This window comes from Phoenix dactylifera, unplaced genomic scaffold, assembly GCF_009389715.1.
Source record: "Phoenix dactylifera cultivar Barhee BC4 unplaced genomic scaffold, palm_55x_up_171113_PBpolish2nd_filt_p 001059F, whole genome shotgun sequence".
In the NCBI taxonomy this organism is placed as follows: Eukaryota; Viridiplantae; Streptophyta; class Magnoliopsida; order Arecales; family Arecaceae; genus Phoenix; species Phoenix dactylifera.
This window is the reverse complement of record NW_024068408.1, coordinates 45,047-117,135: the sequence shown is the minus strand read 5'-3', so window position 1 is coordinate 117,135 and position 72,089 is coordinate 45,047. Positions and strand designations below refer to the sequence as shown.

At 41.6% G+C, this 72,089-nt stretch overlaps 1 protein-coding gene and 1 non-coding gene across 7 annotated transcripts; one reads left to right on the top strand and one right to left on the bottom strand.

Annotated features, from left to right (window-relative positions):
• Positions 1–8,757: 8,757 nt before the first annotated feature.
• On the bottom strand, positions 8,758–8,863 carry LOC120107885. Its single transcript, XR_005509492.1, has one exon. It is a non-coding gene; the product is annotated as a small nucleolar RNA R71 (small nucleolar RNA).
• A 43,454-nt stretch (positions 8,864–52,317) lies between these two features.
• LOC120107884 (probable monogalactosyldiacylglycerol synthase 3, chloroplastic) lies at positions 52,318–54,857 on the top strand. 6 transcript variants are annotated; one of them, XR_005509490.1, is made up of 6 exons: positions 52,318–53,054; positions 53,572–53,741; positions 53,811–53,980; positions 54,082–54,144; positions 54,227–54,301; positions 54,489–54,857. XR_005509490.1 is itself a non-coding variant. In XM_039121399.1 (5 exons), the coding sequence occupies exons 2-5, from the start codon at positions 53,852–53,854 to the stop codon at positions 54,492–54,494; spliced, it is 273 nt and encodes a 90-aa protein (XP_038977327.1). In that variant the 5' UTR covers positions 52,318–53,690; positions 53,811–53,851; the 3' UTR covers positions 54,495–54,857. The 6 variants fall into 6 exon arrangements, 3 of the variants coding, with proteins under 3 accessions (XP_038977327.1, XP_038977325.1, XP_038977326.1); XR_005509489.1 differs by having other exon boundaries at positions 53,197–53,741; XR_005509491.1 differs by having other exon boundaries at positions 52,318–53,741; positions 53,811–53,992.
• The last annotated feature ends 17,232 nt before the right edge of the window (positions 54,858–72,089 follow it).

Sequence of the window (72,089 nt, the reverse complement as noted above, 5' to 3'; positions counted from 1 at the left end):
TATTAGATAGTATACATGTCAGCTTCTCAAATCCTGTTAAAACATGTTTAGCATTTTTAATTGATTCGACAAGATTATGCAGGATTACTTACTGAGCCGTGTAGCTCATGCCTGTTCATTTATATATATTTTTTTCAGATCACCACCAGTGACAGCTGCTAGAAGCATTTTTCTTTTGCAACAGGGCTTCTTTATTTTTGGGGTGATATGAATATACTTTTGTGTATATAAACTGTGTAGAAGCTCTGTACCTTATATCAACCAGGATGTTGTAATGCACATATTTTGATATATACAAGTTTGACTGCTTTTGACTACTTGTTAACCATGTACGAGGCTGCGTGCTATTGTGGGCAGTAGTCGGCAATAGCACGACCATGTCACGGATCTGGATCCGAGGCGTGACATCTCGTGGTATCAGAGCTTTAGGACTAACAAGATCATAGCAATAAAATCTGGGTTAATGGGTAGTTAAGAATGTTATGGCTTATTAGGATATATTGATCTTACTCTGAATTTTGATTGCAGTAACCACTATAAGATATGAAAGACGATAGGAGGGCACCGTCCCCAGACCCTAGCTACCACTCCGATTTCGCGGATACGCCATGCTCTGCGGCAGGCAACGCAGATCTAGCTGGAGTATACCAGCTGATGGCGCAGTTACTCCAGCAGCAGCAGCAGATGCAGCTGGCTACCATACAACCAGCTAACTCCTATTATGAGAGGTTCTGACGGTTGAACCCACCAGTATTTGATGGCGGACTGGATCCGATAGCAGCTGAGACATAGATCTGAGAAATAGAGAAGATGTTCCAAGCACTCCAGTTTTCTGAAGAAACAAAAGTCCAATTACCCATTCCCCAGCTGAAAGGAAGCGCCGAATTTTGGTGGACAACCATGGAACCAGCATACCCCGCCAGCAGGATAACTTGGAGGGACTTTACAAGGTTGTTCTACACCCAATACTTTTCGGACTCGGTCAGCCAGATGAAACAAGATGAATTTTTGGCACTAACACAGTCCGATCATATGTCTGTCTTAGAGTATGCCAACAAATTCAACGAACTGGGTCAATTCTGCCCCCAGTTCATGGACAATGAAAGAAGTAAGGCAAGCTGATTTGAGCAGGGGCTAAGATATAGGATCAGATCCTCGATATCTTCTCACCTATTCACCTGCTACAGAGACGTGCTGGACCGGGCTTTGAAGGTTGAGGCCGACTTGATGAGGCCTGACAGAGAAAGAAATGATCTGATGAAGGCCAGGCCAGCAGAAGGGTAGAGCAGTAGGCCCAGATACATCAAGGGGCCTATAATTAAGAAAAGACAGAACCGAGGTTGCCCCAGCTGCGGCAAGCATCACAGTGGGCCCTGTCTGAAGAAAATTGGGGCATGTTTTACCTGCGGGCAGCTCGGACATATGGCACGCGACTGCCCAAGGAGAGCACCCAGACCTCCTACACCCGAGGTCCAGAGATCGAGGAACAATTCCCGAGTATTTGCACTGACTCGCCAGGACGCCAGTGCGAGCAACCAAGTGGTGACAGGTACACTGCCAATTAACTTGATTGATGCCTCTATTCTGTTTGATTCTAGTTCCACACATTCCTTCGTGTCAGTTAGTTTTTTCAAACAGTTACATTGCACATCTGAGAAAATAGAACCATTGCATGTAGCCACACCCCTCCAAGAAACAATTATAGTCGACACTAGATACAAGAACTGCATAATTCAGTTAGGAGGAAAAGAGTTAGAGGCAAATCTTTTATAGCTTAACATGCATGATTTCTACATCATTTTGGAAATGGACTGGATGTCCCAGCACCATGCCCATATTGACTGTTACCATAAGAAAGTGGTATTCCGGATGCCAGAGAAACCAGAGTTCTTTCTGAATGACAATACACCTCCTCAATGTAATTCAACACTGCATTTCATTTCTGCCTTGCGAGCCGCCAGGGCACTAAGAAAGGGGTGTACGGCTTATCTGGCATACGTTATAAATACTCAAAAGGAGATCAAACTAGAAGATATTCCGGTAGTCAAGGAATATCCGGATGTTTTTCCTGAGGAATTACCAGAATTACCCCCTGATCGAGAGGTCGAATTCACTATTGACCTCACAGCAGGAGCAGGACCTATTTCCAAGGCTCCTTATCGAATGGCCCCTGCTGAGCTCAGGGAATTAAAGACACAATTACAAGAACTTTTGGATAAAAAGTTTATTCAACCCAGTGTGTCTCCATGGGGAGCTCCAGTACTGTTTGTAAAAAAGAAGAATGGGAGCATGCGGCTATGCATCGATTATCGGAAACTGAACAAGATAACTATAAAGAACAAATATCCTTTGCCCCGGATCGACGACCTGTTTAACCAGCTGCAAGGTGCCCAAGTCTTCTCCAAGATAGATTTGTAGTCCGGTTACCATCAGTTAAAATTCAAGCTTGATGACGTGCCAAAGACTGCATTTCGAACCAGGTATGGCATTATGAATTTCTGGTTATGCCATTTGGACTGACGAATGCTCTAGCTGCTTTTATGGACTTAATGAACAGAGTCTTCAAGCAGAATTTAGATCAGTTCGTGATAGTCTTCATTGATGATATACTGATTTACTCAAGGAGCAGGGAAGAGCATGAAGTTTATTTGAGAATGGTACTGCAGACCCTTCAGAAGAAAAGGTTATATACCAAGCTAAGCAAATGCGAGTTCTGGATGAGCAGCGTGGCCTTCCTCGGTCATGTGATCTCCAAGGATGGAGTTTCGGTGGCTCCCAAGAAGATTGAAGTAGTGGTAGATTGGCCTCGTCCCACCAACGTCAAGAAAATTAGAAGCTTTTTGGGACTGGCCAGGTATTACCGACGGTTTGTAGAAGGATTCTCCAAGATAGCCACTCCTTTGATCCGTTTGACCAAAAAACGGGCCAAGTTTATTTGGGACGGCAGTTATGAGAAACGCTTCCAAGAATCAAAACAGAGGTTAGTATCTACTCCAATTTTAACTCTACCATCCATAAATGGAGGATTTACTATTTATAGTGATGCTTCCAAAATCGGGCTAGGCTGTGTATTAATGCAAAATGGCAAGGTAGTAGCCTATGCCTCTAGACAGCTGATAGTCAACTTTAAAGATCACGCAATAGCACGTATCTGGTAGGATAGTGATTACGGGTATCGATCCACAGGGATTGGGGTACAGTTGTTTTTCTTTAAAAATAAAAATATTTAAAAAAGAGAATTTGTGAAGACTATTAAACTAAGTAATTTAATAAGAAATGCAATTAAAATGATCAGTTTGGGGGAACCTAGGGCAAGAAATTCACCACTAACATCGAAACAAGGATTAATTATATTTTAATTTATTCTTGGATAAACATGCAAATTGGCTACAAGCCTAATAAGCATTTAAATAGAAATTCACAAAAGTAATTTAGGCATAATCCATCTTTAGTTAGTATGAAATGTCTACCCTAATCTAAGGTGGCAGCACATCGCATCTTCCTTAAGCATGGACTATCTTATATTTACCTAGTAATCATGAAGAACAATTATATAAACGTCATATTTAAAATCACAGAAATTAAATATGATTCAAAAGAAGATATCCATTAAAAATAATAAGTTCATACAACCCCAAGAATAAAAATAAAAAAATAAATACAAATCCCTTATCCTTTTGTTAGGGCTGCATCCAGCCCTAGAGAAGAGCTTAAGCTTCCATGCAGTGGTAAACGGCAGCAGCAGCACAGCAGCGGGCTCCCGTCACTTTCTTCTCTTCCTCTTGTGATTCCCCTGAGATCGATTCCTTCCTTTGGGAAATCATTCCCAAAATGCCCAGACTCTTCTCCCTCCTTTGTTTCCCGTGGAACTTGGCCTGTGAGAGATAGATGGGATCAACCCCCGGTGGGGGAAGAGGGAATGCCCCCCCGGTGGGGAAGGAGGAATCGCTTCGTTTCATCAGAAGTCCTCCCTTATATAGGCAGCCTATCTCTCTCTCTCTCTTCCTTGTGGCTCCTCCGAACGGGTGGATAAGGCATAAGCTGGGGGCTTGATCCGCAAACTGTTGCAGTTCTGATCCGTTGAAGGATGGCAGGTGGGTAGATTCCGAAGGAGGTTAGGAGGAGATGAGCATGAACCACGGAATGGACGCGGAAGGTTGCTGGGATTTTGTGGAAGGATAGAATGGCTGGGAGGAAGTGATCCAAATGATTTCGAATCCGTGGATGGTTGAAGCTTATCCAAGGATGGGGAAAATTTGGAAGAAGGAGATCATGGAGAGGTGGAAACGAATCGCATGCGAAATGGCCTGCGGATGCTTGGATTTGCTAGGAAAATCCGGGCTCTGTTCTAAAACAGGGGATGATGCATTTGGTTTCCGTGAAGCTCGGGACTCGGGAGGATGAAGTCTAGGAATCGGCTGAAACAAGATCCTTTGATGCTCTCGGAATGGGAAGAGATCTTTGGGTGATGCAAACGAAATCTGGGAGGAGGTGACGTGGAAGATGAACACGGAATGGAAGGAAACCGGAAGAAGCGATGAACCGTGAGCTGGATGCAGTGGGAGAGAGGAAGATGAGAATGGATCACGGAAAGATTGGAAAGTGCTGGGAAGATGAGGATGAACGCGGAGACGTGGAAGCTAGAATGTTGCCCACGGCTGAGAAGGGATGAGGATGAATTGCGATCTTGAAACAGGGATTCTGTTTGTGGACGTTGTTGAGAGCTTATCCGTGGAATATATGGGATTATGAACGGGATGTACGAGAAACAGGGGATTCGGAGAGGAGCATGGGAAGTTGGAACGTTGATGCAGAGAAGTTTGGTTTGTTCGATGGGAAATGGGAGAAGAGAAGCTAAGTTGTTTTGTTAACGGAGAGGAGTTGGGGGTTGTGTTTAGAGATGGAATAAGGATGGGTTGAGGCTTTGAGATCCGTGCAACTAGATGATATACTTTGAGATATAAGAAACAAATAACTGAAGAGATTTTATTAAAATCGGATCATGTGGAAAAAGAGTTGGAATGAGTGAGGAGAAATTTAGGTGAACGTATGAAGAGTCAAGAATTAATAGGAAGCACTGAGTTTTAGAGAAGAGTTCTTGGAGTCGACTCTGAAAATATAAAATCGTGAAATGATGTAGTGTCCGTTTAGGCTTTACCTAATTAAGCTTGACTTGACCTGCATGCATTAAACTTAATCAATAAATAATCAAATCAAACTTGAATTACCTTTAATAATTTATTAAAATGCAATGATGAAGGTGACACATTTTTTAGTTGAATTTACAAAATATATGAATTAAAATAATGATAAGTGCTATGAATAAGATATTAATTTATGCATTATTTAGCACTTATCAACAGCTAAAATTCTATGAGCAGAATTATCCGACTCACTGATAAGTGCTGAATAATCTATAATTTAATATTCTTTTTCCAGCACTTATCAATGTTCTTAAACGGATAACCACTTATTTTACCATAAAATAGAATAATCTTTGAAATAAATTTAAAATATGATAAGAAGTAAATAATTCACATGTCCTCGCCTTCCAAGCGTACCAGCCAGCACGTTTCAGTTCAATAACACTGGGTTCGAGCCCAATGCCCAACTGACATGCATGCACCCAAGCAATTCAACGGTTTATAAATTTCCATCTCCGCATCACATTTCCAAATTAAGCAAAACAGGAGAGACGTTTAATTTAAATCTACATATGCCCATTTTCACGTCAAAATAGAGCAAGAAAAGAATTTTTTCCGAAAATTACTGAAATCACTGTTCATATGAACAGTGTTTCGTGAAAACACTGTTCATATGAACAGTGTTATAAAAAAAAAAAACTAAAAATGCATTTCACTGTTTATCTTCTTCCCCTCCCGCAGATCCCGCGGCCGTCCACCTTCCACGGCGACCTCCCGACGATCCTGTGACCAGATCCGCCGGCCTTTTTTCCGCCCGTGATGCATCGGAGCCAATCTCATCTTCCTGCGATCCGGCCTCCACCGAGAACTCGTGATCCATTTCTTCCTCCGTGATCCACGTAGTGCACCAGCGCCATCAGCCCATTCCAGCCGCATCCAACGAGCACACCAGCGAGCAACTCCTCCGGATTCACCTCCCAGCAGCCAATGGTCCAAAGAAGGAAAGCAATGAAGCATGATTCCATCCACGGATCCACACCAGCCACCAGCTGCCGAATCACAGAAATGGCATTCCGCCTCTTCCTCTTCCGGATTCCCATCGATCCTCCGATTGGCTCCCCCCAGCGTATCCCCTGCATCCCAGCAGCCGGTGATTCAGCCTCCCGCATCAAGCCAAGGATCACGCATCCAAATCGGGACATGTATTCAACCCCTTCTCCCATCCGTATTCATCTTCGACCGACCACTCTTCCGCGACCAGTTCCCATGATCCAGCCGTTGATGCGCATTCCGCCCAAGGATCATGCGTCTGTTCCCCTTGGATTCATTGCCAGGGAGAGATCTATATAAAGGGTAGAAGAAGAGAGCCGAGAGGGGAGGACGGGGGAGAAGAAAGAAAGAACAGAGCATGCTCTGTTATGGTGCCAAGAAGGGAGAATAAAAAAAGAAGGATGCTGTGAGCGGATGAGTTAGTAAAGAAAGAAAAAAAAAAGAAAAAGAAGGAAGAACTTGAGGCGGATGGCGTGGAGTATCTTAGCAAGCCGATCAAAGTCGCCGAGCATCATGAGCAGCTAAATCTCGGTTTAGGGGTTTGATGAAGCCATAGAGGAGTATTCGTTTCATTTTTATTGATTTGAGTTTGTATTGTAAGATTGTTGCATGATGAAGAATTTATTAATTGATCTTACGATTTATCCAATTTATGTGAATCATTTATCTTGCATGAAATATTTTACATAAATTGATCTATTTCATCAAATCCAACACCTGTGGTTTGGAGAAGATATTCATGTGACATCGATTTCATGTTTAATGATTTAATGATCAGATGCATCATGCTAGGTTAGACAGGTCATGCTTATCGTTAGAGTAGATGGTTTGTGCTAGACTTAGATGATTCATGCTGGGAATTAGTTATAATTTTCTTTTGTGATTGCTTTGGCTTGTAGTCGGAAGCAATCAAGTCTCACATACAACTCAATCATTGAAAGCGTCATGGATATAAATCTATCGGTGGAATCTAGCCCTAAACACCTCTCTCCATAGATAATTCATACTATTACATCCATATTAATTCTTAGTTTTTATCATTTACTCTAGCTTATGCCCTTTGAAGTAATTATTTAATTAGGAAAAATAACTTATTCTCCAATTCCTGTGGACCGACACCCGTAATCACTATCCTACAGGATACGTGCTATTGCGTGGTTTATTTTTGAAATTGAAAAGAACCGATCAATTTTTGGCGTCGTTGCCAGGGATTGCTAGCATAGTTATTTTTCCTATCATTAAAAAAAAATTAATTAATTAAAAAAACTTACAAAATATATATATATATAAAAATTATTTTCTATTATTGTTACTTTTCTTATCTTTTTTTTTTCTCGTCTACTATTTTTTTTTTTAAATTTTCTTTTGATCTTATTTGATCAGGAATCGAAGGAAAAATCTGGGATGATCAAAAAGAGAACTGCTGGGCTATCAAAAAGGAATGCTTTGGAGGTTTGCTAAAAAAAAATAAATTGCTGGGGAAATTTTCTTTGGTAACCTCTAAACCTTTCTTATTTAAATTAATTATTAGCTTGAAATTTTGTGGTGATTGTTTGATTTTAATTTTAGCAAAAGTGTGAATGTATGCTTGATACACATACACAAATTAATCCGCACATAGTAAGGGCAATCACCCCAACAAGATAAGAGCCGGATTTCATCACCGGATTCTTGCCCAACTTAGGTGAACTCAATCTCACATAGTGTCACTTTAATTAAAATCAATTAGACGTTGGCTCCTAGGGACATTCGAGCTCAATAGGACGAAGATCACCGAAGGTTGCACCAATTTCGCTCTATGGCTTAGTTGATGTCTAGGCAAGCTTTGTCCCTGTAAGGGAGACAGTTCATCTGTTCGAGGCAAGTGGGTTTTAAGTGGGACCTTTGCGAACGCATCGTGACCCCTCCACTTACCTAGGAGCTTACCTGGTCAACTCGGTTCATTAGACCGGATTGGAGGCTTAGGTGCCCTCTTCAAACCAGTTAGGAGCTGTCTAGTGATTTTAGGACAAAGACTAGGATTGATATGCTTTTCTCTCTTTGCATGCTTGATTGATCGAGTACTAGTGTATGCACGGTAGTCGTTCTAGAGTACAAAACCTATTACATTTTGACCCTGAAATAGAACGAACCCTTAGGAACATTCGAGCTAAGATCAAAACATTAGGATCATCCCCACCTCTTAAGATGGCTGAAGAACAACCCAAACTCCTGAGGGAGTACTTTACTCCCACTATTTACACTTCCCCATCTTGCATTCGATTACCTGAGGTAGCAGCTGTACAATATGAAATAAAGTCTAGTGTGATCCAAATGCTCTCATCTTTTTATGGGCTCACCAACGAAGACCCATACAAACATTTAGATGAATTTCTTGAGATTTGCACCACTGTCAAGATTCAGAACTTCACTGATGATGCTCTGAAACTTAGGTTATTCCCCTTCTTCCTTAAAGATAGAGTCAAACAATGGCTGAATTCTTTAGAAGCTAACTCAATTCGTTCTTGGGATCAAATGCAATAAGAATTTCTTAAAAAATACTTTCCCATAGGAAGAACGAACTAGTTTAGACGTGCCATTACAAGCTTCTCCCAAACTGAGGGAGAAGAATTTCATGAAACTTGGAAGAGATTTCGGGACCTAATCCGTAAATGCCCTCATCATCAAATACCTAAGTGGCAGCTAGTGCAATGTTTTTATGATGGTTTGACTGAACGAAACCGTCAGATGATCGATGCTGCATGCGGGGGGACTTTCATGCTTCGAAATGAGCATGAAGCATGGCAACTATTTGAAAATCTTCATGAAAACTCCCTCCACCATGCTTCATGTTCTCGTCAAGCATCCCCGAATTTTCAAAGAAAAGGGGCCATTTGTGAAATAAGTCATTCTACGGACCTGTCTAGCAAGGTAGATGCATTGTCCCATAAGATTGACCAACTAATGATAGGAGGACATGTCGTTAGCTCTTCCCAAGCACAAGTGTGTGCTATCTGTTCTAGCCCATCGCATCCTATTCATGAGTGCCCCTCAGCACCCCAATATCCCGAACTCGTGCAAGAACACATCAATGCTGCCCAAACACAGCCCAGACCGGGTAATGATCCATTTTCCAATACATATAACCCGGGTTGGCGGAATCATCCAAATTTTTCTTGGAGGCAGCAAGCTTCTAATACCTCCCAACCCTTCTCCCAAAATTTTCAAAACCCTCAGAATTTTCATCTCTACCGTCCCTCAAATCAATTTCAGCACCCTCCTCCTCCAACCCAAAGAAATACAGCCTTTGAGGAGAAGGTGTTGACTGCCCTTCAAAGTTTGAAGGCAAACACACAACTATTGCACTCTCACACGCAATCCCAAATGGGTCAACTAGCTAATGCATTAAACAAGCGAGAGGAAGGTAAGCTTCCAAGTCAACCAATGAGTAATCCTAGGGGACAATACGTGGCTCAAGAAACTCGACTAAATCATGAGCAAGCCAATGCTTTGACTACCCTAAGGAGTGGACGTATAATAGATAATAAGGTTGGGGAGGGTAACAATAAGGAAGGTGAAGAAGAGGAACAGACCATATCACATGAAAATCCAAAACCTTCTTCAACTAGTTCACCATCTGCTACAACCCACATTCCAAAGGCTCCATTCTCTGAAGCACTTAATGCACCCTCTCCATTTGGCAAAAAGGGAACTTCACTAGAAGAGATGATGGAGGTCTTCAAACAAGTTAAAATCAACCTCCCACTCCTTGATGCCATCAAACAAGTTCCCTCCTATGCCAAATTTCTCAAAGACCTTTGCACCCAAAAGCGGAAATCTAGGACACATGTGCCTAAAAAGGTCCTACTTACTGAACAGGTAAGTTCGATTCTCCAACACAACACCCCTCCAAAATTCAAAGATCCTGGCGCTCCCACTATTTCCTGTGTCATAGGAGATAACTCCATTGATCGAGCACTTTTAGATCTAGGGGCAAGTGTGAATCTTCTACCCTATTCAGTCTATGAAAAATTTGGGTTAGGTGAATTAAAACCTACCTCGGTGTCCTTACAATTGGCTGATCGATCTGTGAAGATACCACGGGGGATGATTGAAGATGTTCTTGTCAAGGTAGACAAATTCTATTTTCCAGTAGATTTTATCGTTCTTGATATGGAACATGTGCCCAACATAAAAAAACAAATTCCTGTGATTCTTGGTCGTCCCTTTTTAGCTACAGCCAATGCCTGTATTAACTGTAGAACTGGGGCAATGGATATATCATTTGGGAACATGAAAATTAAGTTGAATGTATTTCATGCCGCTGACCAACATGTGAGGGAAGACGAGTGTTGCCTAATTGACGAAATGGATGATCTTGTAGAGAACGCCCTTCCCTACATCTTAGCAAATGATCCCTTAGAGGCATGTTTGGCCCATTTTGACATTGACAACTTTGATATAGACAAGGCCGTAGAAGAAGTTAACATCTTACTCGATAATCAATCTCCCATGAGTTTCCTTCCTTGAAAGATCCGACCTGAACCTCTTCCCCCCATTGCTAGCACACCACTTTGTCCTTCCATTGATTCACCACCTAAACTTGAGTTAAAGTCACTTCCAACAAATCTTAAGTATGCCTTTCTAGGACCAAAAGATAGCCTCCCTGTAATTATCGCAGCCAACTTATCTACTGAACAGGAGGGTAAACTTTTGAGGGTGCTAGAAGAAAATAAACATGCCATAGGATGGTCTGTAGCCGATTTGAAAGGGGTTGACCCCTCTGTTTGCATGCATCGAATTCATCTCGAAGATGATGCAAAGCCCACCCGAGAAATGCAAAGAAGACTCAATCCTAACATGAAGGAGGTAGTCAAGAAAGAAGTGGTGAAGTTATTAGATGCCGGAATCATTTATCCAATTTCTGATAGTAAGTGGGTTAGTCAGATACAAGTGGTACTCAGGAAATCAGGTATCACTGTGATTGAGAATACGGAAGGAGAATTAATACAAACACGCACAACCACGGGTTGGCGCGTGTGCATTGACTATAGAAAACTTAATTCAATGACTAGGAAGGACCATTTTCCTCTACCTTTCATAGATCAAATTTTGGAACGGTTGGCTGGTCAAGGTTTCTACTGCTTCTTAGATGGTTATTCTGGATATAATCAAGTACCTGTCTACCCAGACGATCAAGAGAAAACCACCTTTACCTGTCCATTTGGAACATTTGCATATAGGAGGATGCCTTTTGGACTATGCAATACACCCGCAACTTTTCAACGATGCATGATGGCCATTTTTTCAGATATGGTGGAAAACTTTCTAGAAGTGTTCATTGATGATTTTTCAGTTTTTGGCCTATCTTTTGATGATTGTCTGAACAATTTGACCTTAGTTTTGAAAAGATGTAAGGAGACCAACCTAGTATTAAGTTGGGAAAAGAGCCATTTTATGGTTCAAGAAGGCATATTTTTAGGACACGTCGTGTCCAAGAGGGGCATTGAAGTAGATAAAGCCAAAGTCGATCTTATTTCCAATCTCCCTCCACCCAAAACTGTGAAACAAATCCGATCATTTCTTGGCCATGCTGGTTTCTACCGTCGCTTCATTCAGGATTTCAGTAAGATTTCCAAACCCTTGTGTAATCTTCTGGCCAAGGACACTCCCTTTGTCTTTGATAAAGCATGCGAGGAAGCATTTGAAAATCTTCGCTCGAAATTGATCACTGCACCTATCATACGGCCCCCTAATTAGACCCTTCCATTTGAATTAATGTGTGACGCATCCGACTATGCAATTGGGGCAGTTTTAGGGCAACGGCTAGATAAAGTACCTCATGTCATTTACTATGCTAGTAAAGCACTCTCAGATGCACAATTAAACTACACCACCACTGAGAAAGAATTGCTAGCGGTAGTATTCGCACTAGACAAATTTCGATCTTACTTATTAGGATCCAAGGTTACCGTATTCACTGATCATGCTGCCCTTCGACACCTTCTTGCAAAGAAGGATACCAAACCCCGTCTGATTCGATGGATTCTTTTACTACAAGAATTTGACCTAGAAATTCGTGACAAGAAAGGAACTGCAAATGTCGTAGCGGACCACTTATATAGGATTCTTCTTGAGCCCTCTTGTAAAAATACCTCACCCTTACACGATTCTTTTCCAGATGAACAATTATTTGAGGTACAAAGAATAAAAACGCCATGGTTTGCAAACATAGTGAATTACCTTGCCATAGGACGAATTCCTGATGATTGGTCAACTCAAGATAAGAACCGATTCTTTTCACAAGTAAAGTTCTATTATTGGGATGATCCTGATTTATTCAAGTATTGTCCCGATCAAGTCATCCGTCGATGTGTCCCTGAATGTGAATTTCAAAGTATTCTTTCATTCTGCCATTCACAAGCTTGTGGGGGACATTTTGGGGGTAGAAAAACTGCAGCAAAAGTTTTACAGAGTGGATTTTATTGGCCCACTCTTTTCAAAGATGCCCATAACTTTTGCCAAACTTGTGAACGGTGCCAACGGATGGGTACCATCTCCCGTAGAGATATGATGCCTCTCAATCCTATTTTAATTGTAGAAATATTTGATGTCTGGGGTATTGACTTTATGGGCCCTTTCCCACCATCCTTTGGTTTCGAATATATTCTTGTAGGGGTTGATTATGTTTCAAAATGGGTAGAAGCTGTCGCCACTACAACTAATGACCACAAGGTTGTGGTTAAATTTTTACATGAAAATATCTTTTGTCGTTTTGGCACACCCCGAGCCATCATTAGTGATGGGGGATCTCATTTTTGCAACCGGTCTTTCGAGGCTTTGGCTCGCAAATATAACATCACCCACAAAGTTGCTACCCCATATCATCCCCAAACGAGTGGACAAGTCGAGGTGTCCAATAGGGAGTTAAAACACATCTTAGAGAAAACGGTACATCCCGATAGGAAAGATTGGTCTCAAAGAATAAATGATGCACTCTGGGCCTATCGTACTGCCTACAAAACTCCTATTGGCATGTCTCCCTACCGATTAGTTTTTGGAAAAGCTTGTCACTTACCGGTAGAACTTGAACATAGAGCTTTCTGGGCTATCAAAAAGTTTAACTTAGATATGGCAGTAGCTGGTCCTCACCGAAAACTCCAACTAAGTGAACTTGAAGAATTGCGCAATGAGGCTTATGAAAATGCTAAAATTTATAAAGCAAGGACTAAGACTTTTCATGATAAAAATATTAACCGTAAGTCCTTCGAACCTGGTCAAAAGGTTTGGCTGTTCAATTCAAAGTTGCGACTCTTTCCGGGTAAACTTCGCTCTAGGTGGGATGGACCATTCGTAGTGAAAAAGGTTTTTCCTTATGGTACAGTAGAGATCCAACACCTCAATGGTGGACATGTTTTAAAAGTCAATGGTCAAAGGTTAAAACCTTATGTAGACTGTGTTGCCGACGGGCAATTGATCGAATTCCTTAATTTAATGAACCCTGTTTATCAAAATAATTAAGGACCCACTGTGTCTGACTGAAGACAATAAACTTAGCGCTTGTTGGGAGGCAACCCAATTCTTTTAATTTTCTTTAACATTGAGGACAATGTTAGGTTTAGGTTTGGGGGTATTTTTAAGTATTTTTAATTATTTTTGTTTTGTTTGCATCTCTTGCATTCGTTTTCACTTCATAATGTCAGGTTTATCGGAAAAAAAATAAGAAAAAAAATAAAAATAAAAAATCTTTTTTTAAAAAAAATAATTTTGTATTCATTTTCATTTTTATAAAAATAAAAAAAAATAAATAATAATAATAAAAAAATTTTATATATTTTAAAATCTAATTTCTATACATTAATGCGAGAATGATAAACGCACAAGGTATATACAATCTAAAAAGCCCAATGACTAGTCGGAAGTAATACAAATTTAAGTTCTTTTCATTAAGTCTCTCTTAGGGAGTTGTAAGCTAATTAATACTTTGGACTTTCACTACACACTGGCCGACACTTCTAAGGTCTAGACTCGACATTATGTTGATAGTATAGTAACAACCTTGGACCCTGATAAATCATACTTATCTAATCCAAAAAAAAAAAGAAGAAAATCATCAATAAAAATGGATTTAGTCAGGAACATCGAAAAGGGCTACCTATTGTCAAAGGTCAAGTGGGCTTGTGATGAAGACTCTGAGCATAAGTCCGTAGGGGAGTCTTGATGCCCGACACCTTATGCCAACTGGTGTGAGAGTTGTCGACTGATTGCTCGTTACACAGAGAAATCACCACAAGAGTAAAAGTACACAATTTATGATTAAAAAAAAAAAAAACCTCTGTATTGACCTTGAAAAAGACAATAGTGTGAAAGCCGTCGTTGTAAAAATTCGAGTAAACTGGAATATTACAGATAAAGCCCTTGAGGTACTAAAGTAAACATCCACAACTCTCGAAATCCTGCAGATAAGATAATTTTGAATCAGTGAGCAGGTTCTTTCGACCAATCCTTGGAAACTACTAGTATTAGCAATATTTTGGAGATCCGAACCCTTAGATTGTGTACGGTCCAGATATCACCGAGCACTCCAGTATAAATGAGTCTTACAACTCCCTAAACGGAAATTTAATGACTTTAACTTAGATTGCATACTAACCTAGAATTTGGGCTGACTTAGTAAATAAAACCGTGTGTGCTTTGAAATTCTTATCATTTATGTATCTTAAATTAGATTTTAATAATAATAAAAAAAAAGAGTTTTTAAAATTTGTTGCCCAAATAGACAACCCAAGAGGGGGGGTGAATTGGGTTTTAAAATAATCTTACAATTTAAAACGATGTGGATGACTAATTAAAGCTATTGCAAGTTGTTCGATTAATTGCTATGTGCTGTGAGTGATATGAGAGTAAGAGAAAGAGAGACAATCAATCACAAACACCAAGTTTTATAGTGGTTCGGAGCTAACCCTTGCTCCTACGCCCACTCCCCAAGTCTCAGTTGGAAATTCACTATAACCCCTTGGATTACAGCCGGTTGTTTTCCAAGCTCACAACCAAACTTGTTGTTTTACGAGCTCACAACGAACTCGGTCGGTTTTCCCAGGCTCACCGACTAGAACCAACCCCGATTGTTTTTCCGGGATCACAATCGAACCCTTACACGTTGGTTTTACACTCGGCTCACCAACCAACCTCTATACTCTTGATTCAATCCCCCGATTGAACCAAGCAAAGACAATGTGTAGATGAAAAGAACAAACAGAAAAATACAGCTTCTCAAAAGCAGATAAATGGCAATATGAACAATAATGAAGTTAAGAGCCCTCAAACGCTTTTAAGTTGGAGAAGAGGAAGGGCTTCTTGAACTTCGGGTCTCCTCTTGAATGTGTAGTCGACTTGAATGCAGGAGGAGGCTCTTTCAATGTTGGGAAGAAGTAGGTGGATGCAGTTAATGCTGCTCTTCCCTCTTTTTCGTTGAAGAACAAGTTGCAGAGATTGAAAGCTTGATTACTTGGAGTGGAATGGTTGTTTTCTTCTTTGCTACAGTCCTCTGTGGCTATTTAAACCAACCCCCACGGAAACTAGCCGTTAGAGAGCTTTTTCTGCCCGTTCTGCACACTCTGTACACCCTGACAATGTGTCCGTTGGTGGGTTGGAGTCGACTCGCGCGATCAGGAGTCGACTCGGCTGTAGCGGGAGTCGACTCATGCTTTTCTGGAGTCAACTCGACAACTGTTTCGGATTTGAATTAAAGTAGCCTCTTAGACTGGGAGTCGACTCGTCTTGACCTGGAGTCGACTCGCCAACTTCTGGAGCTGACTTGGCTTTCTCAGAGTCGGCTCATCCCATGGAGTCCGTGGATCTATTTTTGAATTTGGTCCACTCGAGTCGACTCGACAATCCTGGGAGTCGACTCGGCGCTCAGAGCCCGAACTCCTTATCTTCTGTCTTTTGCCTCGTCCAGTCTTGGAGTCGACTCGAACTTCCCCGGAGTCGACTCGGCTCTCAGTTTCCGAAACACTGTCTTCTGTCTTTTTGATGTAGAGCTGCCTTGGAGTCGACTCTAGCTGTCTGGGAGTCGACTCGAATCTCAGAGACAGTAAATTGGTCTTCTGTCTTCTTTGTGGTCGCGGAGTCTCGGAGTCGACTCGCATATTGCGGGAGTCGACTCGAATCTCAGAGTTCGAAAAACGTTCTCTGACTTTTTCCTTGTGTCCCTCTGAGAGTCGACTCTCACTTTCTTTGAAGTCGACTTGCCAACCATCGGAGTCGACTCGCGTTCCACTGGAGTCGACTCGAATCTCAGACCCGAAAACTGCTCTCTGACTTTTCTGCCTGTGGCTCCTTGGAGTCGACTCTTGCTACCCTGGAGTCGACTCGGTGAACATCGGAGTCGACTCGCGCACTTCAGGAGTCGACTCGCTGACAGGTTTTGAGTTGATGCTTTCTGTTTGTCTGTCTGTTCTAAGTCGGAGTCGACTCGTACTTATCCGGAGTCGACTCGAGCCCGTGCCAGTGAACTTGATACGCTTGGAGTCGACTCGTGATACTCTGGAGTCGACTCGAGTCTCAGACTTTGGTTCAGGCTGACTTCTTAACTTATCCAAAATATTATGAACTAAGTCTAGAGACACTTAGACAAGATTTTCACTGAAACACTTAATTGAATTCATTAGTAAACAAGAGATATACTCAAATGCTTTGAGCTCATCAAAATCAAATAGGGTTTTAATCAATCACTCCACAATCTCCCCCTTTTTGATGATGACAAAACATTGAGTATATGTAAAGTGAATTGCTCAATAAACAATGAAATAAAATCCATAATTGAATTCAAATGTCTGGTAATTCAATTTATCCAAGCTTGAAAGGAGTGAAACAATAAATTTCGGAGTTAAAGCTCCCCCTTTCATTTGGAATTATATAAGCCTTCATATTATACAATCAATTGTTTGGCTTATATATCTTTAATGATTTAGCTTGATTAATATTCAGATTCTCCCCCTCAACATATGCATTCTACTATATTTTGATTCTCTGAATTTTCTTTTAATGCTTTGAAGTTTTTGAACTGAATTTTTTGTTTTTAGAGGAAAAATCTGTCAATTTGTTCTTGAGTAGGATTCAGCTAATCTCCGAATATCCCTTGAATAGATTTTGGAGATTACTCCATTAGGAGCCCCAAAAGAGAGATAATGAGCCTCGAGGTACCAAATCCACTTAGAACAAATTTTGTGTGTTTTAACAGTTTTTTTTTATTTTCATTGATTCCTTTTACATATTTTATACATATTTCTCCCCCTTTTTGTCATCGTATCAAAAAGAAGGTAAGCACACACAATCAATGGCACAACCAATCAATCATCAAATGGCACAGAATTGAAGAAAATATGGCTACTCATTTTATTGATTTGCATGTAAATACATTTGAGAGTACAAAAAATAAGACAAAACAATACAGTCAAAACAAAACACAAAAAGTAGCTATGGTCTCCTCGAGGATGTAGCTCCTCCTCTCGAAGATGTATCTCCTCCTCTTGAGGACGTGGCTCCTCCTCTCGAGGATGTATCTCCTCCTCTTGAGGACGTGGCTCCTCCTCTCGAGGATGTAGCTCCTCCTCTCAATCTGCTCTGCTCCATGAGGAGGGTGACTGCATCTGTAACATGTCCGAGCTAAGTGATAATGGACGAAGTGGCTCTGCTATGTGTAGTAGAGAGCTCAGTCACCGACGTCTGAAGTGCGTCCAGCTTGTCGATGAGCACATTCGACAAGCGCTCGGCCCCCTCGGTAGTGGTGTGCATGTCACGACCGATGTCCTCCCTCATCTGTCGAGTGGTGCTCGTGACCTCACTCATGCTATGAAACTGGGCCTGGAGCAAAGTCCTCATGTTGTAGATCTCTTCCCGCACATGAGCCGTCATGTCAGTCACGGCCGTCAGGGAAGGGACCAACGCTGAAGATGGAGCGGGAGAGGGAGCAGGCACCGAACCTCGGAGCTCCCGAAGCAACTCATCCCTCAGATCTCGGACTATCTCCTGCCGCAGCTCCCGGAGCTGCTCAGGAGCGATGCGGACCTCCATGGATGGTGGAGCCGAGGAGGAGGGTCCGGCGGAGGTGGTAGGAGCAGAAGTGGATGGAAAGTCTGGTAAGTCGGGAAGGTCAGAGTCTGGCTCAGGACTGGGGGAAGGTCTGGTGGTCTGTGTGGTGATGGAAGACTTCCTAACCCATGTCCCCTCTCTCTTCTGAAACCCCATCCTGTGTAGGGTCCCTGCACGCGTGCGATCAGTCCATCGCAATGCGCGAAAGGGTTCCCCCTCAGGGATAGGAATCTCGTACTCCCTAAATAACAAGGTGAAGACCATACCGTAGGGCAAAGTGAGCCTAGGTCTGTCTAGTGGCTCACACATGTATCGATATATGAGTTTGGGGAAGTTGATTGGGGTGTCATGAAGCATGTAGAACATGAGAGCTAGGTCTCTCTCAGATACAAAGTCAAATCTCCCGGTCTTAGGGAAGATGGACCTAGACAATATACTTAGGAGGATCCGCATCTCAATCGGAAGTGAGCTAGCGGATACCTCGTCTAAGGGTGACTGGGGTGGATGCCCTAGAACGGCCGTAAGGGCCTCAACCCTGTCCTCGGGATGTGTGGGAGCCACCCCTACTAGTGGAAGGTGGAGAATGTGGGCAATAAGATCCTCCGTAATGAACAGAGGAACACCGGCTACCGTGCCCTCGATACCCCCATCTCCCCGATGGACGGTACCGTAAAACTCTCTAATGAGCCCTGGATATGTGGGGAGATCTAAGGTGAGGAAGTACTCTAAGCCCTGGGCCCTAAGTCTATCACTTATAGTGAACCCTTCCCGGGAGAGATAGTCGAAGTCGACATATCTCCCGGTGGTGACGGCCTTCCCGGCTAATGGCCTCGCGGGAACCGCCCTTGGCGGGGAACGAGCCGGAGGTTGTGGCCTTGCGGGATCGTGCCGAGCCTTGGAGCGCCTCTCGGGACCGGCCTCGGGTCGGGACCTCTTCCGGACTACGGTTTTACGCGGCATAATGACCTAGAACGGGATGAAAACCCAAAGGATGGTGAAAGGTCGACGGAGAAGGCTTGGGAACGACCGGGGACGACCTAGGAAGGGAGGAAAACCCTAAGGGACGGTGAAAAATCGACGGGAAAAGGCCTTTGGGACGACCGGGGACGACCTAGGAGTCAGCTCTAGGGCTTGTGAACAGTGGCGGCTGAGAAAGAAGTGTTTTCGAAACGACAAAGTTAGGGTTAAAAAGTCGGATCCCGACTGCGAGTCGACTCCACTGAGTCGCGAGTCGACTCGACCTCGAGTCGACTCCAGAATATGCGCGAGTCGACTCTCCTTATGCGCCTGTAGACCTCGAGTCGACTCCCGACTATATGAGAGTCGACTCCCCCTCTGCTGCCATCTTTGCGAGTCGACTCCCGCAAATGCGCGAGTCGACTCCCCCTTAGGAGCCGACTCTGAAACTTACTCGAGTCGTCTCTAACTTTGGCACGCACCTAAAAATCATGTTATGTTCGTGCCGAATGAGGAAAAATCACTAAATTATGATCTGATTTGATGATCATTGAAAAGAAACTCTATTTTAACCACAATCTAATCATCAAAATCAACGAATCTAGTGGAAACTACCACTAGGATGGATCAATCACTCCTAATCCCCTCCTAAGCACACTAAACCTCTCTTCACTTAGGGGTTTTGTAAAAATGTCTGCTAATTGATCATCAGTACAAACAAATTGTAGTGTCACATCACCATTCAGTACATGATCTCTTATGAAGTGATGTTTTATCTCAATGTGTTTAGTTCTTGAATGCTGAATTGGATTTTTAGTTAGATTAATGGCACTTGTATTATCACAGTTAATAGGTATTTTATCTTGTTTAATGCCATAATCTTCTAATTGTTGTTTGATCCACAAGATTTGAGCACAACAACTCCCGGCTGCAACATATTCAGCTTCAGCAGTAGATAATGCAACCGAGTTTTGTTTCTTGCTAAACCATGAGATTAGGTTTTCTCCTAGAAATTGACAAGACCCGCTGGTACTTTTTCTATCAAGCTTACATCCAGCGAAGTCTGAATCTGTGTATCCTATTAAGTTTAGGCTAGATTCTTTAGAGTACCATAACCCTATATTCTTAGTTCCTATTAAGTATTTAAAAATTCTCTTAACTGCAACTAGATGTGATTCCTTAGGATTAGCCTGATATCTAGCACACATACAGACACTAAACATAATATCAGGTCTACTTGCAGTAAGATACAATAAAGATCCTATCATACCTCTATACAGTTTCTGATCTACAGATTTACCTGATTCATCTTGGTCTAATTTGCATGATGAGCTCATGGGGGTGCTGATTGACTTGTTTCCCTCCATATCAAACTTCTTGAGCATCTCCTTGATATATTTGGCTTGATTGATGAAGATGCCTCCTTCAGACTGTTTGATTTGAAGCCCGAGGAAGTAGTTCAGCTCTCCCATCATGCTCATCTCAAATTCACTCTGCATCAAATCAGCAAATTCTTCGCAGAGGCGATTGTTAGTAGCACCGAAAATGATATCATCAACATAAATCTGTACTAGTAGCATATCTTGGTTTTTCTTTTTCAGAAATAGTGTTGTATCTACATTACCCCCAGAGAACTCATGTTCTAGTAGGAATTTGCTAAGCCTCTCATACCATGCTCTAGGTGCTTGTTTTAAACCATAAAGTGCTTTGTTCAGTTTATATACATGATTAGGGTATTGATGATTTTCAAAACCAGGAGGTTGTTCTACATATACCTCCTCATTTATATACCCATTTAAAAATGCACTTTTTACATCCATTTGAAATAGTTTGAAATCCTTAGAGCATGCATATGCTAATAATAATCTAATAGCCTCAAGTCTAGCTACAGGAGCAAAGGTTTCATCAAAATCTATACCTTCTTCTTGATTATAACCCTTTGCTACTAGTCTAGCCTTATTCCTTATAACAATTCCATTTTCATCAAGTTTATTTTTATAAATCCATTTAGTACCTATAATCGGATATTCAGAAGGTCTCTCTACTAGATTCCATATCTTGTTTCTAGTAAATTGGTTTAATTCTTCTTGCATTGCATTTATCCAATTTACATCATTTTCGGCTTCTTCTATATGTTTGGGCTCAAAGTGTGAGACGAAAGCTAGATGGTTATTTAAATTCCTAAGAGATGCTCTAGTCCTAACCGGTTGAGATGGATCATCTAGAATTAGTTCCTTAGGATGCCCGTGAGCATACCTCCAAGCTTTAGTTAGCCCATGATTCACAATAGCCTCTTGGCTTGATGATGCTCCTTCAATCAATTTTTGATTATCATCTTGTAATGTCATCTCATCTATCTTTTCTTCAAGAATTTCAGCATCATCATCAAAGTTAACTTTCTTACTAGAGGAGATGTCACTAGAATCATCAAATACAACATGTATAGATTCTTCTATAACTAAGGTTCTTTTATTAAAGACTCTATAGGCTTTACTAGTTGTAGAGTAACCTAAGAATATTTCCTCATCAGATTTAGAGTCAAATTTACCTAGATTATCTTTCCCATTATTATGAACAAAACACCTACATCCAAAAACATGAAAGTAATTAACTTTTGGTTTTCTGTTTTTCCAAAGTTCATAAGGTGTTTTCTTTATGATGGGTCTCAATAGAACTCTATTTAATATATGACAAGAAGTATTAATGGCTTCTCCCCAAAAGTACTTAGGGAGGTTACTTTCACATAACATAGTTCTAGCCATTTCCTCTAGAGTTCTATTTTTCCTCTCCACAACTCCATTTTGTTGTGGTGTCCTAGGTGCAGAAAAATTATGGGTTATCCCCTTTTTACTACAAAACTCATCAAATGACTGATTTTCGAATTCGGTACCATGGTCACTTCTAATGGCTATTACTGAAGTATCTCTAGCATTGGTTACTTCCTTATGAAACTTTTTAAATACTGAAAAAGCTTGATCTTTATGTGCTAAGAACATAACCCAAGTGTATCTAGAATAGTCATCTACAATAACTAGACCATATTTATTTCCACCTAGGCTAGTGGTTCTAGTTGGTCCGAATAGGTCCATGTGTAATAATTCTAGAGGTCTAGATGTAGAGACATATTTTATGGATTTAAATGAGTTCCTAGATTGTTTGTCAAATTGACATGCTTCACATATTTTGTTCTTCTCAAATTTTAATTTTGGCAAACCTATCACGGAATCTCTTTTAACTAGTTTAGTTATTGTGTCCATGCTTGCATGACCTAACTTACGGTGCCATAACCAGCTAGCATCATTATCCTTAGTTTCATTAACAACTAGACATTGGTTATGTTTGGCAAGATCTTCAAGGTCTACAACATACACATTCCCACGTCTAATTCCTTTAAAAACTAAACTATTGTCATTAGGGTTTGTTATAATGCATAGTGATGGTTTAAACATAACATCATACCCTTTATCACATAATTGACTAATGCTTAATAAGTTATGCTTAAGACCATCAATATATCTAACATTATCAATAAAAGTAGAAGGGATAATTTGAACTTTACCAATACCAATGATGTGACCTTGGTTGTTGTCTCCAAAAGTCACAGCACCTTCCTTCTTAGCTTCAAGGGTGAAAAATTGATCCTTGTCACCCGTCATGTGTCTTGAGCAGCCACTGTCCAAATACCAGCAGTTTTTGTTGACCTTGGCTGCAAGACACTCCTACACAAGCAAATCATATCATCTTAGGTACCCAAGTTTTCTTGGGTCCTTCATGGTTAGTCAAGTTGGTTCCTTTTGGAACCCATACCCTTTTAATTTTCCTTTTTGTTTTACCTTTCCTAAAATTACACACATTTGCTTTATGACCTATAGTTCCACAACAAAAGCAGGTTATTTTCTTAGTTTTACTTTTTCCAGCTTTAACAAAGAAGTTACTAAGAAGTTTTTGTTTATTTCTTGGTTTATATCCTAAACCCGCTTTATTAAATACTGCTCGTTGACTATATAGTATCATATTTAACTTTTCAGAACTATATGTAAATTTTTCAACCAAAGGTTTGTATTTGTTAAGTTCTTTAGTTAGTGTTTGATTTTCTGCTTTTAGATCATTTAGTTCTTTTGTGAGATCCTTGTTTAAGATTTGTTTATGGTTTTTAAGTTCTGAAAATTCCTTAGTTAGTTCTTCGTTATCTTTACTTAAGGTGTTAGTTTTCTTAATTAAGAGTTGGTTGCTTGTCTTAAGTTCTAGATTTTCTATGGTGATACGGTCCTTATCCTTAACTAGTTTATCGCATTTAAGTATGTATGATTGTTTAGCTATTTTTAGTTCTTTATTCTTAAGATTTATGGCCTTATATTCTATCATTAATTCATTAAATGCATCATAAAGTTCATCAAAAGAAAAATCGAGATGTGATTCAGATGTTACCTCATTTTCATTGGCCATGAAGCACAAATTGGCCTTTTCTTCTTGTTCTTCATCCGATGATGAAGATGATGCGTCGGAGTCCGATAAGGTGGTGACGAGGACTTTCTTCTTCTTGTACTTGTTGCCCTTCTTTAGTAAGGGACACTCAGCTCTGATGTGTCCCGGTTTTTTACACTCATAGCAGCCAATCCCCTCATTTTTTCTTTCCTTACCTTTGTCCTTGCGGTAGGAATTTGAGGGGCCTCTCCTTTGATGATAGGACTTCTTGTGGTTGATGAATTTTCTGAATTTGCGCACAAGAAGAGCCTCACCATCATCTTCCTCATGTTCTTCTTCTTCACTGCTGCTACTGCAAGACAAGTCCTTGTTAGATGAAGTAGATTTAAGAGCTATTACCTTTTTCTTATGGGAGGACTCTTCCTCGTTGTGTTGCTTCATGGTTAGCTCGTGCGTCATTAGGGATCCAAGAAGCTCCTCAAGTGGTAACTTGTTCAAGTCCTTGGCTTCTTGGATTGCCGTCACTTTAGCTTCCCATGACCTTGGTAGACAACGAAGGATTTTCCTGACAAGCTCACTGTTAGTATAATTCTTGCCAAGGCTTTTTAGGCCATTGACAATGTCAGTAAACCTAGTGAACATGCATGTGATTGTTTCATTAGAATCCATTTTAAATAGTTCATACTTATGAACCAAAATATTTATTTTGGATTCTTTGACTTGATTCGTGCCCTCATGGGTCACTTCAAGTCTGTCCCAAATCTCTTTTGCAGAATTGCAAGTTGAGACCCTATTGAATTCATTTCTATCTAAGGCACAATAAAGCACATTCATAGCTTTAGAGTTTAGTTGTGCCTTTCTCATGTCATGTTCATCCCAATCCTTTTCTAGTTTGGGTACCGTGACACCCTCTACATATATGGATGGGTGTTGGGAACCCGCCCATGCCGCTGATATTTCAAAAATTTTTCAGATGGCAGCGGAATCGGCATGCACGGGTTCGACGTTCATCGCATGAACGTTGTTTCGAGACCTTTCGTAATTAGGTAAGAATTAAAACTTTTAAAACTATTAGGAAGATCAAATCTTCACCTTGCGCGGGTAGATGATCACCGCAAATCTGAATTCGTGGTTTTGGAAGAGGGTTCGCTTGAAGCCGTTCAAACGTCCGGCCTCTACGGGTATCCACACGAAGCAGGATCCGATCCAAGCTTTCTATCTCACCGGGGTGCTAGCTCTCTTGCAGAGATAGCTTTGATGGCTGATCTCCTCTCTTTCTTTCAACTCTTGAAAGTGCTTGAGAGGAGGAAGAAGAAGGATGAAGAAGAGGAAGAAGATGAGCCCCTACGCAGCCTTCTTCTGTTGCTTGCGTTGGATGAAGAAAGGGAAGAGGAGGAGGCCGCCAACACTTGGAGAGCTTCTACCCTTGCTTGCGGCTGCAACTAAAGAGAGGAAGAGGGTGGCCACGGCACAAGAGGAAGAGGATTCCAATGCCCTAGGGCGCCGGCCTCATGGTGCCTTTTATAGCCATCAAGGGCTCCTCCAAAGTAGGAGCCCTAGATGGTTTTCCAAAGAGAGAAGGGGGGCGCCGGCCCCTCTCTTCATGCCGCACACAAGGAGAGGAGGAGGGGCGTGATCCCTCCTTCTTGTGATGCCCTAATCCTCTTCCAAAGAGGATTAGGTGCCTCTCTTATGGTTTAATCCCAATCTAATTAGGATTAGCCAAATTGGGTTCAATCTATGCTAGTCCTAATCCAATTAGGACTTGAATGAACCATGACTCAATTGAACTCTTCAATCCTAATCCAATTAGGAGTCATGTTGATTCATTAGATTAATAATTAATTAGGACTTAAGGAATCCTAATCCAATTAGGATTTGTTTAATTCTAGTCCTAATCCAATTAGGACTCTAATTTGAATCCAAAGTCCCAATCCGATTAGGACTCTAGGAATCCTACTCCAAGTAGGAATCCAATTTTGATTCAAAACTCCTAATCTCATTAGGATTGAGGAATCCTATTCCAAGTAGGAATCCCAGTCCTACTCCAACTAGGATTCCCAGTCCTAATCCAATTAGGACTCTAGGTATCCTACTCGAAGTAGGACTCTTGTTTCAAGTCCAATTAATTAATTCCCTTTTCTTCTTCAACTTCTTATCAATCAAATTGATTACTTGTGATTCCTAATCATGATTTCAACCATCGGATCGGTCAATACTTCTAGTGTGTGTGACCCCATAGGTTCTATTCTGACTGGTAGTGAGATATATTGTGATCTCTATCACTATATCATTGAAAACTCCTTTCAATGGGTTGGAACGATTCCAACTCAACTCATTAGGGTTTATCGATCATCAAGATAATCCCTATGAGTCCCACCATCCACCAGTGACACCTAGCAGCATGTAGTGGCTACCCAGCAGAATGAAATGATGAACCTCTAGGTGCAGTTAACATGTGATACAGTCCTACTATCGTGGATCCCTATAGGACGGAGGTCATGGACAACTCGTCAAACCCCATCGTCTGTCATATGTCAAGATTTATTCGACTCGAGTTCGATAGTAGAAAACTCTTTCTCCACTTTATATTACTGCCCTGGCCAAGGTCTTAGAACTCAGTCTAATAAATCACATAGGATCACTCCTCTTCTATCAAGGTCGATAGATTCCTTATAGGTGCATACCCTACTCCTACAGTGAACTTACTGCAGCCAATCTACACTGCATGGACCCATATGGCTAGAGACCATGTATGTGTGCAGTCAAACTACAATAACCTCACTGTGAGTAGCCGAAGCACCGCAGGTCAAAGGACCAGTCACACTACTGCAACATCAAGCAAGTCACTGACGAGTGGATAGACATCCAAGTGACTTCTTGTCTTGGTCACACTCAGTACCCTTGTTCTCTAACAAGCACCTGCACTATCACTTCAGTGTCCCTACACTGTGGACTCAAGTCTCGTCCATCCAGAAGAAAAGTGATCTGTGCACTGATCGGATCGATCACCGTCCTCGTGATGATCCATTGATCAGGAGCATTTAGAAATTAATCACCAATGATACATGGCTCAAATTCTCAACTCTTGAGAATATGTATCATCATCTTATTAATTCCTTGGACGATTCATAGACACATAAATAATATGAATGAAAAGATGCCTTTTATTTATTCAATAATAAACAGTCAAGTACAAAATTATGTCCCTAGAATTAATAATGTGTCAGCCAGATTGGCTTCTAGGGCATACATCTAACAATGGGATGTATGGCCCATTTACTACAATGGTCCACATCTCATAGTCTTGGGCTTGGATGAATATTCTCATCCTAGCCTTCCAATATAAGTAGTCGGATCCATTAAAGAATGGGGGTCTTTGGGTGGACTGACCCTCAATGTGGGAAGATCCAAATGGAGTTGTCATTTCGATCTTTTACTCTTGGGTGGAAGAGTTTAGGCTCTGATACCACTTGTTGCCCAGATAGACAACCCAAGAGGGGGGGTGAATTGGGTTTTAAAATAATCTTACAATTTAAAATGATGTGGATGACTAATTAAAGCTATTGCAAGTTGTTCGATTAATTGCTATGTGCTGTGAGTGATATGAGAGTAAGAGAAAGAGAGACAATCAATCACAAACACCAAGTTTTATAGTGGTTCGGAGCTAACCCTTGCTCCTACGTCCACTCCCCAAGTCTCACTTGGGAATTCACTATAACCCCTTGGATTACAGCCGGTTGTTTTCCAAGCTCACAACCAAACTTGTTGTTTTACGAGCTCACAACGAACTCGGTCGGTTTTCCCAGGCTCACCGACTAGAACCAACCCCGATTGTTTTTCCGGGATCACAATCGAACCCTTACACGTTGGTTTTACACTCGGCTCACCAACCAACCTCTATACCCTTGATTCAATCCCCCGATTGAACCAAGCAAAGACAATGTGTAGATGAAAAGAACAAACAGAAAAATACAGCTTCTCAAAAGTAGATAAATGGCAATATGAATAATAACGAAGTTAAGAGCCCTCAAACGCTTTTAAGTTGGAGAAGAGGAAGGGCTTCTTGAACTTCGGGTCTCCTCTTGAATGTGTAGTCGACTTGAATGCAGGAGGAGGCTCTTTCAATGTTGGGAAGAAGTAGGTGGATGCAGTTAATGCTGCTCTTCCCTCTTTTTCGTTGAAGAACAAGTTGCAGAGATTGAAAGCTTGATTACTTGGAATGGAATGGTTGTTTTCTTCTTTGCTACAGTCCTCTGTGGCTATTTAAACCAACCCCCACGGAAACTAGCCGTTAGAGAGCTTTTTCTGCCCGTTCTGCACACTCTGTACACCCTGACAATGTGTCCGTTGGTGGGTTGGAGTCGACTCGCGCGATCAGGAGTCGACTTGGCTGTAGCGGGAGTCGACTCATGCTTTTCTGGAGTCGACTCGGCAACTATTTCGGATTTGAATTAAAGTAGCCTCTTAGACTGGGAGTCGACTCGTCTTGACCTGGAGTCGACTCGCCAACTTCTGGAGCTGACTTGGCTTTCTCGGAGTCGGCTCATCCCATGGAGTCCGTGGATCTATTTTTGAATTTGGTCCACTCGAGTCGACTCGACAATCCTGGGAGTCGACTCGGCGCTCAGAGCCCGAACTCCCTATCTTCTGTCTTTTGCCTCGTCCAGTCTTGGAGTCGACTCGGCTCTCAGTTTCCGAAACACTGTCTTCTGTCTTTTTGATGTAGAGCTGCCTTGGAGTCGACTCTAGCTGTCTGGGAGTCGACTCGAATCTCAGAGACAGTAAATTGGTCTTCTGTCTTCTTTGTGGTCGCGGAGTCTCGGAGTCGACTCGCGTATTGCGGGAGTCGACTCGAATCTCAGAGTTCGAAAAACGTTCTCTGACTTTTTCCTTGTGTTCCTCTGAGAGTCGACTCTCACTTTCTTTGAAGTCGACTCGACTCGCGTTCCACTGGAGTCGACTCGAATCTCAGACCCAAAAACTGCTCTCTGACTTTTCTGCCTGTGGCTCCTTGGAGTCGACTCTTGCTACCCTGGAGTCGACTCGGTGAACATCGGAGTCGACTCGCGCACTTCAGGAGTCGACTCGCTGATAGGTTTTGAGTTTGTTGACCCCCTAATAGATTTTGATGAATACAAAACACTAGAGTATAATTCCATTTATCTTAACAATTTAATTGAGGAATTCATGTGATTAATTGAGAATATTGTTAAGAAATGTCTAGGCAAGTTCCCATAATTTTTATGAATTTATTGAAGAATATTTTGAGTTAAAGAAAACAGATCAGGGACAGCCGAGACGTCTCCGGATAGTTTCAGAGATGTCTCTGGCACAAACAGGAAGAACTGGGACACTTGGAGACGTCCCCGGCACCTGTCGAGTCCTCCCCGCGCTAGCGGAGTCGACTCTCTCAGTGGCGGCAGAAAGGCAATTTTCAAGAGATATGCGCGAGACGTCCCCACTGTACGCGGAGTCGTCCCCGCAAGTAAAAAGGAGACTTTCCGAGTCGTCCCCAAGATAGCGGAGACGGCTCTCTCAGGGTTTTCTAGAGAATGGTTTTTTCGGTGATAAGGAAGCGGAGTCGACCCTGAGACAGCGGAGTCGTCCCCATGCATAAAGTGCAAACAAGCCGAGACGTCCCCTGAAGGAGCGGAGTCGACTCTCTCAGGGAATTCCAGAGGACATGTTTTTCAGAGATAAAGAAGCGGAGTCGTCCCCAAAGCAGCGGAGTCGTCCCCATTCAAAAAGTACAAACAAGCCGAGACGTCCCCTTAAAGTGCCGAATCGACCCCAGACAACGTAAAAAGTAAAATCTTGTAGCCGAGACGTCTCTCGTTGAAGCGGAGACGTCCCCGGAGCGCCTGGGACGCGACTGACAGCTTTTCAGATTTGGTTTGAATTTCAAATCCTTTTTACTTTGTCTCTAACGGCTATATTTGCTTTTTTAGGCAATAAAAGGGACCTCTTAAGTGCTTCTCAACAACTCTTCACCAACCCAAAGCTAGATCATTCAAGAGAAAAGTAAGAAAGAAAAGTTCAAGGGAGTGAGTGCATTCAAGTGAAGAAATCAAGTGTTTTCAAGCTTCCCAAGTGATTTCAAGCTCAACCTCTCTCGTACGCTCGGGATTCAAAGCTCACACTCAACCCTACGCGGTCCACATCGGAAGAATCAACATTTCTCACGCTTCCAACGGCAAAAGGATTCTTCCGGGTTCTATTGTTCATAATTGTCATATTTGCTTTTTAGAGCTTTACTTTTCCTTTGTAAACTCTTTCATTGTGGTGCTTGTTCCAGTCAAGGGACTTGGAACAAGGGAAAGGCGTCCCAAGCCTAAGTGAAATTGGAGGTTTTAGGGTTTGTTGTGAGCCCGGTGTAAAACAACGAGTTGGGTAGTGAACTCGCAAAACTACCGTACTGTAATCTTGGATTATAGTGGAAATTCCCAAAGGTGATTTGGGGAGTGGATGTAGGAGCAGTGGAAGCTCCGAACCACTATAAAACCTTGTGTTTGCGATTGACCTTTCTTATTCCTCCTTCTTTACTTTAGTGCATATATTCGTGTGTTTTATTTTTAATTAGTCAAAAGCTTTTAAAACACCCAATTCACCCCCCTCTTGGGTGACCATCTCTGGGCAACAAGTGGTATCACAGCGGGTGCTCTGTGTATTTCTTGAAAGACCTAACCGTCTTAGCCAAAGATCTAGATGGCAACACCCTTTAACAATGTTCCTGCCGAGGGGCAAGCAATCAATAGACCTCCACTCTTCAATGGGACAAATTATACCTATTGGAAGACTAGAATGAGAATCTTCATTCAAGCACAAGACTATGCCTTGTGGAGGGTTATAGTCAAGGGACCACAAGAACCATCACACATGGTTAATGGCATTCGAGTTCCCAAACCTGAGGAGGATTGGGATGAGAATGATGATAGGATGGCTCAACTTAATTCTAGAGCCATGAACTCATTATTTTGTTCTCTAGATGTAAAGGAGTTCAATAGAGTCTCTACATGTACTTCCGCTAAGGAAATATGGGATAGGCTTGAAGTTACCCACGAGGGTACAAATCAAGTCAAAGAGTCTAAAGTGAACATTCTAGTTCACAAGTATGAGTTGTTTAAGATGGAACCCAATGAAACCATCACATGCATGTTTACTCGCTTTACCGATATAATTAATGGTCTAAAGAGTTTGGGTAAATCTTATACTAACCCAGAACTTGTGAGTAAAATTCTCAGGTCTTTGCCGAAAGCATGGGAAGCAAAGGTCACGGCGATCGTAGAAGCCAAAGACCTCAACACTTTGGGATTAGAACAACTACTGGGCTCATTGATGACGCATGAGCTCACAATGAAGCAACATGAAGAAGAGTTGCCGAAGAAAAGGACAATCGCACTCAAGGCTACCTCAAGTGTGTGTGAAGAAGAGAGTAGTGAGAGTGAAGAAGAAAGCTAAGATGAGGACTTGGGTTTGATAGTAAGGAAGTTTAAGAAATTCATGAGAAGAAAGAAACCTTTCCCAAGAAAGAAATTTGGAGGGAGAAATGATTGGGAAAAAGAAAAAGAAAAAGAAAGAGATCCAATCATATGCTATGATTGCAAGAGACCGGGACACGTTCGTTCCAAATGCCCTCAACAAAAGAAGTATTTTGGAAAGGAGAAGAAGAAGGCATTGAAGGCAACATGGGATGATAGTGACACATCATCCTCCGAGGAAGAGAAGGAAGAGACCGCCAATTTGTGCTTCATGGCGTTCGAAGACGACGAGGTATGTCAAAACCCAACTATAAATTTTACTTTAGAAGAATTATATGAAGCTTTTCAAGAACTTATGGGTGATTGTAGTATGTTAGGAGCAAAGAATAAAGAGTTAAAAGCCTCCAATCAAAAACTAAAGGAAGATTTTGAAAACCTATTAATTGAAAAGGAGAGCGTTAAAAATATTAACACTACTAACCTAGAAATCAAAAATTCAAAACTTAGCATTGAAAATGAAAAGGCAAAAACACTAATTAAGGAATTAAATCTAAAAGTAAAATCCCTACTCGATAATAATACCTCACTTGCACAAAATGTTGAATCCCTTAAAAAAGATAAGGAAGAACTAGTTAAAGAAAATTTGAATCTTAAGAATGAGGTACATAAGTACAAACCAATTGTTGAAAAATTCGCACAAAGCTCTGAAAAATTAAATCTTATTCTTTCAAATCAAAGAGCTGTTTTCAATAAAGCCGGATTAGGATATAAAACTAACACACAACAAAAATACCTAAAGAATTTCTTTGTAAAAGCAAAAAATGTAAAAACTGAAAAACCTACATGCTTTCATTGTGGGAAGAATGGACATAAAGCCTACTCTTGTATTCAAAGAAAGATCCAAACTAACAAGAGTACATTTGTGAAAGCTAAAAACATAACTAAAGTATGGGTGCCTAAGGGAACCAACCACACTAACCACGAAGGACCCAAGAAAACTTGGGTACCTAAGAGCTTCACATGATCATTTTGCAGGTATGCCTTGCAGCCGGAAACAAAAAGAGAATGTGGTATCTTGATAGTGGTTGCTCAAGGCATATGACCGGTGACAAGAGTCTCTTCGTCACCTTGGAATCAAAAGAAGGAGGAGTAGTCACATTCGGAGACAATGCTAAAGGTCAAATCATTGGTGTTGGTAAAATCTCCATATCACCCTCCTCATTTATTGATAATGTATTGTTAGTCAATGGACTAAAACATAATTTATTAAGTATAAGTCAATTTTGTGACAAGGGATTTAAAGTATCATTTGAATCATCACTATGCATAATTAGTAGTCCAATTGATAATGAGATCATACTCACAGGACATAGGCATGGAAATGTTTACATGGTAGATCTTGATGATCTCACCATGAAGGATGGCCAATGTCTTGTAGCCATGAATCCCAAAGTCAATGAGACTAGTTGGTTATGGCATCGTAGATTAGGGCATGCTAGCATGGATTTAATCTCAAAATTAATTACAAAGGATCTAGTCAAAGGACTACCAAAAATAGACTTTGAAAAGAATAAAATTTGTGCTGCATGTCAATTAGGGAAACAAACAAGAAGTTCTTTCAAGTCTAAGAACATAGCCTCAACATCAAAACCCTTAGAACTAATTCACATGGATTTGTTTGGACCCACTAGAACTGCTAGTCTAGGGGGTAAGAAATTTGGTCTTGTAATTGTTGATGATTTTTCACGTTTTACATGGGTTTCATTTCTTGCACACAAAGATGAGTCCTTTCCCGCTTTTATCAAGTTTCATAATAGGGTTTCAAATGAACTCAATCTTAAACTAAAAGCAATTAGGAGTGATCATGGTACCGAGTTTGAAAATCAGTATTTTGAAAAATTTTGTGAAGAAAATGGTATCAATCACAACTTCTCGGCACCTAGGACACCCCAACAAAATGGGGTGGTAGAAAGGAAGAATCGCACACTAGCAGATATGGCTCGTACCATGTTGTGCGAATCGGATCTACCAAAGTATTTTTGGGCTGAAGCAATAAATACTTCATGTTATATCTTAAATCGTGCTTTAGTTAGATCCATCTTAAAGAAAACACCTTATGAGTTGATAAAAAGTAAGAAACCTAATATAAGTTATTTTCATGTTTTCGGTTGTCGATGCTTTATTTTGAACAATGGAAAGAACAATCTAAGTAAATTTAGTGCTAAATCAGATGAGGGGATCTTCTTAGGTTATTCCTCATCTAGTAGAGCATACAGGGTCTTCAACAAGAGAACTCTCGTTGTTGAAGAATCCATTCATGTTGTTTTTGATGAAACTAATGGAGATTCTTCTAGAAAAGAAGAAGATGGTGATGTAGGTATACTTGAAGACCAAATGAAGGAACTCTCCACTCAAGACAAACAACATGAGGATGAGATCAAAGAAGATACAAATCAGCGAGATGAAGAAGATCAACCTCCATCAAGAAATCAAGATCTTCCCAAAGAATGGAGGTATGCACATGGTCATCCAAAGGATCTAATCCTTGGTGATCCTTCACAAGGTATAAGAACTAGATCCTCTTTAAGAAACACTAATAATTATCTTGCTTTCGTTTCACAAATAGAGCCTAAATCACTAGAAGAAGCTGAAAAAGATGATAATTGGATGAATGCTATGCAAGAGGAATTAAACCAATTCGAAAGAAATGAAGTTTGGACTCTAATGAAAAGACCCCCTAATGTTTCAATCATAGGCACCAAGTGGGTGTATAGAAATAAACTAGATGAAGATGGAATAGTAATAAGAAACAAAGCTAGGCTAGTGGCCAAAGGATATAATCAGGAGGAAGGAATAGATTTTGATGAAACTTTTGCTCCTGTTGCTATGTTAGAGGCTATTAGACTACTTTTAGCATATGCATGCTTCATGGATTTTAAACTCTATCAAATGGATGTAAAAAGTGCATTTTTAAATGGTTTTATAATGGAGGAAGTTTATGTAGGACAACCTCCAGGTTTTGAAAATCACTTACATCCAGATTATGTGTATAAATTGCATAAAGCATTGTATGGCCTTAAGCAAGCCCCTAGGGCATGGTATGAAAGATTAAGTAATTTCCTAATTGAAAACAAATTTAAGAGAGGAAATGTAGACAAAACCCTCTTTATTAAAAGAAAAGGAAATGACTTATTGCTTGTACAAATTTATGTGGATGATATAATTTTTGGTGCTACTAATGACAGTCTTTGTCAAGAGTTTGCCAAGCTTATGCAGGGAGAATTTGAAATGAGCATGATGGGTGAGCTCAACTTCTTCCTTGGGCTACAAATAAAACAATCAGAGGAGGGCATCTTCATCAGTCAGTCCAAATACATCAAGGAAATGTTGGAAAAATTCAAGATGAAGGATGCAAAGGAAATCAGCACACCCATGGGCTCAAGTTGCAAGCTTGACAAAGATGAAAAAGGTAAAAGTATAGACTGCAAATTGTACAGAGGTATGATAGGCTCTCTACTTTACCTTACTGCTAGTAGACCAGATATATTATTCAGTGTTTGTATGTGTGCTAGATACCAAGCATGTCCTAAGGAATCACACTTGCAAGCTGTTAAGAGAATTTTTAGATATCTAGTAGGGACATCTAATGTAGGCTTATGGTATTCTAAACAATCTGACATAAATTTAATTGCTTATTCCGATGCTGATTTTGCTGGGTGCAAACTCGACAGAAAAAGCACAAGTGGCACATGTCAATTCTTGGGTGGCAATTTGGTTTCTTGGTTTAGCAAGAAACAAAATTCAGTTGCCTTGTCCACAGCTGAGGCTGAGTACATTGGAGCTGGAAGCTGTTGTGCCCAAGTTCTTTGGATTAAGCAACAACTTGAAGATTTCGGTATCAAAATGGACAATATACCAATTAAATGTGATAATACAAGTGCAATTAATTTAACAAAAAATTCTGTCCAACACTCTAAGTCAAAGCATATAGAGATTAGGCATCACTTTATTAGGGATCATGTGCTGAAAAATGATGTGATGATTGAATATGTATGTACTGAAAATCAATTGGCTGATATCTTTACAAAGCCCCTTTGTAAAGAAAGATTCAACTTCTTAAGGAATGCTTTGAGCTTGTATGATCCTAGCAAATGAATTGAACTTGTATTGCATTGTTTTGCTGCGCAAACTAGTAATCAACCTCAAGGTAAACATAAGTGAAAACATGAATTCATGTAAGCTAAATGACGAACTGTTTGACTTTCCGGAGGATGGTTACCCTCCCTTGGACTCTTCATGGAGATATTTTCAGAGCCTATTTCATAGGTATTCGAAATTTGGTCAAACATTCCTCATTTCAATATTAATAATTCAAAAATTATTATCAAATTATTATAGGATGTATCATTAAGGGGGAGGATCACAAACAAATTCACTCTAAGTTTATCAAAAGAGATCATGTTGATTAGGGTGATTAAACAAAAATTGGGAGAAGATAGAATTTAGTCTGAAATTTTTCAGTGCCGGAGACGTCTCTGGCAAATCGCAGAGACGTCCCCCCAGGGGAGACGTCTCGCCTTAGTCGCGGAGACGTCTCGGGGACCGAATGAGGGCTTTTAAAATAGGTCGAAATAGCTCGAGCCGACCCGAGCTTTCTCCTTCATCCCCGACCAAAACAAAAAACCCTAGCCTCCATTTGCTCTCCACCTCAAACCCTAGCCTCCGTTTGCTCTCCATCACAAACCCTAGCATCCATGGCACCAAAGAAGGCTAGGACGACCCGTGGAAGGCGACCTAGGGCAGCGGCCGACGGTGAGGAACGGCGGGAAGAACCCTCCGCGCCGTCTCCTCCGGTTGCTCCGCCAACCACGACTATTTCCTGTGCAAATCGCACAGTCACGACCGGAAGGTACATAGATTTCTCATTTTTAGATCATGAGGGGTTCTCTATTGGAGAGAGACTCCGAGCCCAAGGGTGGGAGCACTTTTGTACCCTCAATACCTCGACCTACCCCGGCCTAGTTAGAGAACTTTTTAGCAATATGGCCTTAGGGGACATAGGGTACACTGCATATGTCCGAGGGACATTAGTAGAAGTCAATGAAGATGTCCTATCCACTGTCTTACAAATCCCTAAGGACGGTGAGGCTCCAACCTCACATCCCCAAAGGGAATCAGCCCTAAATCTACTTTTAGGAAGAGAGGACTGCGGCCCTCTTGATGTTGTCAATTTTCAGGACCTAAATGCAGAGATGAGACTTCTTTTAAGTATTGTCAACCGGGTCCTATTTCCCAAAACCGGTCGCTTCGATTTTGTTTCGGAGCGAGATTTAGTTATAATGCACCATATCCTACTAGGGATACCCCTAAACCTCCCTAGACTTATGCTAAACTATATTGCCCTATGTCATAGGTATTCTAGGTTTAGTTTACCCTACGGCATGATCTTTACCTTAGTTTTCAAACACTTCAAAGTTTCCATTCCAACAAATGAACCTGCAAAGCCCTTGAGAAACACCGACTATTATAATGAGGGCACAATGAGAAGAATGGAATTTCATAAGATAGATGGGTCGTGGGTGAAGGTACCAAAGAGAAAAGCCCAAATCCTAGAGCCCGAGAACCCACATCATGAGTCTGACCATCACTCTCCTCCACCTAGCCACTTGGATATCCCTGATATACCCTCCAGCTCAGCTGAACCTTCCACATCCATGCCACCACCTCCTCCAGTTAGTGGGCCCTCCTTCCTGTCAGAGGATCAGATACGCACCTTAGCATCTGCCATTTGCCAGCAGATGAGGGAGGAGATGAGATCCATGATCTCTACAGAGTTGGCCCCCATCAGAGCTTCACATGAAGGGCTTCTACAAGAGATGAAGGATATTAGAAGTCAAATTGAAGCTACAACACAAGAAATAATGGGTGTGGGTGCCACCCAAACCATCAGATCAATAGAGCTCAAGGACAGCTTGAGGAGCATTTCCAAGAGTCTCAAAGAGCTGACAAAACCAGATGGCAACGTGGGCACCTTGGTTGCCCAACTCAGAGGAAGAATTGAAATGGCAACCATAGAGTTTGAAGCACTTGTGGCAGGTTTCCACAAGTCACAAGGAGATCAATTTAAGACCCTCATGGATTCCATCAATGCATTCATAGATGCAGCTTGTAAGGTTTATGAACAAAATACAGCTGGTAGGGCCCATGAGCAACGTCGCCGATGAGGGACATTTTGCAGGCTCTTCTTTTTGTAAATCCTAGGCCGTTTTGAAACACTTTTTGTATTAGAAATCAATACTTGTAATGATTTCTTCTTTTGACTATGTACTGACTTCGAAGATTTACAATGACATATGAATGACATACAATTTCTTTTGCAACCCTGTGTACATTTCCAACTCTGTATATGTAAATATGAATGTGCCTCTTGATGTGTCATAAGAATCTCATAACATACATTATGTATTCAAATTTGGCACAACTTATCAAAGCATATGAAACAGGGGGAGCACAACCTGAATATCAAAGGGGGAGTAAAATGAATGCTGAACTCTTTAATAAAGATAACTTGAATATCCTTGAGTGGTTAATTATAATATACTATGAATTGAGTTTTAAGCACCTAATGATAATTTGTCCCCTTCATTGTTGATGACAAAAAGGGGGAGTAGATATTGAATATGGAGATATTGAAAGGGGGAGTAGATATAATTGAAAGGGGGAGTAGATATATAGAAAGAACCAATATGGATATCGAATATGGAATGCAAAATTTATAATCATACTCCAAAGTTGATTTAGAAAAGATAAAATTGAAGAATATTGACTTGATTCAAATTCAGCATCAATATTTCATTTTAACTTGATTCAAATTTAGTTGATATGCTAAAATTGCTTAAGAGCTATAAAGTTCAATCCCATGCAATTATGCACACTGTATCTAGCTCTAATCAAAATATTATACTTGTACATCTGATCAAATACTGTGTATATGTTTAAACTTCAAATTTTTGCATATACTCAGTATTTTGTCATCATCAAAAAGGGGGAGATTGTTGACCCCCTAATGGATTTTGATGAATACAAAACACTAGAGTATAATTCCATTTATCTTAACAATTTAATTGAGGAATTCATGTGATTAATTGAGAATATTGTTAAGAAATGTCTAGGCAAGTTTCCATAATTTTTATGAATTTATTGAAGAATATTTTGAGTTAAAGAAAACAGATCAGGGACAGCCGAGACGTCTCCGGATAGTTTCAGAGACGTCTCTGGCACAAACAGGAAGAACTGGGACACTTGGAGACGTCCCCGGCACCTGCCGAGTCGTCCCCGCGCTAGCGGAGTCGACTCTCTCAGTGGCGGCAGAAAGGCAATTTTCAAGAGATATGCGCGAGACGTCCCCACTGTACGCGGAGTCGTCCCCGCAAGTAAAAAGGAGACTTCCCGAGTCGTCCCCAAGATAGCGGAGACGGCTCTCTCAGGGTTTTTCAGAGAATGGTTTTTTCGGTGATAAGGAAGCGGAGTCGACCCTGAGACAGCGGAGTCATCCCCATGCATAAAGTGCAAACAAGCCGAGACGTCCCCTGAAGGAGCGGAGTCGACTCTCTCAGGAAATTTCAGAGGACATGTTTTTCAGAGATAAAGAAGCGGAGTCGTCCCCAAAGCAGCGGAGTCGTCCCCATTCAAAAAGTACAAACAAGCCGAGACGTCCCCTTAAAGTGCCGAGTCGACCCCAGACAACGTAAAAAGTAAAATCTTGTAGCCGAGACGTCTCTCGTTGAAGCGGAGACGTCCCCGGAGCGCCTGGGACGCGACTGACAGCTTTTCAGGTTTGGTTTGAATTTCAAATCCTTTTTACTTTGTCTCTAACGGCTATATTTGCTTTTTTGGGCTATAAAAGGGACCTTTTAAGTGCTTCTCAACAACTCTTCACCAACCCAAAGCTAGATCATTCAAGAGAAAAGTAAGAAAGAAAAGTTCAAGGGAGTGAGTGCATTCAAGTGAAGAAATCAAGTGTTTTCAAGCTTCCCAAGTGATTTCAAGCTCAACCTCTCTCGTACGCTCGGGATTCAAAGCTCACACTCAACCCTACGCGGTCCACATCGGAAGAATCAACATTTCTCACGCTTCCAACGGCAAAAGGATTCTTCCGGGTTCTATTGTTCATAATTGTCATATTTGCTTTTTAGAGCTTTACTTTTCCTTTGTAAACTCTTTCATTGTGGTGCTTGTTCCAGTCAAGGGACTTGGAACAAGGGAAAGGCGTCCCAAGCCTAAGTGAAATTGGGGGTTTTAGGGTTTGTTGTGAGCCCGGTGTAAAACAACGAGTTGGGTAGTGAACTCGCAAAACTACCGTACTGTAATCTTGGATTATAGTGGAAATTCCCAAAGGTGATTTGGAGAGTGGATGTAGGAGCAGTGGAAGCTCCGAACCACTATAAAACCTTGTGTTTGCGATTGACCTTTCTTATTCCTCCTTTTTTACTTTAGTGCATATATTCGTGTGTTTTATTTTTAATTAGTCAAAAGCTTTTAAAACACCCAATTCACCCCCCTCTTGGGTGACCATCTCTGGGCAACAGAGTTGATGCTTTCTGTTCGTCTGTCTGTTCTAAGTCGGAGTCGACTCGTACTTATCCGGAGTCGACTCGAGCCCGTGCCAGTGAACTTGATACGCTTGGAGTCGACTCGTGATACTCTGGAATCGACTCGAGTCTCAGACTTTGGTTCAGGCTGACTTCTTAACTTATCCAAAATATTATGAACTAACTCTAGAGACACTTAGACAAGATTTTCACTGAAATACTTAATTGAATTCATTAGTAAACAAGAGATATACTCAAATGCTTTGAGCTCATCAAAATCAAATAAGGTTTTAATCAATCACTCCACAAAATTCTTTACTAGTATGCATTTGGAATTCATTTTCACTTCATAGATCAATCGATCTAAAAAAATAAATAATAATAATAATAATAAAAATAACAATAATAATAAATGATTTATTGAAGTTTGTGGGTATCTTCACTGAAAACTCTCACGAGACTATAACTCGTCCACTAGGGTAACCTAGGGGTTTAAAGCCTTGTTGCATATGGTAAATACAATCGCGATGCCTGCGAAAGTGAGTTAGAGTTTTTTCTAATTTTATTTTGCTCGAGGACTAGCAAAATATAGGTTTGGGGGTATGATAAGTGCTGAATAATCTATAATTTAATATTCTTTTTCCAGCACTTATCAATGTTCTTAAATGGATAACCACTTATTTTACCATAAAATAGAACAATCTTTGAAATAAATTTAAAATATGATAAGAAGTAAATAATTCACATGTCCTCGCCTTCCAAGCGTACCAGCCAGCACGTTTCAGTTCAATAACACTGGGTTCGAGCCCAATGCCCAACTGACATGCATGCACCCAAGCAATTCAACGGTTTATAAATTTCCATCTCCGCATCACATTTCCAAATTAAGCAAAACAGGGGAGACCTTTAATTTAAATCTACATATGCCCATTTTCACGTCAAAATACAGCAAGAAAAGAATTTTTTCCGAAAATTACTGAAATCACTGTTCATATGAACAGTGTTCCGTGAAAACACTGTTCATATGAACAGTGTTATAAAAAAAAAAAACTAAAAATGCATTCCACTGTTTATCTTCTTCCCCTCCCGCAGATCCCGCGGCCGTCCACCTTCCACGGCGACCTCCCGACGATCCTGCGACCAGATCCGCCGGCCTTTTTTCCGCCCGTGATGCATCGGAGCCAATCTCATCTTCCTGCGATCCGGCCTCCACCGAGAACTCGTGATCCATTTCTTCCTCCGTGATCCACGTAGTGCACCAGCGCCATCAACCCATTCCAGCCGCATCCAACGAGCACACCAGCGAGCAACTCCTCCGGATTCACCTCCCAGCAGCCAATGGTCCAAAGAAGGAAAGCAATGAAGCATGATTCCATCCACGGATCCACACCAGCCACCAGCTGCCGAATCATAGAAATGGCGTTCCGCCTCTTCCTCTTCCGGATTCCCATCGATCCTCCGATTGGCTCCTCCCAGCGTATCCCCTGCATCCCAGCAGCCGGTGATTCAGCCTCCCGCATCAAGCCAAGGATCATGCATCCAAATCGGGACATGTATTCAACCCCTTCGCCCATCCGTATTCATCTTCGACCGACCACTCTTCCACGACCAGCTCCCATGATCCAGCCGTTGATGCGCATTCCGCCCAAGGATCATGCGTCCGTTCCCCTTGGATTCATTGCCAGGGAGAGATCTATATAAAGGGTAGAAGAAGAGAGCCGAGAGGGGAGGACGGGGGAGAAGAAAGAAAGAACAGAGCATGCTCTGTTATGGTGCCAAGAAGGGAGAATAAAAAAAGAAGGATGCTGTGAGCGGATGAGTTAGTAAAGAAAGAAAAAAAAAAGAAAAAGAAGGAAGAACTTGAGGCGGATGGCGTGGAGTATCTTAGCAAGCTGATCAAAGTCGCCGAGCATCATGAGCAGCTAAATCTCGGTTTAGGGGTTTGATGAAGCCATAGAGGAGTATTCGTTTCATTTTTATTGATTTGAGTTTGTATTGTAAGATTGTTGCATGATGAAGAATTTATTAATTGATCTTACGATTTATCCAATTTATGTGAATCATTTATCTTGCATGAAATATTTTACATAAATTGATCTATTTCATCAAATCCAACACCTGTGGTTTGGAGAAGATATTCATGTGCCATCGATTTCATGTTTAATGATTTAATGATCAGATGCATCATGCTAGGTTAGACAGGTCATGCTTATCGTTAGAGTAGATGGTTTGTGCTAGACTTAGATGATTTATGGTGGAAATTAGTTATAATTTTCTTTTGTGATTGCTTTGGCTTGTAGTCGGAAGCAATCAAGTCTCACATACAACTCAATCATTGAAAGCGTCACGGATATAAATCTATCGGTGGAATCTAGCCCTAAACACCTCTCTCCATAGATAATTCATACTATTACATCCATATTAATTCTTAGTTTTTATCATTTACTCTAGCTTATGCCCTTTGAAGTAATTATTTAATTAGGAAAAATAACTTATTCTCCAATTTCTGTGGACCGACACCCGTAATCACTATCCTACAGGATACGTGCTATTGCGTGGTTTATTTTTGAAATTGAAAAGAACCGATCACTCACAACTTGGAGTTGGCTGCAGTGGTCTTTGCCCTGAAGATTTGGAGGCACTATCTATATGGAGAACACTGTGAGGTATACACTGACCATAAGAGTTTAAAATATATATTTATCCATAAAGAATTGAATATGCGGCAAAGAAGATGGTTGGAACTTCTGAAGGACTATGATTTGAGTATTAAATACCACCCAGGCAAAGCCAACATGGTGGCCGATGCTCTGAGTAGGAAGTCAGCGGTGAGTTCAGCTGCACTACTCACCGCCCAACCGCAGATTCAGGAGGATCTTGATAAGCTGCAGGTTGAAGTGGTTGCACAAACTACAAGAAATCTGTTGGCCACTCTGAGAATACAACCAACATTGATTGAGAGAATAAAGATCACCTAGCAGTCTGATGCACGCACAGGTCAACTCAGGGATGAAGTAGAAAAAGGGTTACGACCTGAACTCTAGATTCACTCAGATGGTACCCTGAGGTTCGGTCATCGATTATATGTTCCAGTTGATACTGAATTGAAAAAGGAGATCCTAAGAGAATCCCACCAATCTCGTTTCTCCATCCACCCCGGCAGTACCAAGATGTACAGGGACCTCCGAGAGCATTACTGGTGGAAAGGTATGAAAAGAGAAATAGCTGAATATGTTGCCCGATGCATGACCTGTCAGCTGATAAAAGCAGAACACCAGAGGCCGGCGAGATTACTAGAACCATTAGAAATTCCAGAATGGAAATGGGAGCATATTACTATGGATTTTATTACCAGACTCCCAAGAACAGTAAAAAGAAATGATGCAGTATGGGTGATTGTTGACCGCCTCACAAAGTCAGCTCACTTCCTACTCTTTAGGGTTGGAACCTCATTAGACAGGCTGGCCCAAATATATATTGATGAGATTGTGCGCCTACATGGAGTGACAGTGAGCATTATATCTGATCGCGATCCCCGATTTGTATCCAGATTCTGGGGAAGCTTTCAGAGAGCTATGGGTACCGAATTGAGGCTTAGTACAGCATATCACCTCCAGACCGACGGTCAGTCAGAACGAACAATCCGGACTCTAGAAGACTTGCTGAGAGCTTGTACCATGGACCTAGGTGGAGGCTGGGACGACCACACACTTCTGGTAGAGTTTGCCTACAACAACAGTTACCATTCCAGCATCCAAATGGCACCGTATGAAGCTCTATATGGAAGAAAATGTCGATTCCCTCTGCATTGGGATGATGTTGGAGAGTGAAAATTATTGGGTCCTGAATTGGTTGAGAATACTAGAGATAAAGTACTTCTGATAATGCGAAAACTACAGGCTGCTCAGGACAGACAGAAATGATGGGCTGACAAAGGAATGAGGGAATTGGAATTTTTGGAGGGAAACTTTGTCTTCCTAAAAATTTCTCCTTCAAAGGGTGTTACCCGATTTGGACGGCACGGCAAGTTGAATCCCCACTACATCGGCCTATTCGAGGTTCTTGCCAAAGGAGGCAGGGTCGCCTACAAGCTGGCCTTACCTCCGGAGCTATCAGGCGTACACGACGTCTTTCACGTCTCTCTCCTATGCAGGTACATCCCGATTTTACTGTATGGGCAGTACTGATAGGGTTGCAACCGTGGGTTGCCACCTCATGCTGAGAAGAAAAGTGACAGGGCCATAGCTGGCCGGTAGAGGGAGGGCCACCTCGCACCCCGGTGGCAAGACCACGCTCAATGGCAGAGGAAGGGGGGGCAGCTGGAAGCTCCCGGAGCTAGAGGGCAGGGGAAGATGGGACCTTACTAAGGGACCCCCAGCCATGCAAAACCTGGGGCCGCCACCTCGCACCCTTGCTGGCAGCTGATTTCGGCAGGCCTAAGACAAGGGGGGCAGCTGGAAGCCCCCGGAGCAAAGGGGAAGGAGAGGATGGGACCTCTCAGGAGGGGTCTCATCCCTCAAACAAAAGTATTTAAGCCTCAGCCGGTAACCCAAAGTAATGGACCCTCTATTCCCTGGCCCCTAGAACACTAAGCTAGAGAGCCGAAGCCCTAGAGCCGAAGGTGGAAGAAACCCTGAACTCTAGGAGAGGAGGGAGGTACCACCTAAGAGTCACTGCCCAACTGCAAACCGACCAACGTAAGGAACACTGGGTTTAGGATTTTAACAGGGGTGGAGAAAGCCCTCTGTGGGGTGTTCTCCCCTCTGTTTTAACAATGAAACAGAGGGGAGGAAACCGGCACAGGGGAGGGAGAAAGGCCCACAGGCCACGAGTCGGGCCGGACTCACAGGCCGCGGGCCGGCCTGAGAACGGCCGCGGCCCAAGCCCGGGCCCGACGACCACTTGGGCCGAGCCCAACCGGGCTCGGCCTGTGGATGAATGGAGCACCGCAGCCTCGGCTGCTAGCCTAGGGCTCGGGGGGCAGCCCCGGGCCACCGGGTCTGGCCGAGCTGGCAACAGACACGGCCACAAGGCCGCCAACTCCAGTCGGACCACCGCCTCTTCTCCAGCAAGAGGTGGTGGTGCCGGAGGGTAGGACCAAAGAAAAGAAAAGAAAAAAGAAAGGAAGAAAAGAAAATGAAAAAAAAGGACTCACCGGACCGTAGAGGCTTCATCCTCGGACTGCGGCTTTACCTCGCCGTGGTCGGAGCAGGGGGAGACCTCCCGAAGGAGATCCAGCCACGACCCTACCTTTTGGCGCTCCTCCTCTTCTTCAGCATCACTTCGGAGAAGAGGAAGGGGCCGACCTTCCTTCCGCCAGCGCTCCGGGGGGAAACTCCGCCTCGGTCGGTGGATCGGGGGGGAGCCTCGTCTCCCAGATCGCCTGCAGGAGAAGAAGGGGAGGAGACAGAGGGTTTCGGCGGACCGGAAGCTAGGGTTTCGGCAAAAACAAAGAAGAAAGAAAGAGAGAGAGAGAGAGAGAGAGAGGAGTGGGAGGGGTTGGAAGGAGGAAGAGGCCGTGGATTCGGCCGGAGGAGAAGAAGAAGGCCGAGAAATCGGCCGAAACACCCAAGCCTTCCAGTGAGAACGAAGGAGAGAAGAGAGAGAGAGAGAGAGAGAGCCGGAGGAGAGAGGGAGGCATGGGAGATGAAGAGGCGGAAGCCTCTGGAAGGGGGGAAAATTCTGATAACGGGTTCACGGGTCGAATCCGAATCTAAACCCGCAACCCGTTAAGTCTAAAAATCGAAATGGGTTAAGTAAACCCAATTAAACTGGGCCCAATCTATTTGGGTGAACCCGGATGAGGGATCTGAACCCAATTGAACCTGAACCCGAGCCCAATTAAATTGGGCTACGTTTGGACGAGCCCAAACTACAAATTGGGTCAAATCCGAACCGAATTAAGCCCAAATTGATTTGGGTCCGAACCCAATTAAGTTGAGTTAATTCCAGCTGACCCAATTGAATATGAATCAGGCCCAATTTAAGCCCAATTTAAACTGTGTAGAAGCTCTGTACCTTATATCAACCAGGATGTTGTAATGCACATATTTTGATATATGCAAGTTTGACTGCTTTTGACTACCTGTTAACCATGTACGAGGCTGCGTGCTATTATGGGCAGTAGTCGGCAATAGCACGGCCGTGTCACAGATCCGGGTCTGGGGCGTGATATATTAAAAATATATTTCTTCATGGTAATCTCACTAAGACTGTCTACATGTTGAAGCCTCCTAGTTTCACTTATTTGGATCATCCTAATTATGTTTAATACAGTTTGTTTTCAACAGGAGGGCATCATCAATGCCTGAGTTATTCTTTGCAATCTCTTGATTTTGTTGGGACTAAAGTTGATGCCTCTCTATTTATTAAGCATACCAATGATTACATACTCCTATTAGATGCTCTTATAGCACCTCTTCAATCTAAATTTGCTATGAAAGACCTAGGCTCTCTTAATTATTTTCTTAGCATTGAAACCAATCCCACTTCTTCAGGGGGTTCATCTATTGTAGTTCAAGTATATATTTGACCTCTTTATTAAGGCCAAAATAGATGATGCAAAAACTTGTTTCCACTCATATGTCTATGGGTTCCCAATTGTCCTTATTTGCGGTGTGGTGAGTGCACTTTAGTACTTAACACTCGCACATCCAAATATTGCTCTTGCTATCAGCCAAGTATACTAGTTTATACAGTGGCCCATACCTTGCACCAGCTTGCAATTAAATGAATCATTTAGTATCTGAAACACGCCCTTGTTTATGGTCTTTGTTTGACCAAAAATTTCTCTCTTACTCTTCATGCTTATTTAGATGCCAATTAAAACAATAATCTTGATGAGCGTCGCTTTATTAGTGGCTTTAGCATTTTTCTGGGATCCAATCACATTTCTTAGAGTGCTAAAAAGTAGTGGATAATTGCACATTCTAGTACTGAGTTTGAATATAAAGGACATACCAATGTGGCATTATCCTTCCTAGAATCCAATCTCATTTCGTAGAGTGTTAAAAAGTAGTGGATAATTGCACATTCTAGTACTGAGTTTCAATATAAAAGACATACCAATGTGGCATTATCCTTCCTTGCCTGTCAATATTATGGTGTTAATATATTAGCTATATATCTCATTGCCCCTCCAACTTGCAAGGCTCAGACTAAGCATATAGAAATTAATTTCTACTTTGTTCAAGAACATGGCTCATCATCAACTTCATGTTCAGTTCATCTCTTCCTTCGATCAACTAGCTAATATTTTTACGAAGGGGCTTTCCTCTCAACATTTCCAACTGTTGCACTCCAGATCACGCAGCCACTTATCAAGGGATATTACAAAAGCATATTTCTAGATGCTAATTCTTGAGATTCAAAGTTAAATTAGCACAATTCTTAGGATCTATTATCGTATATTTTCATCCGTGTATTTATTATTATTGTAAATAATTATACACATATGCTACCAAAAAATGCACATACCTCCATACCAAAGTAGGTTGAGAGAGAATTTTTTTCATAATTCCAATTTCTTTCTACAAATTATCAATATAGAGAAGCAGCACAAAAATGCCCTGAAAATAGTGGCAAAGGAATAGCAATGGATCAACTATACTGTAGAAGAATCCCTTGGAGAGAGTAAACAAAGTAAGGCATTCGAATTAAGTTCGGCCATACAATGAGTGATGAAACTTTCACATATAAGAGGATTTATTAAAGTCAACAAAGCTAGTGGACTGCTCCAAAGAGATAAGTAGTTAAATAAACAGGAAGAAACATGTTTTTTTAACATCAAGTTAGCGAATGTGCCACCACGAACAATAAAGTAGCTAGAGTAAGGACTGCCCGAATGTTACCTAGCTTGATGTCAGGAGAGAAGGTTTCAAAAAATCCGGCCCTTCGACTTGGTTGAAGGGAAAAGAGAATGAAAAGTAGAGATGATGCAATCGAGGAAAAGAAAGTTATTTTTTCAACCCACTCAACTTGAATCTCATAGAAAAATTTCGAAATAGTAGAAAGATTGATAAAAGTAGGGTGTAGAACCTATTTTTATTTATTAATAAATAACAAACTGAGATACATAGCCTCTAATTAGACCAGTGATATTCATCCTTGTGAAATAAGGAAAATGGAGCATAATTGGTGTGGCAAAGAAGAAGAGGGTACCATTGTGTGAACTAAAACATAGGAAGTGGGTTGTGAGGAAGGTGTGGGAAGAAGAAAATGTTGTTCTGCAGAAGAGGTGAAAGAAGGAGCATCATAAGGTAGAATGCTTCAAGCTCCTGGGTAAAAGATGGAGCTATAGGAATTACTGGTTGTTTTGCACTGTTATGGATTGCTTGAACAGAGTTTCAACTTGCTGTTGGAGTACAGATTTGAGGTGCAATCAAAGGGGCAAAGTAGAGGCTATCAATGAGGCTCGGTTTGGATGAATCTGCAGTCTATTGGTGGGTTGATGGATTAATCCACTCATTAAACTCTGAAAAATTCAGTGCTTCTAAATTGTGGCATAGAGTGAATTGGTTTTGAGGTACGGAAATGTATTATTTTCAAACACCACATGCCTTGTGATGCATACTCTACTAGTAGGTGAATGATTACACCTGTATCTCTCATACTGATTGCTGTATCCTAAAAAAACACAAGGAAAAGATCTTGGATCCAACTTATTAGCAGCATAGTCTCGAAGATGAAGGAAGCACCTATAACCAAAACTATTTCAACAAATAGAAGATGATAAAGAGAGTGCATGTATAGTAATTTTGAATTGATAAGAAATGCAGATGCGAGAAAACTATCTACCTAGAATCTCATTGGTACACCACTTTTATATGGCAAAATGATCCCAATTCCAGGATATGGAGATGTTTTCTTTCAATAACCTTATTCTATTCCTTTGTGTTAGGACAGGAAATAAGATGCGTGACCTGGTTGCAAATATGAGTTATAAAATCCAAGGATGTAAACTTTCCCACTCTATTATATTGAATGATATGAATTCTCCTGTTAAATTGCCTTGCAACATATTTTCAGTGTCAAGATAACTATTGAAATTTCCAAATTTCTTGCATATTGGAAACAACTAGGTATACTGAGTGTAATTATCCACAAAAGCAACATAATATTGAAAATTCTGAACAAAGTCGATTGGATCCAAACCTCAGAAATCACAATGAATTTTATTGAACAGTTCAGTGCTAACATGATTGGAAGCATAAAAAGGAAGTTTAATAGATCTACCAATTTGATAGCTAGAACAAATAGATTGGTTTTTGGTCCATATGAAAACCTTTATTATGAAGGAAATGAACAATAAACCATTGTTGATGCCTCAATATTTGATGCCCAACATCTTTGACCACCACTAAAATCTATTTCAAAGAAAAGACCTTGTAGAGAGTCTACTTGGTATGAACAATCCATAAAGATCACCTTGTGGGGTGCCTATTGTTATCACCATGCATGTTCTTCTTTCCTTTAAACAAAACAATTACTAAAAAGATATAATATTGTAAGGATATTGTTAAGCATATCTTGATTTTACAAGCTCTAAAGAGACAAAAAAGAACCTTTTTCCCAAAGCGAAGTGAGTGAAACGAGCGAAGTAAGTCCTATATAATCGACTTACTATATATATATATATATATATATTCTGTAATTCTAAAAAATGAGAGCAATTGAGTGTTCTAAAAAATCAACTTACTATATATATTAAAAGCTAGAGTTTGAGAGGAAATCTTGTATTTTGTAATTTCCAATTTTCTATAGTAAAAATTTTTGCATCATTTCTGCTTATAGATGTCGGGTAATAAATCGAAACCACCTAAATATTAGATATTCTTGTTCTTTTTTTTTCCTTTTTTTCTTTTTGTTTCGTTATTGTCCAACTGCAGTAGCTTTTTCTTCATGTTAGGAACTAGCAAAACATCTTTTGAATATAGGGACTGAGAGATCCTCCGAGATCTAGAATAGCGTCTCCGACATGTGAAATTTGTATAGCGTCACCATTTCCTACCATCACATTGTCAGCTCCTGTATATGGCTGCAAGTTATGAAGCTTACCAGCATCACCAGTCATACACGGGTCTGTATCTGCGAACCGCTCGGCACCCCTGTCGTCTGACATTGTCATTGCTACCTGAGCATGTGGAAAGATATTTGCTTAAAATGCATTGATAAATCAATTGAAGCACTTGAGAACACCATGCCACCATTAGTTACAGATTTTACACACAATAGACAGATGAATTCCTTCATGGCCTCTGACATTGTTCTGCACTACTCGTCCCTTAGAATAGAATTGCTCTCCTCTTTGAGTTTTTTTGCTTGACTTTTTTTAGATTTTTGGCCGAAGAAAGCCATGGTTTGTGTGAGAAAATGAGGAAGAAGGAGACCTGGGAAGGATGAGTCTTCAGATTAAAGAATGAATGATTCTCCTTGTTATTTCTTTACAATGGATACACTCTCATATATATAGGTTTACAGCCGTATCAAAAAAGGGAATAGGAATCAAATAACTAATCCTGACAGAGAATCGAAACAGCTAAACAGAAGGATTTCAAAAGAGAGTAGCCGTTGCCAACTTGTGGGTAATTTCAAGTTTGCCACAGGCGTGCCATGATACTCTGTTGCTTACTGTAGCAGCATATGGGAGAATGCTATACTATCCAGAATTTTGAGACTCCCCCTCAAGATGGGCATAGATGTTCATAGTACCCATCTTGGACGACAAGAAATTCAGTCTGTCAGCCGGTAGAGCCTTTGTAAATATATCAGCCAGCTGAATCTTTGTGGAGACATGTAGTGGAAAAATCATCCCTTTTAGCACTCTTTCTCTAACAAAGTGGCAATCCAATTCAATATGTTTTGTTCTTTCATGAAAGATGGGACTCTTGGTAAGGTGGATTGCCGACTGATTATCGCAGAACAGAAGAGCTGATCGAGTGTGCATCTCGTTGAAATCCTTTAACAGTTTCTTCAACCAAATTATCTCACAACTTGTGTTGGCTAAGGCTCGGTATTCAGCTTCTGCTGAGGATCTAGATACCGTGGGTTGCTTCGTAGATCTCCAACTTATTAAGGAATCGCCAATGAAAATGCAATAACCTGTGATGGATCGTCTGGTTTCAGGACAAGCTGCCCAATCCGAATCACTGTAAGCCTTCAAGTGTACATCTGATTTGGAGGAGAAGAATATTCCTTGGCCTATGGTACCTTTGAGATATCTTAGGACCCGATGAGGTACCTTTAGATGTGTCTGTGATGGCTTATCCATGAACTGGCTCAATACATTAACCGTATAGGTAATGTCCGGCCTACTGATCATAAGATAGATTAATCTTCCAATTAATCTTCTGTAACTCATAGCATTTTGTAACATATCTTGAGATGTATGACATAATTTGTGATTCAGTTCTATTGGTGTATGAACAGCCTTACAACCGAGCATTCCTGCATCCTCCAATATTTCAAGTGTGTACTTCCTTTGGCATAAATGAATTCCATTAGATGTTCTTGCAATCTCAAGTCCCAGGAAATATTTCAGAGGTCCAAGATCCTTCATTTTGAACTGAGATTGTAAGTACATCTTAACGGAATCAATGGAAGCTATACTGTTACCTCCCACGATAATGTCATCCACATAGACCAAGAGTGCAATAAAATTATTTCCATCATGTTTGGTAAAAAGAGAGTAATCTGATGTAGATTGTTGGAAACCAAAAGCAGTAAGGGAGGATGAGAATTTGGAATACCATTGCCGTGAAGCCTGTTTGAGTCCATACAAAGATTTGTAGTTTGCAAACCATCTTGGTACTCGGTTGAGACTCCCCCTTCAGCTGATAACCTGGCGGCAATTCCATATAAATTTCTTCATTCAAATTCCCATGAAGAAAAGCATTGTGCACATCCATTTGATACAGAGACCATCCATGAATGGCTGCTAAAGCAAGGAAGACCCGGACTGTGCTGATTTTGGCAACCGGGCTGAAAGTTTCTTGATATTCTAGCCCCTCCCTTTGAGTATATCCTTTTGCAACTAAGCATGCTTTATATCTGTCAATGGCACCAGTGGAAGTGAGTTTAACTTTGTAAACATATTTGCATCCCACTGCTTTCTTTCCTGGTGGTAATTTAGTGACAGTCCAAGTGCCATTTTCTTCCAATGCATTCAGCTCTGTTTTCATAGCATCACGCCAATGTTCATGTGCCACAGCTTCTTCATATGAACGTGGTTCCTTTGTAAGGGAAAGTGAAAGGGTGAAAGCTTTATGAAGTGGGGATAAATGTTTATAGGATAAGGAGTTGACCAAAGGGTGACTGGTAGAATGCTGAGAGGAGAAAACTTTAGTATTTGAAGTAGCAACCTGGCAGTGATAGTCATGACACTACAGAAAAAGTCGGTTTTACCGACGCATTTTTGCCGACGCTTTTTACAAGCGTCGGCAAGTTTCGGTCTATTGTCAAAATTTACCGACGCTTGTAAAAAGCGTCGGCAAAAGACGACGCTTATTAGCGTCGGTGCAGCGTCGAACCTAAGACGACGCTAAAAGGCATCGTCGGAAGCCACCGCACCTACATCCCAACCCGACCATCCCTCCTCCCTCCTCCCTCCTCCCTCCTCTCTCCGGGTTTCCGATTTCCCGGCCACCGCCCTCCTCTCTCTATTTAACTAGTAGTATTACCCACATCTCTCTCGCCCTCCTCGTCTTCTCTCTCTCTCTAACCCATCAACGGTGCCTTCTCATCATCATCAACCCCCCTCCCTAACCCCCTCCGGATTCAAGAAGCAGGTGCTCCGGCGATGATGTCTTCGCCCGCCTCTTCGCCGCCTCCTTGGATCCCGACTTCGCCCCTCTCTCCCCCGAACCGCGGATCCTCAAGTCCCGCCTCGTCGCCGGCGAGACCCTCTACGGCCTCTTCCTCCTGCGCTCCTCCCCGACCCTCGCCGAGATCGCCGGCCTCGCCGGCTACGACTACGTGGTCGTCGACATGGAGCACTGCTCTGGCGGCATCGCCGAGGCCCTCCCCTGCCTCCGCGCCCTCGCCGCCGCCCGCACCCCAGCCATCTTCTTCTTCCTCCTTAGCATATTTTTCTCTTTCTTTCTTTTCTTTTCTTCTTCATTTTTTGTTCCCCAGATTGGGCAAGCGGCACCTGTTTTAGGTTTATATGAAGAGGACTGTGATGATTCCTAGGCAAGGGTCTTGCTGCATTGCGAAGTAGAAATGGCTAAGGCAATCTTGGAAGTTCTGCTGCTACCATTCTACAGGCAACTTATGCAGCCGCTTAGGCTTGTAGTTTCAGAGACTTGAATGCTAACTCAATGCTGGATTAAGTGGTGAATCTGAGCCTCTTTCTCCCCTTCTTTGCTTTGAAATTCCTTTTTGTTTCTGTTCAAAGATTCAGCTTTTTCATGGTTTTTCTAATGTCTTTACTATAATTAATTTCTTCAGATTATTTGTTCTTTGTCTCCCCCACAGTTAATACAATTTTGAGACCTTTGGAAGATTGGGGTGGGGATCTTGCATTGATGGTTGCTCAGGTTGTGAGAACCCAAATTTCATATCTTCTATTTTGTTTGTTCAAGATTGGGGATTGTATGCTGGGATTAGGGTTTATTACATTTTTAAAGGTTTTGAATCTACTCCCTTGTAGCCACATATTTTCAATTTTTTCACTCATATTTTCTGGTTCTTTTTTTTAACTTCAATAGCAAAGGTTTTGCTCCTGTAGAGATTCCTCTTTCCTGGCCTACTATCTATTCTCTTCCTTCTTTTTATGACCAATGATTAAGACAACTGGAAAAATATCTAACGCTATCTTTTAGATGTATGTTGCTGTACAATCCTGTTCAGTTAGCAGATTTCTCCGGCACTGCCCTTCTAATGCCACTAGCTGAGGAGCTGATCAGGCTTTGTGCAAAATATGTTGCTGTACATATTTTGCAGCTGCTTCAGCAAGCCGGGGATGGATGGTATACTACTCGGCATCTGTTTGATATTCTGCATCATTCTCATCCTTTCAGGTACATATTATGACCTAATCGCTCCTCTTTCTTTTTCTGATACCTAATCCTCTTTCTTGGTGATTGCAGGTGCTTCCTGGATAGTTTAATATCCAGTCAAGAAGACTGCAATGGCTTTAGGAGAAGCCCTGTTTGATGAAGAGCTCGGCAAACCTATAGGGCAGATTGTTGCCGTATGCGGCCGCAACCAGATACTGAGTTCCACATTGCAGTCAATTAAGTGGAGGGTCCCTGTGAAGGTGGTGTAGCTGGTCTGAGATAATAATTAACAAGCCTGCATTGTTGGTACATTTTAAGCTTTTGTTTGTTGAGAGCTGTTCAATATTGCCTTTGTTGTCAGATTAGAGGATTTGAGACCCAGATGGAGAAATGGATGGGTGCTTGTGATTGTATCATAACAAAGGTACCATGGTTTCCTAGATGTCCAGATCAGTCTGCTAAGGAGTTTTTTTTCAGATGGCTTCAATGTGCTCTCGTGTTTGTAGGCAGGGCCTGGTACAATTGCTGAGGCATTGATCAGGGGACTTCCTATCATCCTCAATGACTTCATACCTGGACAGGTCAGTGTCTACTCCCTACTGTCCTGCCATCTCTGTTTCATTCCAACCTCATTAAGTGCCCATTGACATGTTCAAAAATTTCATGCACCTTGAATTTCATGCACCTTGATTTAAAACCTCTACCGTCTCATTTCATGCACCTTGAATTTCAGCTCAGATAGTTTGCTAATGATCTTGATGCTAACAGGTTTGAATGCAAGTACTAGTCTACGGATAAATCTATGAGGGTGGATGCATGATATTAATAGGGATGAATCAATCATATGTTCATGGAAATTCTTCTCTGGATCTTCTATAATATGGCCCTTTCAACTGGAGCTGTGGTATCTTGTCATAAGGATGGTTCCAGACTGGAGGTTTTGTTGTTTTGTGCTACAGTATTAGCCAGTTTGCTTGCTGGTTGCCTTATGTATATTTGTGCGTATATTATCACAAAGCTGATGAGCTGATTCAAGGAGCTAAATGAACAAGCTCAAAAGCTTATGGGCATATTCGTTTGCTGCATGTATGATTTAAAGTTCTTCTGAAACTAGTTTCATGAGATTCAGGCACAAAAGGTCAATTCAAGTGCAAAACTAGCATGCTAACCGCAACTCACAAGATCACAAGTGAATAGGACTTTTTTGGAGATGTATGAAATGTTTTGCTCTGCTTTGCAGGTCTCTCATAGAAATTCGACAGAATTCAACTAATAGTTCATTCATTCTCAATTCAATTATTATTTCCACCATGGATTTAAGCAGAGTTAATCAATGTGATCTTTCACCGTGCACCGGCAATATAAGTACAGAGAATCTGCTATAATGAATACTTCCATCAACCAGCCGGAGGCGATGTAAGCCTTCTTGCAGGGTCTCAAGGCGTCCCAAAATTCATACCATGCGTTTTAAAGTGCTATATTGCTCACTACATCTGGCTTGGATGAATGATGGTGTTCTTAAACAGAATAGCAACCTGCGTACTGCACTACTGCTAGGTATTCCTCGACCTTAAGCACGGTGTCATCTTCTTGGTCCGGGGAATTCTGGTGTTCTCTACCTGTAAACTGCAATTACTATTTCAACTGAATTATTTCAAAAAAATGTTTCACTTGAAGGCTTGAAGTAACTTTTTAAAACTCGAGCAATAATTCTTTTCTAGAGCCAATGCTTAGTACTTTAGACCAAGATTCATTCGACATTTTTGAAGATACCAATATATCTACTGACCTTTATAATTTACATTCGTATTTTTATTTTTTTTAAAAAAATAGCAATCCCGACGCTTTAAAGCGTCGGCCAAAATACATTTGCCGACGCTTTAAAGCGTCGGCGAAAACGCAAAACTGGTTGGTCTTTATCGACGTTAAAAAGCGTCGGAAAATCTGGTTTTTCCGACGCTTTAAAGCGTCGGCGAAAATGCAAACTGGATTGGGCTTTACCGACGCATTAAAGCGTCGGGAAAGCCGTTTTTGCCGACGCTTTCATTAGCGTCGGCAAATCCATGTTTTTGCCGACGCTTTCTCTTAGCGTCGGCAAAAACCGGACCCACGCCCACCTGCCCAACGTCGGACCCACGCTTTGCATAGCGTGGGGTGGGTCTTTACCGACGCTTATAAGCGTCGGCAAAAGATGTAAAAAACGTCGGGAAAGATCAATTTTTTTGTAGTGTGAAGATAGGTGGGGGTTTTTCTAATTCTGCTTGATCTTCTAAGTGGAACGAAAGAGTTTATATGGTCATTAACAAGAGGGATGTTCTCAGTCATAGATTCTTCAGGTCCTGACTCATGAGCATTTCCTGACCCGGGCAAAGAAGTAGAGTGTATGGTGGAATTATAGGCCAATTCGGTGTCATGAAAGGGAGCTGGAATAACTAGATCATTAGGGATGGAGGATTGTATATGTGTGACAGAATTGGGGGTATGAAAAGGAAAAGTAGTCTCATGAAAGATAACATCTCTAGAGATAAATGTACTTTGATTTTCCAAGTCATATAGCTTATACCCTTTAACACCAGTAGGATTCCCAATGAAGATACATTTTCTGGCTCGGGGATGAAACTTGGACCTATTGTGTTGTATGGTAGAGGCAAAACAGAGACAGCCAAACACCTTTAAGTGATTATAGGATGGAATTGCTGAAAACAGAATTTCGTATGGTGATTTATTGTCAAGTATTGGAGTTGGAGTTCTGTTGATGATATATGTGGCTGTGAGGACTGCATCTCCCCAAAAATGGATAGGAAGAGAAGCTTGAAAGAGCAAGGCCCTAGCAACTGAGAGAAGATGTTGTTGCTTCCTCTCAGCCACTCCATTTTGTTGTGGGGTGTAAACACAAGTTTTTTGATGAAGAATTCCCACAGAATTGTAGAAATCCATCATGTTAAATTCTATGCCATTGTCTGTCCGAATTTGTTTGATATTGGCCTTGAATTGGGTTGCACCATGTGTATGAAAGTATGTAAGATAGATCTTACTTCCGACTTCAATTTCATAAGGTAAACCCAAGTTATACGGCTATAATCATCCACAATAGTTAAAAAATAATGGAATCCTTGAGTAGAAGGATGAGAATAGGGACCCCATATATCACAGTGGATGAGATCAAATGGACAAGAAGTAGAAATTGAGCTTAAAGGAAATGGCTGCCTTTTCTGTTTTGCCAAATGACAAGTGGTACAATGATTTTGTCTAATGCTTTTCATAAGAGGAATACAGGACTGAAGTAAGTTCAGCCTTTGATCAGACAAGTGCCCCAACCTGCAGTGCCAAATATCAAAAAGTTTTGTTGCTTTGGTTGTGTATGCTTTGGAGGTGAACTTGTTTTCCGAAAAGGTATGAGTCAAGTAGTATAGTCCTCCATGCATCTTATCTAGACCAATCGTCTTCCAAGGAGATTGGACCTGAATGAAACAGAGGTTATCCAAGAAGACAAGACAGAGAGATGAATGTTGAGTAAGTTTACTAACGGATAACAAGTTGAAGGTGAAAGAAGGAACACAAAGAACATGCTCAAGAGTCAGTGATTCTGAGATTTTGACTGAGCCTATGTGTGTAACATCGGCTTGTGAACCATTAGGTAGTTGGACCATTGCTTTCACTTCATGATTTATAGAGGTAAGGAATTTTGTAGAACAGACCATATGGTCTGTTGCACCAGTGTCAACAATCCAAGGTACTTCATGAATTTTATGTGGCCTATGATCCATAATGTATGCAAGATGTGAATGATGCTTAGTTGAAGAAGAATTTGGGACATGTGTGATGTTGGAAAGGCAAAGATCTATACCGGTTATATTTGAAGAAGGGGCTGAATTGCTACCAGTTTCTATGGTTGGCCTCACCATGGGAAGAATCGGCTCTTGCTGTGTTGATGCAGAGTTAAGGCTCATCTGTGGGATTCCCGAGTTGACAAGGGCAAGGAGCTGCTGAATTTGAGCCTGGCTGAGAGACAATTGAGGTGCCGAAAGGCCTTTCCCTTGAGTTGAAGAGATGACCTGGTTTGCTGAATGAGGTGCCACAGATTTATTATTAACGGAAGGGAACTTAGTTTTAGTAAACTTGAAATTGGGGGGGAACCCAATAAGCCTATAGCACTTTTCCTTTGTATGTCCAGACTTTCCACAGTGATAGTAAGTGATCTCTGCCCTGTTCTTTGATTTGTTAAGAACAGCTGCAAGTGCAGATGATTCTAGTGCAGGGAAGATTATAGCCCGAGCTTGTCTTCGTCTTTCTTCTTGTAATACTAAGGAAAAAGTTTTGTCCAAACTTGGTAGAGGACCCATGAGTATAATCTGACCTGTAACAGTGTCAAAAGTATCATTAAGTCCCATTAAAAATTGAAAGATATGATCGAGTTCCAGATCTTCTCCTACTCCTTTGAGTGCATCACATATGCAATGGCCACAAGAACAGTATGGCAGAGGTCTATAGTTTCGTAATTCTTCCCATATAGCATTTAATTGGGTGAAATATTCACTTACAGAAAGAGACCTTTGAGTTATTGAGCTGAGTTGCTGTTTTAGTTGATAGATCCTGACATTGTCTGGTTGTGCAAAGCGAGATTTCAACTTGTTCCATACCTCCTTTGCTGATTTGATGAAGAGGACATTCGATGCAATCTCCTTTGAAATCGAGTTTAGTAACCAGGCAAGAATGAGATTGTTGCATCGTAACCAAGGAATATATAAGGGATCTGTGACTTCTGGAGTGGAGATGCTTCCATCAAGAAACCTGAGTTTGTTCTTAATGGAAATAGCTAGAGAAAATGATCGGCTCCATGACAGATAGTTTGAACCAACTAACGGAGGGGTGACAATCACAGTCTGGGCGTTATCAATGTGATGAAGAAAGAACGGGCTATTTGGATCTTCGGAAGGAGTGAAGACGTGATTTGGTGAAGTTGCTGAAGCGGAAGAGATATAGGAAGCTGCAGCCATCTTACTGCTCTGATACCATGTGAGAAAATGAGGAAGAAGGAGACCTGGGAAGGATGAGTCTTCAGATTAAAGAATGAATGATTCTCCTTGTTATTTCTTTACAATGGATATACTCTCATATATATAGGTTTACAGCCGTATCAAAAAAGGGAATAGGAATCAAATAACTAATCCTGACAGAGAATCGAAACAGCTAAACAGAAAGATTTCAAAAGAGAGTAGCCGTTGCCAACTTGTGGGTAATTTCAAGTTTGCCACAAGCGTGCCATGATACTCTGTTGCTCACTGTAGCAGCATATGGGAGAATGCTATACTATCCAGAATTTTGAGAGTTTGAGTGGGGGCATCAAAACAAACTATGGTCTCATAGCTTTGATGGGGAACCAGTTCATGATAATGTGGTGTAGGTGGCTTAAGCATCATAGTAGTAAAGGGTTCATAGCGTGTGCCAAGGCCATTCAGCAACCAAAGCTCTTCTATTTATCTGTTGTTGGTTTTCCAATGGTTGCCAAATCATCTACCAGTCGTTTGAACTGGTTCAAAAAGGCAAGAAGAGAAGGAAAGTCTTTCCTTCAAAGAGATTGAATGCAGGCTTGTTGTCACGCCCCCGAACCCGTCACCCGGGTCCGGCACGCGACCGGCCGCATGAGCCCTAGAGCAAGGCCCTAAAGATCATGCAAGGCCTAAGATAAACAACAATTCCAATAATTCCATAAATGCCAAAATCAAAGATTGATGTAATTCAATCAAATCCAGCTACAATGTACTGATTTATTACATAATTTCAAATGTCCATAAATAAAAGATAAATTGACTTCTAACTATCTAGCAGTCTGACTCCAGATCGAGCTCACTTCTTGTCCCATCCGACAGATTCTACGAATCCAGTGCCTCTGAAAAAAAAAAATGGAAGTGTAGTATGAGCTTTTCCAGCCCAGTAAGAATCCCAACAGCCACCCACAACAAAATCATAAAATAATCAAGTATCAAAATATATATATCATTTCATCATTTCAAAAGCTCAACAAACAACAAATATATGTAATCAGTACATATACACAAATCCTTTTTCACATTATGTGATCCATTCCCGTATTACTCAAATTCCAAAGTTTTCAAACTTTTCATTTCTGGCGTTGGACTAACCAAGATCATGTCCCAGTCCAAGACTGCACAAATCCCACGCATAAGCTCGTGGCAGCTATCCCACGCGTAAGCCCGTGGAGGCTATCCTACGCATAAGCTCGTAGAGGCTATCCCACGCGTAAGCCCGTGGAGGCTATCCTACGCATAAGCTCGTAGAGGCTATCCCACGCGTAAACCCGTGGAGGCTATCCCACGCGTAAGCCCGTGGAGGCTATCCCACGCATCAGCTCGTGGCCGCTATCCTACGCATAAGCTCGTAGAGGCTATCTCATGACAAGGTTAGTCCAACCCATATTACATGTCTAGTTTTACATGTTCAATCACATTCCCATCACATCACATATTTTCATAAATTTTCAAAAAAATATGTTAATTCTTCCCAAATGAATTTATCTCAATATTTTCATTATAAACAACATGCACGCCTCATAGGTGCCGCATCAACTCATAAACAATAACAACATAATAATGAAAATATGTTGATAAAAAAATTCATCTCATATGTATCATATCAACTCACAAGCAATAACATCAAAACCGTAAATAAATCCAACGATAAATCAATATATGCATAGAAGTGCTCAGATGTAGGGATTCTTACAGAAATTGTAGACTGACTCAAACACGGTCCGAATCACAACCTACGTGCTGGGGTGATGAGTCCCCTGATCAAAATCTCCTGGCACCGCCGACTCTTCCTCTACAACATCAATTATAAATCACAACTAAATTATTTAATATTTAAATATTCTAAACCATAATTCACATCTACTATGGGGTCCATCACCAGGTCCCCAAACATCTCAATCCCTCCAGATCTAGGACAGTCGGGGTGGCCCGACTCCCACTCCGTACCACCAGCCTACGTCGTCGCCAGCCGTGGCCGCAGCCACGCCGCGACGATGATCGGTCCCATTGAAGAGACCAAAAGAATGGATGATTCCTCTCTCTTCATGGTTGGGAATACATCTCCCTTCCTCAAATTCTTTTTGATCCAAGGGCAACAACCGTGGTGGCTGTGCCCTCTCCTTCCCCAACTCGACAACACCACTGGCCGAACCATCGCCGGCCGCCACTGTTGCAGTCGCCGGCGATGGTGGCCGGCCAAGAGAGGGAGGGAAGAAAAGTCGACAGAGGTTAGAAGACAGGCCCTCTGTCTTCTTCTTCTTCCCTAAGACCCGGATCCCTCCCCCTCACCATCATCACCGAGGACCACCTTGATGCTGGCTCGGCCCCCCCACTCGACGGCAGTCACAATGGCTCCGATCTCACTGTCGTCGCCGGCCGGCGGCCAACCGAAGAGAAGGAAATGGGATCACGAGGATGAAGACCTCGGATCCACTACTCCCCATCACCAATCAACCCAGAAATCCCTCTACGACCCTCACACAGACCCGATCCACTCTCAAAACCATAGGTCCCGGCCAACCCGGCGGCCGACGGCGGCAAGCTCCGGAAAGAAGAGGCCGAAACAGGGGTACCCTATTTCGGACTCTTCTCCGACGATTCACCGGCCAAAACCTCACCCACATGACCCAAGAAATCTAGCAAATGCAGCGCAAAGGGGCGAGCCATGCTTACCTCGGTCCGATGGGTGTTCCGGCGACCTTTCCGGCGAGAAATCGGAGGAGGAAATCCGTGAGCAAACAAGCACGGGTCCAAGATCTCTTCACCGATTTGTGGGGATCTTCTTGAAGGAGGAAGGCTTTTCCGGCTTTCTCCATGGCCGGCCAGCTCTTGGTCGCCTCTCCCCGGCGCTCAAAGCCCTCCAGCGAGCCCTCTCCAATGCCGCCGCCCCCACCCCTCAAACGGCCTCCTCCCACGATCGTGCCTAGGGCACGATCGTAAAAAGAGGGATGGGCCCGGTCTTTTCGGGCCGGCCCGTCTCTCTTTCTTTTTTTTTTTTTTTTTTTTTATGGGTATTACATACTCTCCCCCTTAAAAAATTTCGTCCTCGAAATTAACTTACTTGAAGCCTCAAACTTTAAAAATATGCATCCATCATATCATCCCTGAGATCTTAAATAGTCTCCCTCTCGAAGTAACTACTCACAAGATTTTGACATACAAAAATCACAGCATCTCAAAACTTGATCCTTTCTATTTACCACACGTAGTAAGTTCTTTTGATCTCCTTCAAAAGAATTCCAAACTCCCAACCTTAGATTAAAATGCCATAATTATATCCCAAAGAAATTAATTTCTCTTAATTCTACCCAGAGATCATAATTGGCTTGACAGAAATAGGAGAAATCTTTAGTATCAAATGCTCTTAATATTTTATAATCATTTTTCTTTTCTTAACTTTGCCTGTGATTAAATGATCAACCTTTATCCTAGGAAAACCGCAAACCTGGTCAAATAGGTATATTAACAATGTCAGAGCTAGAAGTTGAAGAACTATGTTAAATCATTCCAGGCCCAAGCTTAATCACAGAGCTATCAATCCGTTAACGCTAAATTTGAGATGCTCCAAAATTCTTCTTAGAATTATCAAAAATAGGAGAGCCCATAACTACTTCCAGTAGGCAAAGAATCAACCACATTCCCCTCTACTAGAAAACTAACTCAAGTCTTCAATAATAATACCCTTCAGATCAAGGTATTATCATTATTATTTTTTTTTTCTTTTTCTAATCGGTTTCAAAATAACTCAAACCACTACACTTCCGCTGCGCACTCTGATCTAACTCATCAAATTCTCTAAAGTCACAAAATAATTTCTGACCAAAGTATCACTTTGCATCGAGACTAAAAAAAAATCCAAATTTTAAATTTTCAAGTAGAACTAGAGCAAAACCTCTAGATCTTTTTGTCCTCGATTTATATAGAGTATACTTACCATAATTAACCTTCAAGGCATTAATCAAGTTTATGGTCACTACATGATCTTCACAACCATTTTAGAATTCAAAATATCTAAGTTTAATTTAAAATAAGTTAACCGCGGATTCCCTCAGCAATTCGATTAAACAATCTACGTTGATCTTCCTTCCAAAAGATTTACTTCAAATTCAATGGTTTAGAAGTCATTGAGCCAATACACTAGAATTTAACTCGATCGATCTCCAGATCTTCCTTCACCAAGATTCTTAACATCCATCAACAATGCTATATATGATAATTCATGTAAGCATCTCATGACCGAAGTCTCTACTCAATATGACATTTATTAGTGGCTTCATCAACAATGACAAAAGATCCCTGCTCAAATCTTAAACCTAGGCTTGAGTTTTAAATTAACACATCAAATAGTCTTCTACAATTATAAGTAGAATCCAGTAGCCCAATCCAAACATGAGAATTCAAATAATTAGAATTCTCCCATCAATATGCATATTCTATGGCCTCAAAATAATCAAATACATCCATAGGAAATAGACCTATTTGCAATATCCAACATGCCAACACCAGATATAATCCACATACATTTTCAACTTCGAAGAACGTTCCTTTCAATATTATGAAATCTCCTTAGCTTACTCCAATACTAAATCAACGTACAAATCCCACTCTAATAATTAGCAGCAAAACCAAAAGTATGATCACATCAAAACCCACATCAAATTTGAACTTTCAAATCATTTAAATAATATCTGAACATGGTATACTCGATATACCATTGTTGACCTACACTTATCTTAAGTCAAACCTCTCTTATCATGATCAAAGGAAATTTATACTTTCCTTCCGTATGCATCGAAAACCAAACCGATGCATACATTTTATCACAATGCCCAGTGATCTTACAGCTTAAGCACTGAATTTAATTGTCATGTCCAAAGTGATCATAACCTTAAGCTATGATATATTTCTGTCATGATCCCTAGTGATCTTAAACATATGCTCAGATTCCAACTGGTCACATTTTTCAATAATCTTAAACCTCAAACTTTAATGCCACTAAGGCCACAGTCCCTAGTGGTCTTAAACCTTAGATTATAATATCATTCTTGTTACAATCTCAAGTGATTATAAACCAAATCTCTGATAGTTTTTCTATCATAATTCTCCACTGATACTCACCTGAACATAAACCCTAGAATACCTTAACCTTAAGCTCTGATACCACTCTGTAACAACCCAGGATCTCACCCAAAATGGCTAGCCGGAAGTTATTATTTGGGTTCCTTGATCCTGTATAAGTACCCAAGATCTACCCAGCGAATAACTGACGTGGGACTAAACACACGCCCGCACGGGTCCTCACATACTCCTCCCGTTCAAGCCCTGACGTCCTCGTCAGGCTAAGGGTTCATATCTATTCAAATCTAATCACAAACACCACGATTGGCCCGTAGTCAGCCCCAATGAATCCGTGCTGCAGTGTCCCCTAGTTCACATAGGTTATGGGCCGGGTCCGCTCTGATACCATTTGTAACAACCCAGGATCTCACCCAAAATGGCTAGCCGGAAGTTATTATTTGGGTTCCTTGATCCTGTATAAGTACCCAAGATCTACCCAGCGAATAACCGATGTGGGACTAAACACACGCCCGCACGGGTCCTCACACTTGTAGAAAAAACTTTCACATCTCCCAGACAATGTTCCTGTGAACCATCCTCGCAGCAGCCGATTGGATCTCATCAAAGCAACGTACAGACGATTTGGAGCCTGAGTTCTATCAGTTGCTGCAACAGTAGCATCGCTAGAGCTTACTGAAATGGTTGGATTAGGAGTACGGAAACGACTATCAAGAATCGAGTCAGATCTTGACTCAAGCAGATCCACATTTCAGTTCTCCATAAGTAATGTTCTTTTGTCAATTTGATAGAGATGAAAGCCCCGTTTGGGGGAGCATTTTGAGGGATTGGAATATGGAATGGTGGTTTGAGAGGATGAAGCTGACATAGCTGAAAAGGAGAACAACATAAAGCTCTCTGTAAGACTGTAACTCACCAATAAGGCTCCGATACCATAAAAATTGAAATGGATTGAATTCTGGGTCTCAAGGTGAGTCAAAAAGCAGCCAGATATTTTATATTTATACTTTCATGTAATATAGAAATGTACAGCTGAGATTTGTGTGTTCTGATACAACATACACATACGTATAAGAGAGAGTAGTTTAGATTAGAAAGAAGCAAAGAAGAATTAATAGCGTTAGCTCGTTGACTATTGGTTTCTTCCTCTTCTTTTAGTGTGGCTTTTTTCGGATTTGAATGATTTGAATTCTTCTTTCTCTCGAGACCTTTCATATCTTATAGTGTTTGACAAGTAACAAGCTCATGGGGACTATTCCCCTCTTTTTTTTTTCCTATTTTTGATTAAAGAGGACTACAACATCCATAGTTACATTCTTATAGTACATCCCCCCGGATACATCAAAAGAATGCAAAAAAGAAAGATCTTCAGGTGTAATCTTTCCAAGGTCCTAGCATGGTTAGGAATCCAATCAGCTACCCAACTAGCCTCTCCATTTAAATGCTGAACTTGTAGATCCATGAAGTCTTTCATAAGGTTATGTCTGCGATGATTGTCACACCCCGAGCCCGAGGCGCGGCAGACGCCGCACACCCGCACGGCGGGCCGCACGGGCGCGCAAGGCATCGGATCATATCAAAGCAAATACAGATGTTTAAAACTGACATAAATATTTAAGTTGTTCAAAAGCAGTCTTACAAAATTTCAAATAACATATGCTGACGTAAGTCAAATACTCTAATCAATCTAACTAAAGGATCAATAACTGAAGAAATCGTCGGAAAAATCTAGCGCACTCCTCAATCCCGTGAGATCAAGCCTCTGGATCTGAAAAGTGGAGAAAACAGAATAATGAGCTACACTAGCCCAGTAAGCAACAAAATACCCTAAAATGGGGTCAGAGCATATCAGATCAAAATGCAGGATAATGTCTGGAATAAATAACATCATTTTACTATTTTCAAAACTTATTATCATTTTTCCAAAAATATGATATCAGAATCTCAACATGATAGGCTACGGCCACGTAACCCAGTGGCATGGGTTGAACAAAGTGCCAAATCCACTATTTTTATTCACCGATGGCAGCCGGTGTTGCACAAAAGTGCCAAATCCACTATATTTACCCACCGATGGCAGCCGGTGTCCAGAAACCACTATTCTAATCACCGGTGGCGCGGTGTCGAAACCGGTCCTCACAGATTACAAGTCGACAGGTCCAACGTATAATCCCCATTGGCGAGGCCAGAACAGAACAGAACAGATCATAGCCATGCTGAGAATACATATATATATATATAAAAACAGATTTCATAAATTTTTCAGTCATAGTTTACGGATTTCAGAGCATAATTTTCAAATGAAATTTAACATGCCAGACCCATTTTACTAAATACAAAAAATACTTCAGAATTTAAACTATTTATCAAATAATTTGAAAATCACACTTGAAGTATTAAGTTACTTACCTCTTCTCGCTTAATACCTACTTCAGGTAGGCGGATCAGGTTCACCTGTTAACATTTAATTAATTTCTTTGTAAATTTCAGAGCTAAGCAAAACCAAAAGTAACACTATTGGACATGGCCCAACAGGACTCAGAATTAGCCCATAATGGGCATGGCCCGATAGAGCCCATAATGGGCATGGCCCGATAGGGCCCATATCGGACATGGTCCAATTGGCCCGCATAGATCCAGCCCAATAGGGCCCCCAAAGTTGGTCTCTAATGGATTATTTATGCTTTGCAGGGGCTAATACTTAATTACAGGGTACTGTTTTATAATAAAACTTTAGTGGAGGGAGCAATCGAATACATTTGGGGACTCTTATATAATAATCTTTCTTATAGGGATCAAACATAACTTACAGAAGACTCTTTTATGAAATAACATACTGTTAAGGGCTTAACTGCAAAATTCCATTTATTGGCCAAATGAGTTCGGGTTTCGGGTTCGAGTTCGGGTTCGGGTTCGGATTCGGATTCGGGTTTGGTTTAAAGCTGGGCCCAAGTTGGGCCCACCGTGAACTGGGCCCAAGTTGGGCCCACCGTGAACTGGGCCCAAGTTGGGCCCACCATGAACTGGGCCCAATCTTGGCCCAGTTCGGCCCATAACGGGCCTTCTTCCTTCCCAATCTCCCCACGGACAGGGGAGATGGGAAAATAGGGGAGGAAGGGGGGGCCGGCCTAGGTGGCCGAACAGTGGCCCGGCCGGCGGCTCGCGGGGGACACGGCCGTCGGTAGGGCGGTCGTGGCCGGCGGCAGAGTGCCACGGCAGCTCGGCCATGGAGGGAGGATCCGAGGATGACCTCGGTTTGGGGCTTGAACAGAAGAAAAAAAAACATGAAATACAGGGCAAGAGAAGGCTTACCGGCGGTCGACGGAGGCGGCGGGAGGAAGATCTCGGCCGCGGCTGTTCGATCCGGCGCACTCCTCAATCCCGTGAGATCAAGCCTCTGGATCTGAAAAGTGGAGAAAACAGAATAATGAGCTACACTAGCCCAGTAAGCAACAAAATACCCTAAAGTGGGGTCAGAGCATATCAGATCAAAATGCAGGATAATATCTGAAATAAATAACATCATTTTACTGTTTTCAAAACTTATTATCATTTTTCCAAAAATATGATATCAGAATCTCAACATGATAGGCTACGGCCACGTAACCCAGTGGCATGGGTTGAACAAAGTGCCAAATCCACTATTTTTATTCACCGATGGCAGCCGGTGTTGCACAAAAGTGCCAAATCCACTATATTTACCCACCGATGGCAGCCGGTGTCCAGAAACCACTATTCTAATCACCGGTGGCGCGGTGTCGAAACCGGTTCCTCACAGATTACAAGTCGACAGGTCCAACGTATAATCCCCATTGGCGGGGCCAGAACAGAACAGAACAGATCATAGCCATGCTGAGAATACATATATATATATATAAAAACAGATTTCATAAATTTTTCAATCATAGTTTACGGATTTCAGAGCATAATTTTCAAATGAAATTTAACATGCCAGACCCATTTTACTAAATACAAAAAATACTTCAGAATTTAAACTATTTATCAAATAATTTGAAAATCACACTTGAAGTATTAAGTTACTTACCTCTTCTCGCTTAATACCTACTTCAGGTAGGCGGATCAGGTTCACCTGTTAACATTTAATTAATTTCTTTATAAATTTCAGAGCTAAGCAAAACCAAAAGTAACACTATTGGACATGGCCCAACAGGATTCAGAATTAGCCCATAATGGGCATGGCCCGATAGAGCCCATAATGGGCATGGCCCGATAGGGCCCATATCGGACATGGCCCAATTGGCCCGCATAGATCCAGCCCAATAGGGCCCCCAAAGTTGGTCTCTAATGGATTATTTATGCTTTGCAGGGGCTAATACTTAATTACAGGGTACTGTTTTATAATAAAACTTTAGTAGAGGGAGCAATCGAATACATTTGGGGACTCTTATATAATAATCTTTCTTATAGGGATCAAACATAACTTACAGAAGACTCTTTTATGAAATAACATACTGTTAAGGGCTTAACTGCAAAATTTCATTTATTGGCCAAATGAGTTCGGGTTTCGGGTTCGAGTTCGGGTTCGGGTTCGGATTCGGATTCGGGTTTGGTTTAAAGCTGGGCCCAAGTTGGGCCCACCGTGAACTGGGCCCAAGTTGGGCCCACCATGAACTGGGCCCAATCTTGGCCCAGTTCGGCCCATAACGAGCCTTCTTCCTTCCCAATCTCCCCACGGACAGGGGAGATGGGAAAATAGGGGAGGAAGGGGGGGCCGGCCTAGGTGGCCGAACAGTGGCCCGGCCGGCGGCTCGGCGGGGGACACGGCCGTCGGTAGGGCGGTCGTGGCCGGCGGCAGAGTGCCACGGCAGCTCGGCCGTGGAGGGAGGATCCGAGGATGACTTCGGTTTGGGGCTTGAACGGAAGAAAAAAAAAACATGAAATACAGGGCAAGAGAAGGCTTACCGGCGGTCGACGGAGGCGGCGGGAGGAAGATCTCGGCCGCGGTTGTTCGATCCGGCGGTCAAGCGACGGCGGCATTCGAAACCGAGAGAATGGATCTCGGAACAGGGGATGGCCGCGAGGGGGATCCGGACGGCGCTCGGTCGGGAAGAGGACGCCGGTCACTCGGGAGGCAAGAACAAAGGAAGAAGAGGGAGGAGAGGGAGGAGAGGGAGAGGAGGAGACGGAGGAGAGGGAGGAGGGCTCGGGTGATCTCCGAAGGAGGAGGAACGGGGGTTTTATAACCCCATTGTAACGGCTCTCCGCCGCGGGAATTGCGGCGGAGGCGAAATCAGCGGCCATGCATGCGGCCGCGAGGTGGACGCGGGACGACCGCGGTGCAGCCGCGGGATGCCCGCGGCGTCTCTGCGCCCGAAGAAGATGGAGGGGATCGCGTTTGCGATCCCCTGCTACGCCGCTTCCGAAAGGGGTGTTGGGCTGAAGTCGGCTGGTATCTCACAATGATGATGTGCGAACTTGAAGGGATGGGCTCCCCCCATCTCAGAATGTTTAATAGGGTGAGACAATCACTTCCAACAATAACCATGAAGACACACCAAGGACAAGGCCCCATTATGGCCAACTCCAGGCATGTCTCATATTGGCGATCATCTGTATTAATCCCAATCTAGAGCATAGATTTTGAAAAAAAAAAAATTGATCTAGAGCAATAAAAATAGCCAAAGTACCATTTCCGATGAGAATGTATACCATCATAATACTGCAATTCTCAAGTGTTTATCAACTAAGTAGTCACTAACTAATGAACAAATTAGGAATTCATGAATATTAAAATACTCCTTAATGATTTAATGGCTTAATTTGAAAGAACCATTTAATTCAAAGATATTTCAATAATTCCATTAGTAGTATTTTAATGATCATGTGCTGTTTTGCTGGCTTCCATCTTCCAACACCAGAACTAATATTGGGGACTGAGCCCTTGATCCTTTCTCCAGAGATTCACATTTCATATAGGGATCAAAGATGATTTTTCTATTTACAATCTTGTGTATATATAGAATATCATTCTTGGAACTTGTCAGCATCTAAAAGTAGAAAGTCCACTACCTTAATGATGGCTTTCTATTTTCTCATTCTTCTCTTGGCAATTAGGTTCACCACTCAAGGGATGTTAGCAGAATGCACACATATAAATAATTATTGCAGATCTGGAAATTACTTTTTTCAATAAACAATCACAAGTGCAATTTTTTTTTCCATAGAAAATCCTGTTTCACAATTGTGTAAACAATAACATAATATAAAGGAATTGTTTCAGTAATAGCCATATATGGGGGAAAATACAATTCAAAAGGGTCACCCCACATAGGCTTGGGGGAAAAAAAAAATCACTTTGATGTTGATTGGGCATGGGTTGAAGGCTTGGGCAAGGCAAACCGGACCCCCAAACCTAAGGCAATTTAGATAGTGGTGCTCCAGTTCAAAACCAAAATTCATACTCAAGATTCATGATAAACTGTAATTTCCCATTCAAAACATAAATCTTGCTCAAATCAACTTGACTCAGTCTGACATGATCTAGTGCAATCTAAATTGTGTTTCGGTTGTTCTCCACTTTTTTTCCGAAAATAATAATAATACTAACAACAACAACAACAACAACAACAACAACAACAACAACAATAATAATAATAATAATATCCTTATTGTTAAATATCAAAAAATGGTGTTAAAACATTCAATTTTATGAGATGACATCTATACCCTTGAAAGTAACATACTGGAGTCGACGATTTGATCCGGCTGTTACACAATTCTATCTTGAATATCTGGGTGGCAATCTTTTACTTTAGGATGCAAACCTAATCCGTAGTCCTATTTGCCTTACAAAAGTAACATACTTTTTTGTCAATGTCCTGCAGCAGTAGATGTTCACAATCTGGGCTAACTCTAAATTCATCACCATCACAGACTCTCCAATGAATGGGGATTGATGATCGCAGCTGCTTGAAGCATGGCCCTTTCCAAATTGAGTCTAGCAAGCATGCAGGGATTGAAAAGGAAGTCTAGAAAGCCTGGCTGTGCACTGAATTATTTGTGCGCAGTTGCCCACGTATCACTCGCGAGCACCACGCACAGCACTCCATGATGCATGGAGAGTAATATAAGCATGAGTCCTGCAGCACTGGTGAATGATAGGTAGGAGTGACATAGAAGGAAATCTTGGGCATGGTTGCATGCTCATGGGTCTTTCGAAGATGGACTGGATAAATATTTAGCATGGCATTAGAACTAATAATTATTATATAGTATTTGCAACTATATAAATCCAGTTCAGGCCTTTACATTTACGCCTAATGCTGAATGGGGCTGGACATTACTCAACATAAGAGCTCAGCCAGGTGGGCTCAATTGTGCTAGGCTTATTATTAGGTCTACGTCTATTCATTTCATGATAAATCATGAACATACTACGGAAAGCGCATGGCTTATTATTAGGTCTCGTCTTTTAGATCATGCATCAAGCTTGCGTTGAAGAGTTAAGGTCAGAAAGATCCATCTTGTAAAAATTTTTTGAAGAAAGTCAGAAAGACATTTATATCTTAACTAATCATAATAATAAACCAAGGAACAATTATCCTACTTCTTTAAACAATGCTCACGTTGTCTATGGATGACCAGCCTTAAAGGGAAAAATCGACACTTCCATAGCATAAGTAGAGGCTAATCTAAAATGAATGAAGACGAAGATAATGGCTGCGAAATTTTGTAAAACTTAGATTATTTCATGTGCTTTAGATTGGAATTAAGATGTGCTTAAAATTGAGAGCCCTGGCGAGTGCTACCGGCGATGGCCTGGGCAAGATCCAAGGACATTAGTGGAACGGTGAAGTATGGCAACTTTGGGACAAAGGTTTGGTGAAATTTAGGCCTTGCAAGGGGCCCACCAAAGTAATCTTTTAGCCATCCTTCCTAAATGCTTGTCGTCCATTGAAAGCAAAGGGAAAAGTCCCAAGGGATGAAACAATGACTCCAGTCCAAACACCCTTAATAATTGGGAAGGGTCATGTGGCAATCATATCTCACCCACCCACAAGAATAGAAGGTTGAAACTTTAAACCGAAAACAAAGTCCACATTATGACCGGCAAGGGGAAGGATTCCCTTGGGATGCCTTGGGCAAGAGGCTCCCATGTGAGTCTACTACAAAACTTATTACACTTCAGGAACAAACCAAGGTGTATTTCATATATATTTCCTGACTTCTTTTAGCAGTTGAAGTGGAACCATGAGACTTCCTTATAGCAGATGAAGTGGAA

Bases quoted from the DNA above. Each gene is read 5' to 3' on its own strand.
- LOC120107884 (XM_039121399.1), top strand. From the start codon at position 53,852: ATGGCTTTAGGAGAAGCCCTGTTTGATGAAGAGCTCGGCAAACCTATA. The intron at 53,981-54,081 runs GTGGTGTAGCTG...CTTTGTTGTCAG, and splicing joins AGTGGAGGGTCCCTGTGAAG to ATTAGAGGATTTGAGACCCA. The intron at 54,145-54,226 runs GTACCATGGTTT...TCGTGTTTGTAG, and splicing joins GTGATTGTATCATAACAAAG to GCAGGGCCTGGTACAATTGC.